The 54,848-nt window shown below is 42.4% G+C and overlaps 1 protein-coding gene across 1 annotated transcript; it reads left to right on the top strand.

The window, feature by feature from the left end:
- Window positions 1–1,259: 1,259 nt before the first annotated feature.
- On the top strand, window positions 1,260–48,419 carry HEPACAM2 (HEPACAM family member 2). The gene is made up of 10 exons (XM_060247696.1): window positions 1,260–1,305; window positions 13,612–13,962; window positions 14,581–14,865; window positions 27,635–27,931; window positions 45,549–45,674; window positions 45,759–45,783; window positions 45,882–45,919; window positions 46,946–47,019; window positions 47,439–47,545; window positions 48,309–48,419. The coding sequence occupies exons 1-10, from the start codon at window positions 1,260–1,262 to the stop codon at window positions 48,316–48,318; spliced, it is 1,359 nt and encodes a 452-aa protein (XP_060103679.1). The 3' UTR covers window positions 48,319–48,419.
- The last annotated feature ends 6,429 nt before the right edge of the window (window positions 48,420–54,848 follow it).

The following is a 54,848-nucleotide window of genomic DNA, read 5'->3' as shown; positions in this document are numbered from 1 at the left end:
GTTGGGGAAACTCATATATGAATGGTCCCTAGCTAGTAAACAACAACGGCATCTGTTGTTGAAGCTGCCCAGATCTCCTTTGTGTTGGCCACAGCAGAGGAATGAAGTGTGTACTGAAACTGTACAGGTAAATGTAACCCCTACCTACAATACTTCTGAGGTTATCACTGATTCACAAAAAAACCAGCTATGTTGCACCCATCAGACCCATCAAAATATGCTCTGGCTTTGCCCCTGCCAATATACCACTGACACCTGCTTCTGCCTCCTAGATTCTGTCTAGGTACCATATTTTTAATTTCAGACAGATGTAGCAAGCCTGCCTACCAATCATATCTTCATTAGGGGAGCAGGAAAAACATCAAGTTTTCCCAAGCTTCCTAGTAATGCCATAACTGAGGTGAGATTTAATCCCTTGACAGTTGGGAAGAGCTGCTTACCCTGTATTTTAAACCCTGTGCTGAGTAGTATGACAATAGAAATATGTAAAACATGAGTCCAGTGGCAAGTTGAAGACTAACAAAATTTATTCTGGGATAAAGCTCACTTCATCATATGCACAGAATTCATCTGATAAGAGTGCTGATTCATAAAAGCTTATTTTGAAATAAATTTTGTGAGTCTTTAAAATACCACTGGACTCTTGTTTTGTTTTGCTGCTACAAATTAAAGCAGCCCCCCCCCCACGTGGAATAGAAATATGTGTTTTTAAAATTAGATTTTTTTTTTCATTTTTCCCCTTTATTTTCCAAATTATCTTTAATATATTATAGAGAATAGAATAGTAATATTGTACCATTTGGAAAAGACTGAATTGATCTAACCAAATGTTTCCATTTCTAACTAATGCTTATATTACAGAGGGTTTGCGTGTCAATGTTATTCCTTTGTGCAGTTGTTTCATTGTATGCTGTATTAAGGTGTATATAAGTTGCACATGGTCTAGGCTCATTTATTTTTTATCAGTGCTGAGTGATTCATACTGTATGCCCCATTTATCATGCTCTGGGTTTGCTGTGAACACACTGAAGCAGGGAATTATGATAGGGTCAAAGGCAATGAAAATGTCGAATACTAATCCAACAGGTGTTCCCACTCCCTCTGTCTTTTGTATACACATATTCAAATCACCTAAAGCAAGACAAGGTAGGGGCTGTTAACTCAGAGCTGATTTCCCTAGCAAATAAACCCACGGCTGTTGGACCAAGCTTTGACTGCACCGAAAGGAAGGAAGGATTTGCATGGGATAGGATGCATACATGGAGCCCCTTAGTGCAACATTTTATGACTATGTTCTGCTTTTAGGTAAGAGTTCACATGTATTATTGTGTTCTTTTAATGTTTCCATCAAATGCAAGATTTTATTTCATAATTGTGAATACTGTGAATTCAGTAATTTTACAGACATAAAATTATGTGGAACTTGTGATCCTAAAGACATGATTAATTTCTATTAGAAAGGGGAGTATCTTAATGAAACTGCTTTTATGAATTGGTGATAAAGTTAATCAGTGCAAAGGCAGCAATTTAGCTAGCTAATTGCTTTATGTATGCATTCTATATTATTAGAAAACCACTAGGAAATTTTAAACTTTCAATTAAGCAGTATTATTCCGACGAACCTGGAAGGCTGTATCTTGGTTTAGGATTGCATTGTTGGTATAGTTAATATTTTCATGACCTTTTTGAAAATCCATTCACATTTTCATTACTCTTTATAAAAATTATTCTTTGTAGTAACATAATACATTATTCTAAGTCAGGAGCTTGCAACAAGTAGCTCATGAGCTAATGGGCAGTTTGTTGTATGCTGCCTGCTGCAGAGTAGTTCATGCAACCCCAGAAGACTCAAGAAAATACTGCGTAAAGATCTGCTCTAGGCTTCCAAAAGAAGAAGCTTTTATTTCATAGTACTTTGTGCTGGTTAGCTAATAGTTTCATTTCTGTTATTAGGACAGAACAAGACTTTGCAACGTGCCCCCGGGAGGTGGGGAGTAGTGTGGGGTAGTTTTCATTACTCTGAAATAACTCTTATTAAAGAAGAGACCAATGACTCATATTCTGAGTATATCCTTCTTCAAGTTATTTGTTTTGTATAAGCAGAATGTATATTTAGCACTAAAACAAAATTGTTTCCAGTAAAATAGACCAGAATGTACATTGGAAGTCCAGAGCCCCTACTCACAAGCTCAACAGGAGAACTACAAAAGCAGGCTGCAGGTATCTGTCCAAGGTATAAATTGCCATATAAAGGAGGGAGATGTACCACCAATACGCCTGGGGTCTGAAATTACCTAACTGCCACATTGATAAAGCATCATGAAAATCTTGTAACATTAATCTTTAAAAGCAGTATTTATTAGTATGTTTCTATTGTTCGTTGTGTTGTGGAGTGAGAATTCTGTTGAATGAGACTTCACTTCATGAACCTGAAGAAGTAAATGAGAGCTAGTTTGGTGTAGTGGTTATGTGTGCAGACTCTTATCTGGGAGAACCAGGTTTGATTCCCCACTCCTCATGCAACTGCTGGAGTGACCTTGGGTCAGTCAAAACTCTGTAAGAGCTGTTCTGCTCAAGAGCAGTTATTGGAGAGCTCTCTCAGCCCCACCTACCTCACAGGGTGTCTGTTGTGGGGAGGGAAAGGGAAAAGAGATTGTAAGACCTCTGAAACTCCTTTGGATAATGATGGGCGGGGTATAACTCCACTCTCCTTCTCCTCCTCCCATGAAGGCTTCTTAGATATAATTCCCCTATGGTGGTGGCCGAATGGAACTCTCCCACTGGCTTTCAGGTGCATTCCATACACTCAACAACTAATTGGTCTATCACAGCTCAGTCAAAGTCTCTGGCCTCCTATTGGCTGGCTCCCCTGCCTACTGCAGTCCCAGGAATATTGAACAAACTGCCAAAACCAATCTTACCTCAGAGACAGACACATCTCTGATGCTTCTCTGCATCCTCTCTGTCAACTGGCCTCAGAAAGGACTATCGCTCTACTGCGGCCTGATGAAAGGCATTGCAGCCAGCAGCAGCAACAGACCTCTGCCACCCCATCAACAGCCCACACAGATGGCCTCCCAGCACACACAGCCCCCATCTGTCTCCTGTGACCTTCCATGCCCTCACACAGAGCCCTGCCACTCTCCTGCACCCTCCCAAGTGGCTTTGGACCAGCCACCTGCAATAGCCCTCTGCCACCCCCTCGATTGCCCACAAAGCCAGACTCCCCACAACCACTGGCCCCACCGCTCTCCTAAGCCATTGCTGCCAGTCTCCAGGCTAGGGATGGAGAAGATTCAGAATTACAACTGCAGGGGGAAAGAAAAATAATGTAAGTTGCTTTGGTCTACACCGTGTACTTTTCCTAGGTAGTGGCTGCAGAGAGGGGAGGGGAGATGGAAGGCTGAAGTCAGAGGAGCAGATCAAAGTAAGTTGATGGTTGCCAACTCCACGTTGTGAAATTCCTGAAAATTTCAGGGGTGGAGAGGGTGGGTTTTGAGGAGAGGTGGGACCTCAGACAGGTACCACGGCATAGACTCCACCCTCCAAACTAGCCATTGTTGCTTATCTTTAGAGATCATTCTGGAGATCATTCAGAGTTATAACTGCTCTACACGTGGCAGAGATCAGCTCCTCTGGAGAAAATGGCTGATTTGCAGGGTGGACATCCACCCTTGCTGAGGATGCTTTCCTCCTGCATGGGCACACACTAAGGAGAAAGACTATAGTTTTCCTAGTTAGGTGCTGCAGGGATGAGGGAGGTATTGGAAAGCTGAAGTCAGATAAATTCACCAACAGAAAATGGCCACCTTGAGGCGCATACTCTGTAGTATACCATAACACAATCATGCCAAGCTAAAAAACCACAGATCATGCCACAAGCTCATGAGGACGCTAAACACTGCAAGGCCAAATATGACAGGAAAAGGTAGCAATAATGCACTGAAAACAAAAGGAATGCTGCATTTCAGTGTCTGTGTGACCGTTGTCATGCCCCCCCCAACACCCCATAATTATTCTTCCCTCTCTCCATTCTGGACCTGCTTCAGGGCTTTGAGCCACCACAGACATGGGGACACACACACTCATGTGGAGAGGAGTGGAAAGCCGGCATCTGGTTCAGCTGCAGTGTGGGTGGAAAGACAGCAAGGGTGGGGAGGTGAGTGAAGGCCAAGGGTTGGGGGTGGGGGAGAAGACAGCAAGGGTGGAGGGTGACTGAATGTCATGGGTGGGGGGAACAGTGGAGTGCCAAGGGTGCAGGGGTAGTTGAAAGGAAGAGGTGGTTGGGAGTGGCAGTTGGACGGGGGAACTGGGGGTGAGTGGATGGGAAGACACAAAGGGTGAGGGGGAGTGAATGCCTTCACTTGGGTGGGTGGGAAGACAGCAAGGGTGAGGGGGGCAGTCACCCAGAGCCTCTTATGACCTGTTCAAATGCCCACCCTATAGGGAAGCTTGCTGGGTGAGCTTTTGCTAGTTACTCATACTCAGCCTAATAGACCTCACAGGGGTGGTTATAATGAGGGTAAAATAGAAAACAGGAGAACAGTGTAGTAAGTCCCATTTGGGAGAAAAGTGAGGTGCAAATAATATAAATGTAGGGTTGCTGGGGGTAAAGTGTAGATGACTGGGGAAGGCAATGGCAAACCACCCCATTAAAAAAAGTCTGCCATGAAAACGTTGTGATGCAATGTAACCCCAGAATCAGAAATAACTGGTGCTTGCACAGGAGACCACCTTTATGGTTGCCAAGTCCAACTCAAGAAATATCTGGAGACTTTGGGGGTGGAGCCAGGAGCAAGGTTGTGACAAGCATAATTGAACTCCAAAGGGAGTTCTGGCCATCACAGTTAAAGGGACTGCATACCTTTTAAATGCCTTCCTTCCATTGAAAATAATGAAGGATAGGGGCACCTTCTTTGGGGCTCATAGAATTGGACCCCTTGGTCCAATCCTTTTGAAACTTGGAGGGTATTTTGGGGAGAGGCGCTGGATGCTATGCTGAAAATGTGGTGCCTCTGCATTAAAAAACAGCCCTCCAGAGCCCCAGATACCCACAGATCAATTCTCCATTATACCCTATGGGAATCGGTCTTTATAGGGAATAATGGAGTGTCCAGCAGATATTTCCCTCCCGCCCCCCCCCCCTGCTTTCTGATGACCCTGAAGTGGGGGAGGTCCTCCAAACTAGGGGATCCCCTGCCGCCACCTGGAGATTAATTTACCCTTCTACTGGCCACATTTCTTATGTCCTTGCTTAAGGCAAAAGCTCACATGTGAGACCATTCGTGTAAACTGAAGAGACATAATATGTCATGTGAGCTTTTGCCTTAAGCACGGGTTCCAGAACATAAGAAAAGCAGCCAGGAAAAGGGTGAATGAAACATGGACTGAACCTAGGACCCATGTCGCCGCACCTGCTGGATTTTGGACTGCTACTCAAGCAAGAAGTAGCACAGTAGCCTGGCTCTGCAGGCTGTGGCAACCTGGTTAAGGCTGAGTGGGCTGAAACTGAATCCAGCGAAGACAGAAGTCCTTTGCCTAGGTCGGGGCGCTCGGGGAGGGGAAATACCTCTCCCGGTCTTCGACAGGGCACCACTGAAAGCGGCGTGCCGGGTCAGGAGCCTGGGAGTTTTACTGGAGCCTTCATTATCAATGGAGGCCCAGATAGCAGCCACTGCCAAGTCAGCCTTTTTCCATCTGAGGCGGGCAAGGCAGCTGGCTCCCTTCCTAGAGCGTCAGGATCTGGCAACGGTGATTCATGCAACGGTCACCTCGAGACTGGACTACTGTAATGCCCTCTACATGGGGCTGCCTTTGTACCGAACCCAGAAACTGCAGCTGGTGCAGAACGTGGCGGCTAGATTGCTGTTGGGGCTCCCAAAGTGGGAGCACATATGGCCGGGGCTGCACGAACTGCACTGGCTGCCAGTTGTATACCAGATTCGCTACAAAGTGCTGGTTATTACCTTTAAAGCCCTATATGGCCGAGGACCTGCCTACCTTAGGGACCATCTCTCCCCATATGAACCCCAGAGAGCACTGAGGTCAGCGGGGAAAAACCTGCTGACTATTCCTGGGCCGAAAGAGGTGAAGCTACAAAGCACCCACGACCGGGCTTTCTCTATTATGGCTCCACTCCTATGGAACCAACTTCCAGAGCAAATGCGGGCCCTGTGGGATCTTGAACAGTTCTGCAGGACCTGCAAGACTATCCTCTTTCGATTGGCCTTCACCAACCAAGAGGGAAACTGCTAAGGAATTCGCCTTTGTAAATAGCACCAGCATATTTTTATCAATTTTAAAATTTTAATAGATTTTAATTAAATTGTTAATGTAGTCTTTGTGTAATCATTTTGTATAACTAATGTATGGAATTGTGTTGTTAGCCGCCCTGAGCCTGCTTCAGCGGGGAGGGCGGGATATAAATAAAAATTGTTGTTGTTGTTTATTGGTACTGCACACATCTATCAATGAAAGGATACAGACAGTGGACTTTGGTACCATTACAGCAACTGGAAATTAATTTGCATTTTGAGTTGTGCTGTATTCATGGACATTTGCAAGAATTTTGGTGAAGAATACATGAATAGGATATAAGAAATATCTGTGGAGCAATTATTTACAATATATAAGTAAGGCAGTGGTTTATTTCAGTTGTTACTAATCAGTATACTGTTGTTTCCGGTTTTGCCACCTGGGGATTGGCAACCCTATTAAATGTAAATTCTATCTTGGATTTTATGTACATTTGCTTTCTTGCACATATTCTCCCTGCATTAACATTTGCTGGCAAAAATAGTGTAGGAGGCTCAAAGGCACATTTGCAAGTAGGGGGCAAAACATCTGACTTTTGACCTAATTTAGCTCACTTGACTGTGGGGGTTTTTTTGTATGTTTATGTAGAGAGTTGTCAATACACCAAAAAAGTCCTCTCTCAGTGTACCTCCATGTGAAGAAAGATATGCATTACCAACAGAGAATTCACAGAAGCTTCCCCTCAATTCATAGTAAAAAGGAAATATGTGCACATAATTTAATGCTCGTATGTTAGTCCTGCACTCACTAGCTGGGGAAGGTTAATGGCCTTGAAACTTTTGGGGATAGGTAGACAACTATTTTAAAATACAATAGTAAATAGTAAAGGATTTTAAAGCTAAGTGCCTAACATGATGGGAAACTGAACTAGTCAGCAGGAGAGGATCATCCAGTCAACCAGGCCTCAGATTCAGTAGGAGCTCACAGGAGCACAGCTTCTGAACCTTTCTGAGAGTTCCCCCTCTTCCTCCCCACCTACCTTGTCCATTGAATAGTAGGTGCAGCTGCATAACAATCCATGGATTAGGAGAGCGAGCTGCCAGCCAGCCAGCCACCAGAGGCTTTGCCTCGCCCCCAGCAGCCTCATTAACCCCTGGAGAAGCCCGTGCCACCCTTTTTCCACTTCTTTTGTGATTTTGGACTGTGGGTGGCTTGCTGGCCTTTTGACTGGGGGAGCGGTGGCCCAGGAGAGCCTCAGGTGAGCAAGGCCTGCTTGGGCTGGCTGGATCTCTAGCAGCCCAAGCAGACCTCACTCACCCGGGGCTCTTCTTTTTTGCATCGGGTTGCTTTTGGCTGGGGGGGTGGGGTAGCATATGCTAATAAGCTCCACCACCTATATTTCTATCCCTGCAGTCAACCAGCCCCAACCTACAGCTGACTATGCTGTAGGCTTACTATGTGCCCAGTGGCAGTAGGCAATCGCCCATGTCCCATCCCTGCTCTCAGTCTTCCACCTTTAATAAGAAAGGAGAAAAATGGGGAGATGGTGTTGATGCTGACACCCTAGGAATTTTCCTTGATCCCCATGATAAAAGCCAGATTTCTTGCCTTCTTGATCACTCACATCCTTGAAGGATGGCTTAGCCAAACCAGTCATGGCAATTGGTTGTTCCAAATTTTAAGATAATACATATCAGGTCATTGATTTCATCCTGAATGAAAATGCAGATGACCAGTGTCTTACTACCACCAGAGCTAAATATTAGATGTAACAGGGAAGAAATGATCCTGAGTCACTTTTAGGGATGCTAATAAGACCCTGATATATTTTGTCATGATTATGTTCAGGGATTAATGGGCTAGAACTAGAAACATGAATTGTGCCTAAAATGTTACAAGTAGGTAGCAAGTACAGATACTGATATTGATCATAGAATCGTAGAATGTTAGTACCATTCACTTTCCATCAGTCCTTCACAGCTGCCATTTTTCCTGCCATACCACTGGAGGGCTTTTCACTGGCTTAAAAAAAATTGCTATTGCAGAATACTGCAACCATATTATAGTAACTGGTTGCTGTGATCTACTAGTTCCTCTGGATTCTCAGCTTTTTTTTAAAAAAAGTACATTTCTAGCCCAATTCATTGAGGAGCTACTCTGCTTGGAAATTATAATATAGTGGGTTCCACGCAATGATGAGGCGGGGTGGTACTGATCATAGCTATGTTTTTAGATACAGCATAGTATAGCACTGCACTCAAAGACTGAGAGGTGGGCCAACAGGGCCAACTGTATATATATTCCAAGTTCCCACACTAGCATGCTATTAGACCATTCAAACCAGCAGGGGGGCCGTGATTGAAGCAGGGCAGCAGAGATTTGGATCCTGCTGCCTATTGTTCCCAAGTCCCCAAGTTCAGTCCTACAGGCTCCAATGGGCCAGGCAAGAACTCCATATTATCGATACAATTCTAACCGCATATACAACAGAAATAGCAGTGATAAAAATGGAAAACAATGGAAAATTAAACATAGGCTACTGAGACATGTACTAAAACACCTTAAAATAAAAAAGAAACCATGGAGCATGCAGAATATGATGTCACTTTTTTATTTAAACACAAGCTGCCTGATGTTTCCAGTCAACAAAGGTAGTGTTGTGGTTACTAACATTTAAAGGCAGATATAGAAGCAGAAAGCAGCCTGAGCTCCACTTGGAGGTCACTTTGATAAAATCTAGTCTGTTGATATGGAACATAGAGAAACTGACCTCAAGAAATCATTGGGGTAAGAAATGTGTAAGCAAACTTTCTATTTTCGCATTTCAGAGACTTGTTGGCCTTTAAATTAATTTTTAATGAACAGGTAAATGACATGCCAGATGCTGCAGTGTATTGGTTATATATATTTGTCTGATCAGGAAATGTGACACCCTGGTTCACATCTCTGCTTTATACTGTCTACCCAGCCTTTATACTGTCAACCCAGCACTACTGTGAGGATAAAATGGAGGAAAGAACAATATAAGCTACTTTGAATTTGCATTGGGGAGAGAGGCAGAGTACAAATGAAGTAAATATGTTGTTTAAATCCCTAATTTGGTCCTGCTCAGCTTGCTTTGGTAAATATATATATTTGAGGCAAAAGAAGCAGAGAGTTTTCCATAAAAAATCTTAACATCAAATGCAAGACTGCAATAATCGTCATAACACCCATGTAAGGGGTGTTACAGATGGGAAGGGGGCTGTGAGAGAATTGTTTCCTAAAGACCAGGGCTTTCTTTGAGCAGGAACACATAGGAATGCGGTTCTGGTTGGCTTGGCACCAGGGGGTGTGGCCTAATATGCAAATGAGTTCCTGTTGTGCTTTTTTCTCCAAATAAAGCCCTGCTTAAGACCACCCAGTGAGTTGGATCCAGTCAGCTTTTCTGCTGGCATCATAGAAAGAAAGTGATCCCCTTTCACTTCCAAAAAGATTGTACTGGGAATCATGAGGCCTACATGAACAAAAGCCACATGAAATACAATCTGTAGTAAAGAGGGGATTCAGCCCAGTGATGTCATCAGAACATTTTTTGTAGAAAAAGTCCAGCAGGAACTGATTTGCATAGTAGGCCACACTCCCTGATATCACCATTGTTTCATTCAGGGCTTTTTTTGTAGAAAAAGCCCAACAGGAACTTATTCGCATATTAGGCCACACACCCCTAACACCAAGCCAGCCGGAACTGCATTCCTGCTCAAAAAAAAAAAAAAAGCCCTGGATGTCATGACTGAGATGAGATTAGAAATGGAGACTGTGAGCTCATGCTTTTACCAGCTCTATGGAGGAAGTACAAAGAAGAGCTCCTGGTAGACAGTAAACTTCTGTAGAAAACTAAATGCACAAAAGGTCTTATTTTACAGACATCCAGTACTGACAGTACAGTAAGGAGGGATCACTGAGGACTGATATATGGGTTCAACATACCAGCTCTTGTTATTTCAATAGGAGCCAATGGGCTTCGAAGGATGTGACTCTGCTTAGGATAGCACTGTGTAATCAGTACTAAAGATCCTACTGAAGTCAAAGGAAGTTGATTGGCTCTGATCTGTATTCTCTCATGTGATGCTGCAAATTCATCAAAAATAGAGATTTATGTGAATTAAATGAAATATTGGGTTTCTGCAATTTTAAAATTGACATATGTACTCCATTTCTAATATAGCTCCCAAACTACTATTTCTGATGACATTTAAGTATATTTTAAAGGCTATTATGGAACAGCCACAATAAATCTAAAGTTGTTCTCCGTAAAAAATAAGACGACAAAGGCTGCTTTGCTGTACATCAGCAGCTTCCCTAATTCCTGCTTCCTTCTGGCTATATAGAAGTCTTGCCACATTGATTATATCTGAATAAATCATCAGACCGTATTCAGAAAGCACAACTTTATATCCCCTACAGACAGCTCCACCCTTACTGACAGCAGACACAAAAGCATTATTTTTCATCTGTTCTTTGCTTGGAAAGACTCCATGGGTATAACCAGGCAAGGTTTAAACAATATCAAATGCTGCACAGAACCATCTGTTTTGACCTTAAGCCTCAACTGTAGCCTGTTTCACAAGAGGCAGCAACGTATAGAGCACATGCATACCCATCCATGGGCATATGCTGTGATGATTGACTGTGTATATATTTAAAATATTTCTATCCAGCATGCCCAACACTTATAAATCCTTCCCTGCCTGTAGACTGAGATTCTGGATGATCATATCAATGGTTGCAAGTTATGACTCAGTATTTTTTCATTATGTTTTAAGAGGTTTTTATTTATTTTTTCTAAAATGATCCTTCTTTGTCTCAGCTGAAGGCTAATTAAATATATATCAGCTCAGTCATCTAGCTCTTTTAGGGTTGCCATCATCCATGTGGGGCCTGGAGCTCTCCCACTTTTACTACTGATCTCCAGCTGGCAGAGATTGGCTTCCCTGGAGAAAATGGCTGGTTTGAAGGGTGGACTCTATGACATTGCACCATGCTGAGGCCCCTCCCCTCCCCAAATCCCACCCTCTCTTGGATCCACCTCCAGTCTCCAGGTATTTTCCAACACAGACTTGGCAACCCTAACTTTGTGTGTGTGTGTGTGTGTGTGTGTGTGTGTGTGTGCGCGCGCAGGCTTACTTGCATGCTTGGAAGTCATGGTGACTTCTGGCAACACATAGTGGGGCTAAGACATTTTCAGAGACGTGGCTTGATATGCCTGCCTCTGTGTTCTGGCCCTATTATTCCTTTGGAGGTCTCTCTTCCAAGTACTTGACAGGGTCAGTCCTGCTTAGTTTCCAAGATAAGATCAGGCTTGCCTGGGCTGTCCAGGTCATCTAGTTCTTGTTGATTGTTCTGATTGGTGGAGGCTCTCCAAACTCTCTATCAAAGACAGATCTTATCTGATATCCTTTAGCTGAACATGGGAGCTTCTGGATACAAAATATATGATCTACTGCTGAGCCACAGCTACTTCACTTCACACAGCACAGGAAAGCCTGACATCCGCTTGTCCACCCTGCATCTCCTTGGTAAAAATGGGGAGCAGATGTGCATGCTTGAACATGTAATAAGCACATTAGCATGATTCTAAACAAAACAGAGCTTTTGGACACTTTTTGTCAGATTTACGGTGTTCCCACATTACAGTGGTCTGTCCACTGAGAAAAGACATGATCAGACAACTGGAAATTCATCTTTTGCATAATATGAAAATTAAAATTTTCATTCAGGAACTCAGATCTGTCCACTAAAGGCATGTTTCATCTCCTGTTTGGTCTTAGATTAGCCTGCTTCATGGTTATGTTAGTTAAGAGCAGGTCTGTTGCCTATAATATGGGAATGTTATCTAAGAACTCACCTGCTACGTGAAAAAACTTTCACCAGAAGTCCCCTCACTTAGTGAAAGGAAATCCTTGGAATCCAATTCCTAGTAATCACCCAGATATATTTTATACTCACACTGGCTTCCATTGACCTCTTGGGGTACAGGACAAATAGTCACTGAAGCCGATATAAGTGGTTAGAAATTAAGACCTGTAAGTACTCACAGCAAGGGCTTATGGGAGCATCTCATTTTCCCCTGTATCCCCACACTATTTCCTCTTTCCTCCCATATCCTCACCTTTCCTTACTACCTTCTTTCCTTCCTACCCACCACACAACCTACTTTTTATCTGCCCCCCAACTTCAGCGATACTTATTGTTTATTTGCTTCATTTAGATCCTTCTTTTCATCACAGATTTAAAGCAGCTTATATCATTCTCCTCTTCCCCATTTAGGGTTGCTAAGTTTTATGTAAGTCCTAGGGATCTCCCAGAATTACAACTGGTCTCCAACAGTTCCCCCAGAGCCTATGGCAGCATCAGAGGGTGAACTCTATGGCACTGCAAGCAACCCTGATGAGCTCTTTCCCCACATTCTGCCCTCTCTAAACTCTGCCCTCCCCAGCTTTGTCCCCAAGCCTTCAGGAATTTCCCATCCAGAGTTAGCAACCCTACTTCCATTTTATCTTCATTGCCACCCTGTGAGGTAAGATTAAGCTGAATGTGTATGAATGGCACAAGATCCCCCAGAAAGGTTCTGTGCCAGGGTGGGAATTCAAACCTGGGCCTCCCAGAGCCTATTCTGAAAGTGTAACCACAACCCCACAGTGGATTTTGTGGGATGACTACTGTTGAACAGTAGCAAGCAACCAAGACTGGGTGAGTCATGTAAGCCAAGCAATAGCAAGTCACCTGGTGGTTGCTGTTGGCCCTGGGCCCAATGAGTCTTTCCTCAAAGACCAGCTGCCCTGGAAAGGATTCTGCCCCCTCCCCCAGCCTTTCACTGGCAGAAACTAATGCTTAAAGGCCAGCAATACTGTTATGCTTGCTTGGCAACTCCCACAATGACCTCTGGGAGGGCATTTCTTAAAGCTACAGGTGCTACTTCTATTATTTGGGTGGGTTAATGATTTTGTTTGTTTTATCAGAGGTGTTGTTTTGTTACAAGCCTGTTTAGCAAGCAGATGGTACCACGTTCAGTCCCCAGCATCTCCAGCTGAAAGGATCAGGTGGTAGTTGACATGAAAGACCTTTGCTTGATACTCTGGGATGCTGCTGCTATGCCAAACTGACAGTACTGCTCAAGGGACCAGTAGTTTGATTCAGTATGTCAGCTCCTTGTGAGTAATAATGACAGTTGGCCAGACAGATACTTAAAATATTGGCAGTCACAGCATTTTTAGGAATTGCTTATGGCAATGGTGCATAAACCATATGGCGTTCTGCTCATTTGCAATTGAGATTATAATCTTTCTCACTGTAATGACTTCTTAACTTTTCCAGGTGTTTGTTCTGCATTAAAACTGACAGTACCATCACATACGATCCATGGCATTGAAGGCCAGCCACTTCAACTATCAGTTGGCTATCATTTCAATGTAACAGTTTCTGATATTCAGATAATATGGATGTTTGAAAGGCCATCAACACGGACCATATCTCTGCTTATGTCCAGAAATCAGACAGTCGTTTCAGACTTCGAATATCAGCACAAATTTACATTTACACCTCCAAATGCATCACTACTGATAAAGTCCTTACACTTTAGTGATGAAGGCAATTATACTGTTAAAATCAATATAGCTGGAAATGGGAGGATATCAGCAACAGAAAATATTCACGTAACTGTTGATGGTAAGTAATATGATGAAAAGCTATAGAGTTCCTTGAGTTGTGACAGGTTGGTCAAATGCAAAACCACAAAATTCCGGAGTGTGAATCCCCACAACTTCAGGTAACATGCTACCACCAGTCCCCTTAACTAATCCACCAGCCAGAGATCAAGGGACTGAATCTCTAGCTCCCTCCTAGGTCTAAAATCAAAAAGTCAATCCTGCAAGCTGGGACATTTGATGAGTTCTGGTCTACACATGCAGCAGAATGAGGGGACAGAGAAACCATTTTTCTCTTCCAAGAAGTAGGAATTAAATGGTAGAGTCATATATTGTTTCAGACTGTAAGTGTGGGGGAGTTACATTTTAATGCTCCCAAAAAGCATGAAATTAGTGCAGTGAAATCAAGGCTGGATTAGAACCTGTTCCTCTCATGCTATTGTTTGCTTGTCTCAGTTCTTCACATCTGAGAGCATTCAATGGTGATACACCCTGCTGTAGTTTCAAGTGATACAGGCTGCAATTCTAAGAACACTTTTCAGGAAATAAGCCCCATTTGGAATAAGCCCACTGAATTACACATGGTCTAGTGTAAATAGAAATATCTTGGACATAACTTCTTATATCTCTTATATCACAGTTCCTGTCACAAAACCATTGGTGTACACTGAACCTGCTGCAGGAGTTGTGGAATACAAGGGGAACATCACTTTGAAATGTACTGTGAGAAATGGCACACGAGTTATCTTCCAGTGGATGAAAAATGGAAATTCCATTGAAGCTAGCATCAACTACTCTTTGTCTGCAAATCGTGACACACTCTCAATTGTCCCTGTTGTTAAAGAAGCCATTGGAAATTACAGCTGTTTAGCCAACAATTTTGTCAGTGCCATGCAGAGTGATGTGATCATGCCAACAATATACTGTGAGTAGATGATATATTTATTATAGTCACATATTTATATTGTTGTGTATATTTGTTGATTTGAGAGGATGATCAGGTAGAAAACGATCAGTCCTATGGCAGGCACTAAACAGAAATGTCTACCTTCAGACTGAAGATCCATGATAGCAGAAGGCCTATTTCTGAAGAGACCTGAAGAAAAATGAAGAATCTATGCAGAATGGACGGTTTGTGTTCAACTGTTCTTTTACCCTAAACTTCATGATAATGTATTATTTCTAAGATATTTCACATGTACAGTCAGTATGGGCAACTTTATATATCTGCTTATGTTTCTCTCTGTTGCATCAATTAGATTGTCCATAGTTAGGGTTATCAAATGTCCTCTTTTTGTATATGTGTTTGTCTGTCCTCTTTAGGGCTCTTTTTAAAACTGATAGAAATGTCCTGTTTTGGGGTTGGGAAGCTGAGCCTGTTTTTCCCTATAGTCCCCCAGCTTCAGCTTAAATGATAGGGGTATTTAACATGATATTTGTCATAGTGACCAGCTGTGTGTGAAGTAGTCGGTCAAGAAATATAGCCCCTTTTTTGCTTTTCAAAATATGGTAAGCGTACCATAGTAAAGTATCTACATAAGTTCAACTTGGTGGGAAGTGCGGGATATAAATCATAAATAAATAAATAAAATAATTGGATCCGCATTTGACTGAAAACAACATGGCAAAAATTATTACAGCCTCTGCTTGGTTAGAAATAATATGTATTCTAGAGTCTGGAAAGATTCAACTGACAAGGCAAAGCGCTATGAAAAATTACTTTGTTTAATCTAGTTAAGCAATTGGTTTGCTCAACCTGCTCTTGAAGGAAGGTTTGTTTTCTGAAGGGGTTTGAAACAGATCCCAAGATAGCATAACAAAACTGGTGAACTTAAGCAAATATGAAGCTTAGAAATTTAATAATGGAAAGCAACAAAACAAGATGGATAAGCTTTAATTGATACAGTAAAAGAATTATGATAGAACAGATGGACTTCCATTATCATATGCAAAAATTCAACTTATTTGAATGAAGCTTATGTCAATTTAACCACACAGTTATGCTCAGTTTTAATTTAACGGACCACATGTGTTTGAAATCCTCAATTCCAGATGACACTTTCCATAAAAAATCTGTGGGGTTGTAGCTCAGAAGCAGAACATCTGCTTCACACGCATAAGTTTCCAGGTTCAATCCCTGATATCCCCACATTAAAATATCTGACAACAGGCATGAGATCTCTCTACTTGAGACCCTGGAGAGCTGTTGCCTGTCAGAGTGGATATACTGACCTTGATCCATCAGTGATTTGACTCCCTGTAAGCCAGCTGTATGTGGTCATAGCCAATTATATTCCTAGTTTGCCTTTTAGGTTGTGCATAACCTATAATGACTTGTCCTCTTGTGCTTTTCCTTATTATTTCTTTCTACATCCATACAATTACCTTTGATATGTGTATGTGGTATAAACATGACTATATAGTCATGACAGGGCTACTTTAGTTAGTTATGACTGGCCAGTGGAACATCCTACTTAGCACCATGTAAGAAAGAGAGAGTTATGGTTATGGTCTTCTTATTTTAATCTGTATATATTATATATTTATGAGATTTGTTGTGTTTAATTTGATATGTTTTACTTAGTGTTAGTGTAATGCTTTAATGTTGTAAGTCTCCCTGAGCCCACTTTGCAGGATAGGGTGGGATATAAATCGCAAATTAAATTAAATTAAATTAAATTAGAGGGGGAGAGAGTGTATGGAATGGTTTGAAGGGAAGGGGTGGTGCTCCTGCTGCTGTCGGTTGGTGTGGGCTGGGAGCTGTTGCTGGACCTAGGAGATGGTGATTGCCCTGCTCTCTGTGTCTTCCGGTCCCAAGTTGGGGTGAATAAGTAGGCTTGGGCAGGTGAGCTGCTGGAGGAAGCCACCCCTCGTGGTGAGACCACCCCCAGGGAGTCTTTGGGCAGGGAGCAGAAGGACTGGCAGATGGAATGGGGTGAAAGTTAAGGGCTGAGTTTCTTGCTGAACTTAGAATGTCAGGCTTGGATATCGGAAACCCAGGCTTAAATCCAAGATGAAGTTCTAAAGTTCACTCACTGGGCCTTTCTGACCATATACTTTTGACCCTGTTTGCGGGCTCATGTGGCCTACCGAGGAGAGAATGTGTGGAAGAAAAAATAAAAATGGCCACAGTTTTATCAGGAACAAACCAAAGAACACTGGCACAGCATGAGGACAGATCCAGCATCGAACAACACAACTGTTTAATGAAACTCATCACACACTTCTCCAGCCTGCCTGCAGGGGGGGAACTGAAGAGTGGCAATTTTGTGGGGATGACATGGCTGCTGGATGCTAAATGGTTTGTTATTTATTTATTTTATTTATTACTTTGCATTTATATCCCGCCCTCTCCGCAAGTGGACCCAGGGCGGCTCACGGTATCATAAAAACAATCAATTCCATAAAACATATAAAACCATAATACATTTATCAGTTTAAAACTATTACGCTATCTCAGTCCAGTCTGGCGGTATTGGGTTCTGACTATGACCACCAGCTTCTGTAGGATGTCCAGTGGCAGCCCATTTTCAGTCAACCAGAAAAGCCTGTCTAAACAGTTCGGTCTTACAGGCCCTGCGGAACGCCGACAGATCCCACAGGGCCCTTATAGCTTCTGGGAGGGTGTTCCAGAGTTCTGGTGCTGCCACCGAGAAGGCCCTAGATCTTGTTGCGCATAGCCTGGCTTCTTTTGGGCCAGGGGCAGACAGCAGATTTTTTGTCCCTGATCGCAGTGCTCTCTGGGGGATATATGGGGAAAGGCGGTCCCGTAGATAAGCAGGTCCCTGACCATAAAGGGCTTTAAAGGTTAATACCAACACCTTGAGCGAACTCGGAACACAACAGGCAACCAGTGCAGCTCTCTCAGCACTGGCCGAATGTGCTCCCGTCGTGGTAGCCCCATTAACAGCCGTGCCGCAGCGTTCTGCACTAGTTGTAGTCTCCGGGTTAGCGTCAGGGGTAGCCCCATGTAGAGAGCATTACAGTGATCTATTCTTGAGGTGACCGTAGCATGGATTACCGTCGCTAGGTCGCTGCGGTCCAGGTAAGGGGCCAGCTGCCGTGCTTGCCAAAGATGGAAAAAGGCAGATCTAACAGTGGCTGCCACCTGAGCCTCCATTGTAAGGGAGGACTCAAGGAGCACACCTAAGCTCTTGACCTTGGGGACCGGTATTAGTGGCACCCCGTCAAGGGCCGGCAGCTGGATCTCTCTCCCCGGACCGCCCCGACCCAGGTAGAGAACCTCCGTCTTCGTTGGATTCAATTTCAGCCGACTCAGTCTGAGCCAGGAGGCCACCACGGCTTGTAATGCCAGGTCTAGATTTTCCAGGGTACAGTCAGACTGGCCACCCATCATTAGGTAGAGCTGGGTGTCATCCGTTTGCTATAAAAGGAGACAGCTACTAGATGTAGGGTCATAGTTCTGGGTGTGAGATTATGCTCTTTAAGGTGAGTAATGTAATGGAAAACAAGTGCCTCGGATACTGAGAAAGTTATGTCAAAGCCCAAGTGCATCTGAAAAGATAAAAAGAAAGAGACAGCATTGTCATAAGACTGGCAGGTGGATGGAGTGAGAAAACCAAATACTCCCTGCAAGATTACTTGTTCCCAAGGTCCAGCAGCTCCTCCGGAAACCGGTCTGGGTGTTGCTGAGCGTTGGGTGCCAAACCCCTGAACCTCTGTTCCTGAAATCAGGATAGCATGTCTGCAGTATCATTACTGGCACCTGCAACATATTTTACTGAAAAGAAGATGTTACATACAAGGCAAGCAAACACAAACCTCCATACAAGGCACATGACCCGCTCAGAGGATGACAACTGCTTATTGATAACAGTAACCACTGCCTGATTGCCACACCAAAACACAATGTGTTTATCATGGAAATAGTCCCTCCAAATACGTAGTCCCTGCAACCAATATTGCAAAAAGTTCAAAGAATGAGATCTTTGAGAAAGCCAGGGCGAGCCCATCATGAAGGCCAGCAATGCACACACCAAAGTCCTGCAAAGTAGACCCCAAAACCCAAGCTGCCCATCACGTCAGAGTGGACCCACAATGTGCCTGCAGGAGATAAGTCAGATTGCTACCCCATTAAAATTGGCCAGAAATTCAACCCACACATGCAAATCCTCCTTAATATCCTGGGTAATTTGAATGGGGTGATGAGGGGCAGAAATACTAGTAGAAGACCATGCTAAGCAGGCACAAAATGCTACCTTACAAGTGAAATTGAGGTGACCCAAAAGAATCAGGATCTTTTTCAGTGTGTTTTTTTTTTCTTTGCAACGACCTGAAGCAGAAAAATCCTGAGTGTCATTAGGTAAGCATGAAATGCTTTGAATGGAATCAAGTAGAATTCCCAAATAAATGAGCGTCTGGCAAGGCCTTCAGTTTAATCAGGGGCCACCAGTAAATACCCCAAGCTCTGATGCCAGCTTCTGGAATGTGGGCAAGTGATTAGCAAAAAGGGGGAACCGGCTGACCCCACAAAGAAGAAATTATCGAGATACTGTGTGATGTGTGGGCCAGACCAGCCCTTAACCACCCACTCCAAAAACATGCTGACTGTCTCAAAAGCAGCACAGGCTACAGAACAACCTATGGACATGGCCATATCGACAAACCAGTGATCACTGAGTTTGAAGCCTAACAGGCAAAAGTCATCTAGGTGAACTGATAAAAGGTGGAAAGCCGACTATATGCCACATTTTGACATAAGGGCCACATGATTTTACAGGAGAGCCAGTTTGGTGTAGTGGTTAAGGGTGCGGACTCTTATCTGGGAGAACTGGGTTTGATTCCCCACTCCTCCACTTGTACCTGCTAGCATGGCCTTGGGTCAGCCATAGCTCTGGCAGAGGTTGTCCTTGAAAGGGCAGCTGCTGTGAGAGCCCTCTCCAGCCCCACCCACCTCACAGGGTGTTTGTTGTGGGGGAGGAGGGTAAAGGAGATTGTGAGCCGCTCTGAGACTCTTTGGAGTGGAGGGCGGGATATAAATCCAATATCTTCTATCTTCTTCTTACAAAGCAAACTACTTGATCAAATGAAACATATCTCATGGTACAAAATTAATATAGGATAGCATTATTCACTGAGATTCCTTACTATAAAGCTTAAAGTCAAGCTTTAAGACTTGACTACTCAGATTCTCACAGTAAATAAGTAAGCAGTGGTGTGCAGAAAGGGCCCATGTTTCATCTCTCCCTTGCCAGCTGCTACCCTAGTATTCTGTGATGTAGAGATAAAATTACCTTTCTGCAAACATAGGCGGCAATTTGTGACTTTCCATACTGGGTATTTTGTAATAAGAATTATTGCTGATATAAACACTGTGGCATATTAGTTATAAAATACAATCCATAGAGTTTCTACAGGAACACAAATCTCAAACATGGAACCAGTGGTTAGAAACCAGCAATAGCATGGAAGTCAGCAGCAGCAGCAACTATGATTTCATCTGCCAGATTTTACTTTCAAGTCACATAATTCAATCTAAACTTGTTCACAGCCATTATACAAGCCATCCTGTTTTCCAGTTACTTCTTCTCTCAAGAAGAACGTAGGGCAGGCTCCAGGTTCTGCATATGCCATATGCTATCTCTGCCAAGAGAGTTACAGTAATAATAAAGGTCACTCACAGTCAATACTTGCCATCTGTTTGGAGCCAAGATGGATAACAGTTTCATGGTGACAGGAGCAATTGGTCATGTTCCCAGTGAGAAGTAAATTGTTGCTAAGAAGTGGTGATTTATTATTTTACAAGCCATTTAGTAAATAGGTTTTAGTAAGTGAAAAGGTTCAGTCTGCTGAGAATGATACTGGAAAAAAAGATGGGTTTGAGAGAATTTTCTAACAAACACGTCCTTAAACCTAAATGCTTTTTATTTGGAAAAATAAACACTGCTTTTAACAGATGCTATTATCAGGACTACTTTCTATTTGCCTATTAATTGAAAAACAAATGTACTACACAGTTAATGCCTTTCGTACAGAAAGAGATCAGTGCAAAACTCAGAAGAACAGATTAGCCTGCCAGAGTGGCTGCTCAACCAAGGCTGACATTCGAAGTAGGTTGTTTGACTTCAGTAATTAATCTGAGCCTTCTCTTCTGGCAGTTTTGGACTCAGACAAAATAACAAATTTTGAGACTAAGTTGCCATCTCATCTGTTTCTATATTGTTATGCATAACTAGGAGCAGAGGTCTTGAAAAAAACAGGCACCCCCCCCCCCTTACTTGAGACAACCCAAGGAGAAAGGATATGACTTTGTAAGGTGTGGGGGAGGGGGGAGGACTTGGCCAGCACACAACAGTAGGATGGTTTTAGAAGAGATGTCTAGGGGTGGCCAAACTTGCTTAACATAAAAAGCACATCGAATAAATGTTGGATGTTTGAAAGCCGCAAGACATGAACAATACTACACACACATCTTTGTTATAGCTATTAATACTTCCTTTGCACAGAAAGATAAAATACATATGTATGCACTTTACAACACGACCATGCTAAAGCTGGGAATAACCATCCCCATAAGACCAGCATAGAGAAAAGTCAGGGAATTATTTGTTTGCACCAGTGGGAGAAGGAAACACACATGTACCATATAAATCACTGACCACTATTGCATCATCATGCAGCTCTCTTTGCCTTGACAAGAGCTATGAAACTAAGGGGGATCCTTGCACTGCCATCTTTAATTCTGCCCTTCCTTCCAGTGGCTCCCTTGACTCTCTTTTCCCACTCTAGGTCTCTGGGTGACCTCTGTGGTGGAGGAGAAGAGCTTGAAAGACTGCCTATCTCCCCCCCACACACACACACTTTGCCTCTTCACACACAATGGAATTAGTTGCCTACGTATCAGTCAGCGCTCCGAGGCTGACTGAAGTCCCAATGTTAAGCACACTTACTTGAGAGTAAGCCTGCATTAAGTTCCTCCTCGACCTCCAGGAGCCACACAATATCTGTGAAGGTGCCACAGTTTGGCCATTCCTGGCTGCTAATACATGCCTTGTAATGCTCAGCCAAGACTTCAACAGATTGAGGAGACGTGACCCACAAAAAGCTCTAAAGGAAAAGACAACCTGTTCCTTTCTTACTTGCAGTAATGATGCCAAGCTTATAAAGGGCATGGCTTGATGCTTAAAAAAAATAAATAACACTCCAAGATAAAATGGACAGGTTTATATAGAGACAAAAGGCAAAAAGGCATTGGTAAAATGTGAAATAAAGTTCAGTTCAAATGGAGAAGTCTAAGGGATTTGGTAAACTCAAAAGCAAAGATACATAAGAAACTTAAGCACACCAGGCTAGCTACACATAACTTCTAAATCTAGATGATGATGGAATAAACACTGGGTCTGCCCTCCTCTCTCATCCAACAAGATCAAGAACACAGCAGCACAGAACCAACAAGTGGGCCAAAAGCCAATGGCTAGGTGCTGCCCCTATGTAGACTATCTGAATTTTAGAACTCAGTTACTCCATTGGTTTCAGTGGAGAAATGGAGAGGTCACCCCACTCCAATCAAGGGTCAGGTGGAATTTCATGGTCAGTCTAAAGAGGCTGTTGACTAGAGGTTCAAGATAGCTGGTCCAGGCTATTGTATGTCCTCAGACTTGCCAGCCTTTGAGGTGTCTATACTATTTTTCCTGGATGTGCCATCTGCTTACTGGCTCTTTCTGCTGGCCATCCATGTTTCATGGCTTTAGTTTGCCCCCATAAGAAATCAGGCCTTTTCAGTTGTTGCACCCACCCTTGGAAATGGATGAGTATATGCTGCCTCCCGCCTCAGAGACAGCACTATGGCTTTAGAGACAGATAGGAGAGGACAGGACAAACAGAAAGCATTGTTTTCTTTTTGCTATCTGATACTGTCCCTTTGAAGTAGAATGCTATTCTTAGGGACCAGACTTCCTTCCTTCCTTCCTTCCTTCCTTCCTTCCTTCCTTCCTTCCTTCCTTCCTTCCTTCCTTCCTTCCTTCCTTCCTTCCTTCCTTCCTTCCTTCCTTCCTTCCTTCCTTCCTTCCTTCCTTCCTCCCTTCCTTCCCTCCCTCCCTCCCTCCATCCCTCCCTCCATCCCTCCCTCCCACTCTCACACACACCAGGAAGGAGCATGCTCTCCCTCTTTGGCACCATGGATGCAGGACATGCATTTTGCATCTACATCCATCCAGCTATTTAGATTAGATCAGTGAACCTATACTATCTAGAATGTAGTTCCCTAAATAAAGGACTCTTATTAGTTTGAAACTGACAAAAGGCTCCATGTAACTTTGTAACTTTGCTAGCACACACATACCAAGAAGCTGCTGCTGCTGTGTGTAAGCCTTGTGCATTCTGCTTTTTTCATCTCCGGCGGGTACGGCAGCTGGCCCCTTTTCTGGAGCACGATGACTTAGTTATGATCCATGCTACGGTCACCTCGAGAATAGATTGCTGTAATGGGGCTATTCTTGACCCTAACCCGGAGACTACAGCTAGTGCAGAACACTGCAGCACAGCTGCTGATGGGGCTCCCTAGATGGGAGCACATTCAGCCAGTGCTGAAAGAGCTGCAGTGGCTGCCTATTGTGTTTCAAGTTTGTTTCAAGGTGTTGGTTATGACCTTTAAAGCCCTTCATCTTCGAGGGCCTGCCTATCTACGGAACCGCCTTTCTCCGCATGTTCCCCAGAGAGCACTGCATTCAGGGACACAAAATCTATTGTCCATCCCCGGACCAAAGGAAGCCAGGCTTTGCTCTACACGGGCTAGGGCTTTTTCGGTGGCAACACCAGAAATGTGGAACGCTCTCCCAGAGGCCATAAGGGCCCTGCGGGATCTTTCACAATTTCACAGAGCCTGTAAGACAGAACTGTTTCGACAGGCCTTCAACATCTGAATTCAGGAGAGAACCACCACCTCTCACTGTCAGAACTTGTAACTTTACCTAGGTGCTTAGCAAGAGTGTATTCTGTTAGCTCAACTGACTCCATATTGTAACCTTTACTAACCCCATAACTTTGCATTCCAAACAAATACTAACCACTGAAGGGTGACTGATAATCACTGGCAAACATCTGCATGTACCCTTTGAAGCTGGCAAGCCAGAGAAAGACAGCGGGGGTTCTTCCTCCTTGATGAGAGACAGACAACTGTCTCTCTGAGTGTGAGAAAGGATTTATTGTTTTATGTTACCAATGTATAAGAATGTACCGATGGCCTTGGAAGCCATCAGAGTCAACTTGCCTTTTCCATGAACAGAGTTCTCAAATAAACGGATTAATTTTTTAAACAAAGTGATGCGTTTCTTTTGAAGTTCCCAGTTCTGACACTCACTGCTGAAGAGCTACGAATATCATGGGATCATTAACAGAAAAAAAGGAAGATCCCACCATATTAAGTGTATAGCACCATAATATGTTTTAAATGTATTTGATTGGTTTTAAATTGTTTTTTATAATTGACTGTAAGCTGCCCTGAGTCCACTTGCGGAGAGGGCGGGATATAAATGTGAAGTAATAAGTAAATAAATACATAATAGAGATTCCTGGCTATACCGTACCAGCGAATCTAACAGCACCCACCCTTGTACAATGGCCAAGCCCCTTCCCTCCCATCAAAGGCATTGCCTGGGCTATCCAGGTCAGGGCCATCATTCAAACTTTGATAGGCTTCTGCAACTAAATGCACTTCTGAAGATCTGGATCACCAGGCAGAGAATGCCATTTACAATTCCCTTCACATGAGATGCATACGAGACTATAGTATGTGCTGGAAAATGTACAAGGCCTGCAGCCTATTTGTAGTCAAGCTAAGTGAGTGGTGTCATTACATAGATATAGGCAGGCATCATGGGTAGTCCATGCTCAAATCTACCATCATATAGCACCAGACAAGAGTCATGGGTGGCTATGCTCAAATCTAAGCCAGACGTAGGGTCTCTGAGTCTAGTTGCCTGAGCATCTGGAAGCTAAAATACAGCAAGAAGAAAGGGCTCTGTCAGCTAGGCAAGAATGCCAGTGGTATTTATCTCAGGTTTGGCTAGTACTCTGGATTCATACTGCCTGCTAATGACATAGGCCAGGGCTGCACACTTCTTTTCACTTCTGTGCTTATTCAGCTAAATCCCAGCCCCAGATATCCTTTGTTGCTTTGATATATGACCAAATAATTCACATGGCTCATGTCTGGCCATGTATAGAGTAGCCATGAGGGAGACACACGTGGATCACTGTTGAGTGTGTATCTCTGAGGTTCTATTTTACTGTGTGATTGTTCAGTAAATAAATACCCAGCTGCGAGTACTATAATCTCTATTTACCTAGAGCTACTCCAAAACTAATTTACAGATTCCCACCCCCCCAGCAAATAGAAATCTTAGGCAATGTACTTTGCTGTGTCAACAGAAGAGTTTCACCCTTCTGTTGAAAGCCATTTTCCAGGTTTGAACAATTTTTCATAAGGTTATAACCACTGTGATCCATCTTGCTAGGCTTTGGTACACCCTCATCGCTCAAGACATTTGCTTAACTGATACTGAAAATAAGTGGATATTTCTATAAACTCCTAGCGTAGTGGGACCTAAAGCAAGAGTGGTGAGGCAATGGAAGGGATTTTGCCAATTGGCTGTCAAGAAGCAGCCTTTGGAGATTGGAAAGGTGTGTTGTTGTCAAGGAGGGGAGGGGCTGATGGTGCTGTGCTTCATTTACTGCTTATAATATAGTCGGTTCAATGCAATGAAGAGGCGAGGTGGTAATGATCATCGGCTGTTTATTAGGTGCAGCATAGTATAGGGCTGCACTCAAAGACTGACTCACTGGGTCCATAGGGCCAACTATATACAACTCAGGGTTCCCATGCAAGCACGTTATTGGATCATTCAAACCAGCAGGGGCCCATGATTGGAGAAGAGAAGGGCAGCAGGGATTTGGATCCTGCTGCCCATTGTTCCCGAGTCCCCAAGCTCAGTCCTTCTGGCTCCAATGACCCTGGCAGGAACACCCAAAGAAGTCTTCACTAAGGTCTGCATACGCAACACTGCTCTACATATTCAGGTGCTCCAATCACTACAGTCTTCAGTATGCTGTAAGGTAATAGTTTGTAATTACAAACTATTATGAAACTTGGAACAAACACCTCCCCAGGACTGAACAGAGACGTTGTTTTGTTTTGTTTTTATCTCATTACATATGCTAAACCCACTTTCACCAAGTAGGGCGATATATACACAGTATTCCAATGTATTTCTCTTTTAGGATAGTGTATCAGAATAATGCTTTTGTATTGACATACTCAAACTAGGGATATTGGCTGTTTATCTCATTACATATATTAAACCCATCTTCTACTATATTTTAATGTATTTTTTCCTGATGGCAAACTAGAATGATGTATATATTTATGTTACATGTTAAAAGGTAAATTAGTTGGACAGAAAAAACTTCTGGGAAAGAAATACCTTCTTTTTGACCCAGGTTTATTAGCAATAGAATAATTAACAGGCATTCTCACATGTTACTGTTTTATGGTTTCCCACGCTAATTCCACCCAGATCAAAGGTTTTCTGAATTTGTTAATTTTTCTATTCTGCTATTGGTTTTTAACTTTGTACCACTTGGCATACCAAACCCCACCAGCTATATGTGGCTCTGCTTACTGTATCTCATTCCTCATCTGAAGAAGTGTGCATGCACACAAACTTCTGTATGCAGATGGAGTTACCAGGTGAATCACAGTGTAATCCTAAGCATATTTACCCAGAAGTAAGTCCTATTTTATACAATGGAGCTTTTCGCAAAGGTGTTTTTTAGGACTGCAGCCTAAATACTTTTGTGTTTCCTAATATGCATCCCCAGGGGTCGTTTTGTAGAAAAATAGGTTGTGGAGCTCATCCAGGGATTGTTTTGCAGCTGCACCTACTATTCAGTGGGCAAGGTGGGAAAGAGGAGGGGGAACCCTCAGAAAAGTTCAGGAGCTGCACTCCTGTGATCTCCTACTGAATCCAAGGCCTGTGGGAAGGGGAATGATGCCGTTCACTAAGGTCGCACCATTCAAAGTGTGCTGTTACACTGCTTGACACAAAGCTACCTGTGATGCCTGGGATCCGGGCTCTCTTCTGGATCAGGTCTGGGGTACTGGTGGAGAAGTTTTAAGCCTTTCCTTTGGGCTTAACACACCACAATTCCCCATATGCTATTTGAACAAGTGGTGGTGAGGATGCAAGTACACATTTCTGTCTTTTTTAAATACAGCAGTTTAATAGCTGCTTGTGAAGAGGAGGTCATTCCAGAGAAATAGTGTTAGGGGAAAGGGCTGAGGCCCCTGACCAATTGTGCTTTTGGAGCTTAAATTAACACTAGTGTGTGTGTTCTGGCCACCCAGACAAAATCCTGAGATACCAACTCTTGACTCTCCATATCACTGGTGAATATTAAGTTCCTTGAGAAAGAACAGAAATTAGAAAGTGAGAGACTGCCTCTTACTTCCCTCACCCACAATCCTACTTCATATGGTATTCCTGTATCTCCCACATTTCCAAAGAGAATGAAGGGTGCACTGACAGTGTACTGACATATTATTCGTATTCAAGAAAAGATGAGCAGAATACTAGTGCACGAAAGAGAAGTTTCATCATAAGTGGAATATCTGACATGAATCATGTTATTTAGTTGATTTTATTTTATTTTTCACCAGTATCTCTGTATTCATGCAGATGGACCCTATGGACTTACAGTGAATTCTGAGAAAGGTCAGAAAATAGGAAAGGTGTTTACATTTGCCAAAGGCGAAGCAGTCCAGTTTTATTGCTCAGCTGATTCCAATCCACCAAATAATTATTCATGGATCCGGAAATCAGATAACTCCACACAGGTCATTACACAAGGAAGTTACCTAGAAGTCGCATCCGAAAAGGAGACACAAAAAGCAGAAGAATACAGGTGCAGTGTGTACAATTCCATGACTGGAAAACGGGATGAAACTGGCGTCTTTGTGGTCATTATACCTATAGGTAAGAATAAATGTGTAGAAGTCAGATTGCAAAGGCTCTATTGTCTGCCACAAGAAGTTCAGGGTAACATACATGGCTGTCCTGATATCCATTTATCCTCAAAATAACATGGTTACCTTGTGAACTTTTTGGCTGGCTTGTTTTAACTTACATTGCCTGTCACAGACATAGTTTAGCAATCTAACTGTACAAGATCCACACTTTAGTTCAGTGTCATAAATCCACCTTTCATATGACGGACAGATCTGCACCAGGCTTAAATTAATTTTAAAGATACTTTGACACTTCAAGGAATCCTGGGAATAGTAACGTGGAGAGCAGACAGGTTGTCTAACAGAGTTCCTAGCTCCCCTGAGCCAGAGGAGGTCAAGGAGGGATGAAGCAGGGGTCCTTCAACATTAAAGCAATGCAAAAGAGATAAAAATGTACAGGTTTGTGCATCCATAATCCAGACAGGAATTGCCAGCCCTCAAAGAAGAAAAACGTGCTATTACTGGGATGAAGAAGTGCTTAAATGTTTCTAACTAGCATTATTCTATGTGCCCCCAAATCCATTGTAACAGACTAGGTGCATTCAGTGTCTTTGAACACTACAGTGTGGTGAGGCATTTGGGTACTCCCCTCCCGCAACCCGAGCACAAGATTGATCTAATAGTATCTCCAAAATCTAATGTTGCCTGCCATTATAAATCAAGGGAAGATCTTGCCTCACTAACCTGTTACCAGTTCTTTGAGGGGGTGAACAAACATGTGGACAAAGGAGCCCCAATAGATGTTGTTTACCTTGACTTCCAGAAAGTTTTTGATAAAGTTCCTCATCAAAGGCTCCTTAGTAAGCTCGAGAGTCATGGAGTAAAAGGACAGGTCCTCTTGTGGATCAAAAACTGGCTAATTAATAGGAAGCAGAGAGTGAGTATAAATGGGTAGTCTTCACAGTGATGGACAGTAAGCAGTGGGGTGCCACAGGGCTCAGTACTGGGTCCTATGCTCTTTAACTTGTTCATTAATGATCTGGAGTTGGGAGTAAGCGGTGAAGTGGCCAAGTTTGCAGATGACACTAAATTGTTCAGGGTGGTGAGAACCAGAGGGGATTGTGAGGCACTCCAAAGGGATCTGTTGAGGCTGGGTGAGTGGGCGTCAACGTGGCAGATGAGGTTCAGTGTGGCCAAGTGCAAAGTAATGCACATTGGGGTCAAGAATCCCAGCTACAAATACAAGTTGATGGGTTATGAACTGGCAGAGACTGACCAAGAGAGAGATCTTGGGGTCGTGGTAGATAACTCACTGAAAATGTCAAGACTGTGTGTGATAACAATAAAAAAAGGCCAACGCCATGCTGGCAATTATTAGGAAGGGAACTGAAAACAAATCAGCCAGTATCATAATGCCCCTGTATAAATCGATGGTGATGTCTCATTTGGAATACTGCGTACAATTCTGGTCACTGCACCTCAAAAAGGATATTATAGCATTAGAAAAAGTCCAGAAAAGGGCAACTAGAATGATTAAAGGTTTGAACTCTTTTCCTATGAAGAAAGGATAAAACGCTTGGGGCTCTTTAGCTTGGAGAAACGTTGACTGCAGGGTGACATGATAGAGCTTTACAAGATTATGCATGGGGTGGAGAAAGTAGAGAAAGAAGTACTTTTCTCCCTTTCTCACAATACAAGAACTCATGGGCATTCAATGAAATTGCTGAGCAATCAGGTTAAAACGGATAAAAGGAAGTACTTCTTCACCCAAAGGGTGATTAACATGTGGAATTAACTGCCACATGAGGTGGCGGCTGCTACAAGCATAGCCAGCTTTAAGAGGGGATTGGATAAAAATATGGAGCAGAGGTCAATCAGTGGCTATTAGCCACAGTATATATGTGTGTGTATGTGTGTGTGTGTGTATACACACACACATATATTGGCCACTGTGTGACACAGAGTGTTGGACTGGATGGGCCATTGGCCTGATCCAACATTTGCATTGGTACACTGATGTATGTACTGGGAGCAGCCAGTTCTGTGGTATTATTGAGTATGAAGGGGTGGGAGACTCAGCTCAGTGCCTGGATGGGAGACAGATGGGAGCCCCACATAAGTCATGCTCAGCTTTTCCAAAGGAAGATCAGGCTATAAGTATATAACAACAAGTATCTGTAAATACTAGATTAAAAGTTTGTTGTCTTTTTTATCCTTTGTTCTTGTCTCACTATTTATAAGATATTAGCAGGATTATAGCTAGGGGGAAGATTGTCCAGATTTTGTGAGATCCAGAAATTATTTTTCCTCAACAAATAGTTATTAAGCGTCCAAAAAGTACTGCATAGGCAGTAAAATTCCAGACTTCACTTTTCTTCTTAATTACAATTCAAGGGTGGGGGGGGGGAATCTGATAGGATTTTCCTGTTAGTATGAAATAGAAACTTTTCCAGATCTTTTAGTCATTACAGCAATGCAAATTAAGGCATTAGCATATTTCTTACAAGATATTTCACTAGCTTGTTTGATTTGCACAACACAAAGGGCTGATTCTAGTGGGGTGGCTGTGTTGGTTTGCTGTTCCAAAGGAAAACAGAATTCATGCTGAAGGTAAACATGGGCAGCAGCTGTCTATTGTATGGAGGGGTTTAATATAATCACAAAAGATGAAAAGTTTTGAGTTTTCAGAGACAATGAAAGAAAAACACATTATAATTTTACAAGAAAACAAGTACAGTTTTAAAAAATACTTTGATGCCTGTGAAGGAAAAGTACAAACCAAACTTTTGTGATACATTAAAAATAAGTATTAAATTTTCCCTTCTGAGGAACAGGACCTGCAGAGAATGTTAATTAAAAACTAAAAGTTTACTTTAAGGCCTGAAAAGATAGTGAAGGCTTCAAGATATGTACCTCTGCAGGAGTGTGTTCAAGTTTTTCGCAGTATGTTTCCAATAATGTCTGAGTTACCACATATTTATTAAAACTGTTGTTCTAGCTTCAAATTAGTCCTGTATCTAGGTTTGCCAGCTCTGGGCTGGGAAATAGCTGGAGATTTTGGGGGGTGGAGCCTAAGGAGGGCAGGGCTTGGGAAGGGATTTCAGTGGGGTAGAACCCAGTCCACCTTCTCAAGTGGCCATTTTCTCCAGGTGATCTCTGTTGCCTGGAGAGGACTGTAATAATGTGATAACTCCAGTCAATACCTGGAAGTTTGCAAGAGTATCTGTATCAAATAATTGGAGGTGGGCAGAGAGTTATTAAACAAAATCTGATCCTTGCCAAAGAAGCTATCCTGGTTAGTGCGACAGATATCAGGCTAGACAAGGCAAAGGATTTTACACTAACCAGACACATCCAGCCAGATATCCGTAACATATGCTAGGCGGGCTCCCTTGCCCAATATCTAAAAAATAATCATTTCCTGCTTCACTGACCAATACATACAAAGTCTGTACAGTAGTAAACTCCTTTAATAGGGAAACATACCCAGGGGATGGATTGTTTGAGTACTTGTTTTCATAACTGCAGGGTTTGTTCTTCCTTTTTAGGGAAGTAGGAGTCCCCCTGCTTAGGTCATAGCCTTCTTATACCTTTCATTTGTCTATCCCAAATTGTTTTAGATCTTCTTTAAACACACAGCCCACTCTTAGAATGAGTGGTAGATTAACGAGGACCCCTTTTTCACAGTGTTTGTGTGACTGTTCTTCAGGGAAGACTGGTACATTGGTGCATATATCCTTGGACTGTCCCTTGTATACAACTCCTGGGAATAAATTTTTAATGTACTATTTGGATGTTTCTTTTTTACCTCACGATAAGATAATTCACTCCTTTTATCTGATAAATCACTTCATATTACCCTCACTGTCTCTTAATTTTTTCATTCTTTGGGTATAAAAGTGCAAAGATTATATTTATCAGAGAATATAACTGCTCATATTCCCTCGTGGATTGCTGCCTTGACGTGGCGAGAGGGCTTGCGCAGTTCAGTAAGGCTGTGGGCTATGCCATGCAGGGCCACCCAAGATGGACAGGCCACAGCTGAGAACCCAGACAAAATGTGATCCACTGGAGAAGAAAATGGCAAACCACTCCAGTATCCTTGCCAAGAAAACCTCATGGACAGTAACACAAGGCTAAAAGAGATGACACTGGAAGATCAGCCCCTCAGGTCAGAAGGTGCCCAATATGCTACTGGGGAAGAGTGGAGGGCAAGTCCAAGTAACCACTGAAAGAGTGAAGCGGCTGAACCAAAGCCAAAAGGACGCTCAACTGTAGATGTGTCTGATGGTGAAAGAACAGTCCGACGCTGCAAAGAACAATACTGCATTGGAACGTGGAATGTGAGATCTATGAACCAAAGTAAACTGGGTGTAGTCAAACAAGAGATGGCAAGACTGAACATCGACATCTTGGGAATCAGCAAACTAAAATGAACGGGAATGGGTGAATTTAACTCAGAGGATCACAACATCTATTACTGTGGGCAAGAGTCCCATAGAAGAAATCGTGTGGCCTTTATAGTTAACAAGAGAGCGAGGAAGGCAGTAATGGGATACAATCTCAAAAATGACAGAATGATCTCGGTCCGTATCCAAGGCAAACCATTCAATATCACAGTAATCCAAGTCTATGCTCCAACCACTGATGAAGAAGAAGCTGAAGTGGACCAGTTCTATGAAGATCTACAACATCTTCTAGAATTAACACCAAAAAAAGTTGTCCTCATCATACGGGACTGGAATGCCAAAGTGGGAAGTCTAAAGGTAACTGAAACAACTGACAAGTTTGGCCTTCGAGAACAAAATGAAGTCAGGCAAAGGCTAATAGAGTTTTGTCAAGAGAACAAGCTGGTCATAGCGAACACCCTCTTCCAACAACCTAAAAGGCGACTCTACACATGGACATCACCTGATGGGCAACACAGAAATCAGATTGATTATATACTCTCTAGTCAAAGATGGAGAAGCTCCTTACAGTCAGCAAAAACAAGACCTGGAGCTGACTGCAGCTCAGATCATGAGCTACTCAGTGCAAAATTCAGGCTTAAACTGAAGAAAATTGGGGAAGCCATTAGACCATTCAGGTTTGACCTTGATCACATCCCTTATGAATATACAGTGGAGGTGAAGAATCAGTTTAAGCAACTAGAGCTGATAGACAGAGTGCCTGAAGAACTATGGACAGAGGTTCATGACATTGTACAGAAGGCAGCAATCAGCACCATCCCAAAGAAAAAGAAATGCAAGAAAGCAAAGTGGCTGTCTGTTGGGGCTTTACAAATAGCTGAGGAAAGAGGGAAAGTTAGGCAAAAGTAAAATGAAAAATTCACCCAACTGAATGCAGATTTTCAGAGAACAGCAAGGAGAGATAAGGAGGTCTTCCTGAAGGAACAATGCAAAGCAACAGAGGAAAATAATAGAATGGGAAAGACAAGAGGAGAAACCAAGGGAACATTTTTTGCAAAGATGGCCATGATAAAGGAAAAAAACGGTAGGGACCTAACAGAAGCAGAAGAGAATAGGAAGAGGTGGCAAGAATATACAGAAGAATGATACAAGAAGGATCTCGGTGTCCTTGACAACCATGACAGTGAAATCGCTGACCTTGAGCCAGATCCTGGAGTGTGAAGTCAAATGGGCTTTTGAAAGCATTACGAACAACAAAGCAAGCGGAGATGACGGTATCCCAGTAGAGCTATTCACAGTCCTAAAAGAAGATGCTGTTAAAGTGATGCACACATTATGTCAACAAATAGTGGCCACAGGATTGGAAAAGGTCAATTTATATTCCAATCCCAAAGAAGGGTAATGCCAAAGAATGTTCAAACTATCGCACCATTGCACTCATTTCACATGCCAGCAAGGTCATGTTAAAGATCCTACAAGCTAGGCTTCAGCAGTATGTAGATCGGGAACTACCAGAAGTTCAAGCTGGGTTTCAGAGAGGTAGAGGAACTAGAGATCAAATTGCCAACATTCAATGGATTATGAAGAAAGCATGGGAGTATCAGAAAAACATCTATTTCTGTTTCATTGACTATGCTAAAGTCTTTGATTGTGTGGATCGCAACAAACTGTGGCAAGTCCTTAAAGAGATGGGAGTACCAGACCACCTCACATGTCTCTTGAGAAACCTGTATAAAGGTAAAGAAGCAACAGTTGGCCTAGATGAAGCAGAAGCCAGAATTAAGATTGCCGGGAAAAACATCAACAACCTCAGATATGCAGATGATATCACTCTAATGGCAGAAAGTGAGGACCTAAAGAACCTCTTGTTGAGGCTGAAAGAGGAGGGCACAAAAGTAGGCTTGAAACTCAACATCAAAAAAACTAAGATCATGGCACCCGGCCCCATCACTCCTTGGCAAATAGAAGGAGAAGACATGGAAGTAGTGACAGACTTCACATTTCTGGGTTCCAGGATCACTGTGGATGATAACTGTAGCCATGAAATTAAAAGATGTTTGCTCCTTGGGAGGGCAGCTATGGTGAACCTGGGCAGTATAATAAAAAGTAGAGACATCACCCTGCCAACAAAAATCCGTATAGTCAAAGCAATGGTATTCCCAGTAGTTATGTATGGCTGTGAGAGCTGGACCATAAGGAAGGCCGAGTGCAGAAGAATAGATGCTTTTGAGATGTGGTGCTGGAGAAGAATCTTGAGAGTCTTTTGGACTGCAAGAAGATCAAATCAGTCAGTCCTAAGGGAAATCAACCCAGACTGTTCCTTGGAAGGTCAGATGCTGAAACTGAAGCTCAAATACTTTGGGCACCAAATGAGAAGGGAGCACTCACTGGAGAAGATCTTGATGCTGGGAAAGACAGAAGGCAGAAGAAGAAGGGGATGGCAAAAGATTAGATGGCTGGACAGCATTACTGATGTAACAAACACGAATTTGAGCAGACTTCAGAGGATGGTGGAAGACAGGAGGGCCTGGCGTGACTTTGTCCATGGGGTTGCAAAGTGTCGGACTCAACTGTGTGACTGAACAACAACAAAAATGACTGCTCTATATATTTAATCAAAATAGGTTTAATTAGATGAAAGGAAAGGATGGGTCCAGCCAGCTTTTTCACACAATCTAACCCACTTCACCCCCATACTCTACACCCCTCCCCCCCATCAAACAAGGTTTTTGTACATTCAAGTACCATGATTCTCAACATTGCCTTTTGCAGTGATCAGAAAGGATTCTTTCCCTTTTACCAACAGAAAAGATGGCTGGATCCAAGCACATGTCTAAGGCAGCTCAGGGCTGCATAGCTACCATAACAGTGATAGGCCTGGTGTACATTAGAACCAACACAGATCAGGCCATAATTGGGGCTTACTAAACTGCCACCAATGGGTGGCACCCTTCAACAAACCACAGAAGAAAAAGCTTATGATTGATAACCTTTCTGGGAAAGCTATATTCAACAAGAATTCAGTATTAGGAGGCTGAGATGAAATTATTATTTAAATCTATTCTTCACTTTTGTGCAAAATGCAAATAATATCCTTATGCAGTATATACAATTTACACCTAGATATGTTGACACTAGTTCATTCGCCTGAGTTTATTCATTCAAATTTGTAAGGGCTTTTCTCTTTTTCCAAAACTTTTGCTGTCCTATAGCAGAAAAAGATTTCAAATAAAATAAATGAAAAAAATCATGAAACACAGGCCAGCTGCAAAGTTTTGACCTTCAGATGTTTTAGAAACTATGACTAATTATGGTACTGGTTTCTACGATAATATTAGCGTGTTTGCAAATGGAAGCAACAATTCATAGGTTCTTATCTTGCAAAGCAGGACCTTAATTGACAAGAGAGTCAGTCATAAATATGAAATGTAATGAAAGATAACAGATCATTCCCATGGCTGCCTGTGCTCTAGAGAAACAGCCCAAGATGCTGATGTCATGGTACAAATAGCATATTAGCAAAAACACCAGTGACAATCAGTCAAGAACTGTAGAATGTATGAATAAAGCCACTATGAGGAAAGGAGGTACATAAATAGTTTAATACTAAATATCTAGTTGGATATTTATAATATCTATATCTATAATCAGAAGAGTTTTAAAAAACAGAATTGTTAGCTAATTTATGATAATTCCAGATGGGTAGTTGTTAGTCTGATAATTCCAGATGGATAGTTAGTTAGCAGAAGAGAGTGACAAGTGGCATTTTAAAGACTAAAAAAAGTTTATTCAAAACAAGTTCCAATCCAAAGAATCCAAAGTGAACTGATTACTTTTTGGAATGGATCTTGTCTTGAACTAGTCACTCTTTGTAACATCCCACTTCATTTCTGTTGCATGATGGATTTACACTCAGTGCATCTGATGAAGGGATCTCTAATGCTAAAACATATCATATCTATCTATCTGTATGTCCGTCCGTCTGTATGTCTGTCTGTCATCATCTATGTAGATATAGATAGATATAGATATCTACTATGATATTGGCACTTCCCGGCTCTCCCATTGACTGTGGTGTGCACTCCATCAACCATTGATGCGTCAAGCATCACTTAAGTGCACTTGTGTGGCATTGATTGACTCCACTTTCCCCCACTCACTGCTGGCCCCAGGACAGACAAGGATTGGGCTACTGGGGAACCTGCTAGACAACCAGCCTTGCTTCTCTCAGTAAAAAACCAACCAAGCTTGATTCTGTCAGCAAAAGTTGGGGATAGGAGGCCCTTTCCAGGCATTTATTTATTTATTTATTTGCCTTTGAGGGAGAACTCATTGGGCCCAGTCCTAACTAGGGCTGCCAGTTCCAGGTTGGTGGGAAATTCCTGGAGATTTTGTGGTGGAGTTTGAGGAGGGCAGGGTTTGGGGAGGGAAGAGGCTCAACTGAATATAATGCCATAGAATCCAGCATCCAAAGCAGTTATTTTATCCAGGCAGAGAGATCTGTTGTCTGGAGTTCAGTTGTGATAACAGGAGATCTTTAGCCTCTACCTGGAGGTTAGCCACCGCAGGCCTGGCTGCTTGCTATAGCAGCAGCCAACCAGCCATTTCCTCCTGGGGAACTATTGTTTTCAATCTCCAGGTAAGGGCTGAAAATCACTCAGAACTTCAACTGCTCTCCAGATGGCAGAGATAAACTCCCCTGGATAAAATGGCTGCTTTGCAGGGTAGACTCTATGTCATTATACCCTGCTGAGGTCACTTCCCTCCTGCTTTGGTCCACACTGTGATTTCAGACCAATCAAAGACTTTCAGCCTAACATACCTCACAAGGTAGTTGTGCAGATCAAAAGGGGGGAATTATGTAAACCACTTTGGTTCACACTATGGAGAAAATTGTACTTTTCCTAAGTAGAGGCTGCAGGGAGGTGAGGGGAGATGGAAAGCTGAAGTCCAATCAATTCCCCTGCAGAAAATGGCCCCCTTGAGTGGGTGGGAAAGCAGCAAGGGTGGGAGGGCAGTCTCTCAGAACCTCTTTCTTGAGTCCATTGTATTTTTCCCCACAACAGGCCTTATTCCTAGTTCTAGAATATATGTTGTTAGTCTTTTAGGTACCACTGAACTCCTTTTATGTTTCATCTGTGGAACTCTGTCATGGATTCAGATGTTAAGGAACCTCATGATAGCTATTTAAGAATGATTAAATACAATGAATAAAATGTGGCAACCTGACGCTGCCACCACTCTGGAATTAGGGTCCCTTTGGAAAGCTCAGAGTTCCCTCTCAAGCCCTTCAGATCCCTTCCTTTGGCCAAGAAAATAGGCGTGTAACCAGGCAGAGTAATAACAAAATGGTTTATTTAAAACAGGAAATCAATAAATGGTAAGTGAACAGATAAGGTGTTTTAAACTAAAGTAACATGGGTGAAGGAAAATAAACTTAAAGCCCCTAACGCGAGTAAACTTAACTGTCCTACTCTATTAGGCCCCAGGCCTCGGCCTGCTCACTCTCTCCCTCAGAGTGAGAGTCCTCCTCCTGAACAGCAGCCTTCCTTCCTGCTTGACCTCTCAGGAGAAAAAGAACAGTGTCTGAGAGAGTTTTTAAACAGTTCCCCTCACAGCCTACTTGGATGCTGATTGGCTGAAACTAGCGCCAAGGTTTCTGGAGATTGTAGGCTGTCTCTTCCTACTGTGACACAGGCTTCACAAGCTCCCTAGGCCCACTAGGCCTCTGTCTCACAGCACAGCACAGATCATGACAGTACCACTGAACTCCTCTTATATCTCATCTGTGGAACTCTGTTATGGATTCAGATGATAAGGAATCTCATTATAGCTATTTAAGAATTATTAAATACAATTAATGATTAAAATGTGACATTTGATTCATGGAGGAGAAGTCTATCAATGACTACTAGCCATGGTGACTAAAGGGAACCTCCATATTCAGAGGCAGCACACTTCTGAATACCAGTGCCAGAAGACAACATCAGGAAAGACCCTGGCTTCCATGCTCTGTTGCTGCCCCTCCAGAGGAACTGGTTGGTCACTGTGTGAGACAGGGTGCTGGCCTAGATGGACAACTGGTCTGAACTATCAGGGCTCTTATCACACATTACTGGTAGAACATGTAGACCTCATCATATATTATTGGTAGAACATGTAAATGACTAGAAATCATCTACCTTCAATCATGCAGTTAATCTCTATAATACAGTCCCTCTGTCATAGCATCTGAGAAATTCCAGAAGCTAAAATTGTCATTGAAGACTCTTCTCTGGTAATGTCTACATTCATACATTACTTGAGAGAAAGCCTTTCGGTATTTGTGCCCCATCTATGAAATTATCTTTCATGGGATGTCAGCTTGTTTGCATATGAGAACAGGGAATTTTTTCACAGTGAGATAGATCAGCTAGTTAGCCCTTTGCCTCATGCCCTTCAGTCACACCCAAAGGACATGCCCATTTCCCCATCTAGAATTGATGTGCATCTGTAAACAGAAAGCAGATGTGTATGTAAATTGTATATTGCTTTGTTTCATTTGACAGTTGATATCTGGATACCACCTGTCCTACGATCACAGTGATACTACAGGCAGTGCCAAAAATGGAAACAGTGAACTTTATCTATGCCCTAAGCTTGCACAGTTACCAAGAACATTTACTCAGATTCATTTGCAACTTTGCCAAACCATGAATATGACTGATCTCTCCCATATTTACACTTGGTGAGATATCAGTTATATATTAAATTTAAGATGGATACTTCTGGAGGCAAATATAATTTGAACTGGTGGTTTGAAAAGGGTCTAGTAACACTGCAAAAGTTACCAGTTTTGAAGTGCGCAGAGACATAGCAGACTGGATAGCCCTAATTAATCCAGTCTCGCCAGATCTTGGAAACCAAGTGGAGTCAGTCATGCTTAGTACTTGGATGGAAGACCACAAAGGAAGACCAGGGTTGCTATGCAGAGGAAGGCAATGACAAACCTTCTCTGCTCATCTCTTGGCTTAAAAACCTCATGGTTCTGCGATTGCCATGAGCAGATTGCAATTTGACAGCACACAATTATTATGAGACACACAGATGATAAAAACAGCCGTTGATGTGCTCTGGAAGTGTACTAATTACATTATTGACAAGCATTTATATTCCTCTCCAACATCCATATTGTGGAACATTGGTTTAGCAGCTGACTTAGCAATGCACAGCATTGACTGGCTGGCAGTTGTGATGTCAACATATGTCTCCCATGCATTTTTACAATGTTTAAAACATTATTATGCACCGAGTCACTGAACAATTGTTAATTAAAGGCATATGTAGTGCTTCTATAAAAATTCGAGTAAGATCATCTAAATGAAATATCGTACAGGTAAGAGGGACAACCCTGACAATAATCTCTCTCTCTCTGTATCTTCACAAAAATAGTGATTATTTAAAGAAAAAGTGTCAGGGCCTCCTGCAAGTTCCCAGCAGGTCATAGCAGCTTGCCTTGACATCTGGTGGACTAGCAAATAGCAACACTGCACTAGTGAATCTATAAAGCATTACCTCTATGGCTTCCATATATGTGACTTCTTTTCCATCAGGACAAGACCATACTTGCTGTCTGTATTTCACATCTCCCCCTTCCTCCTCCTAAGGATGTTTTCTTCCAGCCAGTCCATTGAAGCACCTGTGCTAAATTAATCAGTGTGAAATTAATTGCATCATTGTAGCAGACTGGCTGCAGAAGGTCACAGTTATTTTCCTGCTATGCTTCTGGCTTCTCATTTCCAGAATAATGGCACATGTCCTCTGAACGGATTCAGGTCTCTTTAGCACCTGTTCTTTCCCATTTATGTATTAAATCCCACCTTTCTTCTGTGAACTCAAAATGGCACACATAAGTTCTTAGGTCCTGACCAAATCTTGCTTCACTTCAGCAAGGTTCCTGCATCATGTCCTTCCATTTTACTGAGGGCTCTAGGTTGCCAAGTTCGTATCCCATGGACTTTCTGTATTTCTTCCTTCCACAACTCATTTTCCTTTTGCTTTCCCCTCTTCATATCCACATAATTTATTTCCTACGCAATCCATCATGTCCCAAATGGCTGGAGATAGGAGAATCTCTCTCATCTTCTCCCATATGAACCTACCAGTTTTTAAGATCATCTTAATAAAGGAACTGAGGGCCAGATTTGGGTATTATTTATCTTGGCCTTCATATACCTCCTTTTCACTTTAAGAAAAGTGTTTACAGATTAATAAATATATATATATAAATATAAGAAAATTAGAAAAGCACTTAAAAGTTGTATATTTTAACACAGAATTAACACCAGGGCAAGAACTTACTTTAAAAGGCCTTCAAATTTTTATCATATTTTTTTTAGTCTTTAGTTTATGTTAAACAGACCACAATATGGGGGTTAAATGCAATTTCAGGGACAGGAAGTTCTAAAGATTAGAGATGACTGTCAAGAAAGCCCTAATGCGAGTCCCCACCAAAAACATTTCCATGATGGTAGGTTCCTGCAGCAAAGCCTCCTTGGACAATCTCCAATACCATCTCTTTTGAAGGATGGATGGGATTGTGTGATTTTGGGGTTTTTAGATTTTATGCAAATCAAAAACAATTTATGTATACAAAAAGGCAGAAATATACACTTTTTTAAAACATTAAGCAAATGCTTAAGAGTTGCATGCTACCATGGATACTTCCTCCAACCAGGGTCAACCTAAGGAGAGCCAGTTTGGTGTAGTGGTTAAGTGTGCGGACTCTTATCTGGGAGAACCGGGTTTGATTCCCCACTCCTCCACTTGCACCTGCTGGAATGGCCTTGGGTCAGCCATAGCTCTGGCAGAAGTTGTCCTTGAAAGGGCAGCTGCTGTGAGAGCCCTCTCCAGCCCCACCCACCTCACAGGGTGTTTGTTGTGGGGGAGGAAGGTAAAGGAGATTGTGAGCCGCTCTGAGACTCTTCGGAGTGGAGGGCGGGATATAAATCCAATATCTTCTTCTTCTTCTAGACTGTCTGGCACCCTAGGCAAGGCTAACTTCTGGTATCCCTCCCCACCCCGCTGGCATTGATAATGTCACCAAGTCATCAGGACCAGATCTACATGTTTTTTGAGGGGGGGGGGCAAAATTAAAAAATGACGCCCCCTTATGGGGCCATTCTATCTTATGGTCACATAGAATACAATGGACTTCATAACTAATTTGGTGCCCCTCCTCCATCAGTGCCCGGGGCAAGCAACCCCCTCTGCCCCCCTTAGATGCGGCCCTGCAAGTCACATGGCACCCCTAGAAGGCTGGCACCATAGGTAATCACCTGATTTGCTTAGTGGCAGGGCTGGCCCTCCCTCCAACACCCTATAAAGTATTTCTGCTGAAGGAAAATTCCTTGCAATTGGCTGAGCAGAGTGGTAGTGGTGGTAGAATTCAACTCCTTGAGTCCTGCACCATAAGCATCTTGTACTTGCACCTTGTTACTAGGAACTTTCTTGAAACAAAGCTAGTAGTACTGAAAGCAATGTATTGAGCACCCTCTGGTGGTCATGTGCAGCCACCAGTTCAGAATAATAGAAGACCTGTCAGAATTATAGAACAAAGTAGGAGGCCAGTAGCACCTGTAAGACCAACAAAGTTTGATTCAGAATGTAAGCTTTTGTATGCAGAATTATGACAGCTACAGGAGCTTTTACAACACCCCCTTCAAAAAAAACCCCAAAGAATCACAGGTTTCTAGCAAATATCCTGATTGTATAAAAACATAAGGTGATTTGCCCTGGCTAAACTGACAATGGTACATTTGCATTTCTGATTTAAACCCCAATGCAGATGAATTCCACATAGATCCTATGAAATTATATTAAACTGGTGGTTTAATATTGCCAAAGAAGGCAAAGAAGGTCTTCTTCTTAAAGTATGTGCTTCCCTATATTTGACAACATAGGCATAGCTCTATCTACTTGAATTAGTGCTGACTGACAGTACCAGCCCGATCTTGTGCAAAGTAAGGTGCATCTAAAGAAGCCAAAGTGTCTGCAGAATCAAGCTACATCAGCCACCCAGTGTTGCTCAAATTCTGTACATGAATGGCTATAACTATAATCCTTTGCTTGAATGAAAGCAACAGAAAGGGAAGAACACTAAATATTTGTTGCTGCAAACTTTGTCAAATGACTCACCCAGCAGACTGATATGTGGTACCAACAACCTTTACCTAACACAGTGCAATTTTTACAACAGCCCATCTCAAAATGGTTGTAGCACCAGGTTTCAGTGACCTACTAATGTTTACCGTAACCACTTTCATTCATGTACCAATTTGTGAAACCCTTTGGTTCCTTCTTGCAGACACTCTTGAACCACTCTGTGGACAGATCAGTAAAGACAGGGGGTTTTTTCCGGGGGAACATGATGGAAAAGAGTTCCAGAACCTCTTTGTGGAAACAAAATTCTCAAAAAAAAATACTTAGACATTCATGAGGGGCACCCATGTGTTTCTCCTTCATTTCCCTCTTTGTTTAAAGAATTTTATTAATAACATATGGTAACATTATCCATTAATAACTTTTTTATCTTCCCCATATGCTATTTTCTAAATCCCCCTCCCCCCGTTACTTGACTCCCACTGATGTTATAAACTTAAAATGTTAACACTTAAAGGTACCCTTAAACCATATGAACCATATAAACCTATATTCATGTTCTTCTTTTTTCTAATACTTAATCATTATTAAAAAATTGTCCAATTTCCTTTTATTTACCATTGTTTTTCTACATAACCTCTAAACTTTTTCCACTCCTTTCTATAAACTTCCAAGTCATAGTCTCTTAAGATTCTTGTTAGTTTATCCATCTCACTCCATGTTATTACTTTTGTAATCCAATCCCATTTTTCTGGTATTTTTTCTTGCTTCCATAACTGCTCATACAATGGCCTAGCCGCTGAAAGCAAGTACCAAATCAAAGTTCTATCTTCTTTTGGAAATGTTTCCATTTGTAATCCCAACAGAAATGTTTCTGCTACTTTCTTAAATTCATATCCCAAGATCTTAGAAATTTCTTGTTGAATCATCTGCCAATACTTTTTTGCTCTTTCACAAGTCCACCACATATGGTAGAAAGAACCGTCATGTTTTTTACATTTCCAACATCTATCTGGCATCTTATTGTTCATCCTTGCCAACTTTTTAGGGGTCATATACCATCTGTACATCATTTTAAAACAGTTCTCTTTAATACTCTGACATGCTGAAAGTTTCATAGAGTTCTTCCAAAGATATTCCCATGTATCCATCTGTATTTCTTTATTTACATTGATTGCCCATTTAATCATTTGAGATTTTACTACTTCATCTTCCGTAGACCATTTTAAGAGTAACATATATTTTGGAAATTAATTTTTCATTATCTCCAAGCAGAACTTTCTCCATTTCTGTTTGCTCTCATCTTATTCCTTCAGCTTTAATATCATTTTCCACCAGGCTCTTTATTTGTTGCATTTGAAACCAATCATATTTGTTATTCAACTTCTCTGCGGATTTCAATTCTATTTTACCACTTTGTATTTTTAATAGTTGATTGTATGACAACCCTCTTTCTTCATCCGTCTTAGCTGTTATTTTTATCACTTCTTCTGGCACTATCCATAATGGCTTTCTCTCATCACCATGATTGCTTCTTATACTTCATCCATGTATTTAACAGATTATTTCTTATACAATGGTGAAAGAAAAAAACATCCATTTTTTTCACTTCTTCATTTCCCTCTTGAGGGTTCCAGAGAAAAAGCCCTGAGTAAAATAATTAAATACATAATTATTTTATTATTTTAATTAATTAAATATTTGTCAAGAGCTAGGTACAGCCAGAGTGTCAGTCCAAAGTCAGGGTTCCTGAAGAAAGGCAAAGCAGAATCATTCTGTCCAGAGTTCTACAGAAGAACAAGCAGGTCCAAAGGTCACTGGAGCAAAGCCAAGTCAGACGCTGTGGTTGCAGAGACAACTAGCTATCTACTTCTTGCTTCCACATCTAGCCTCCCTTGTCTAGCTTTTATAGACATCTGCTGGAAGGTCTTTCTTGCAGCCAACTGCTTGGGAGTAACCCTGCAACTATTCATCATTAGCAAGTAGCTGGCATCAGACCAGGAGACAATGTGCTTTGTCTTCTTTCCTGGAGCTCCGTTCTAAGCCTTTGTCTCTGGTGTTCAAAGGGTGTGGGTGAAACTGGAGGACTGGTAACGGCCATCAGGGTTTAATCTGTTAGAACAAGGCTGGAAGATTCTGGTGGCTCTGCATCAGCTATCCACCGTGAACTCTGACAAGCCTGCAGTTCATCTTCTTTCTTGCCAGCTTCTGTTGATTCAGAGCAGGACTCCTCTCCTGACTGACCCATGACATTATTTTTCTGTTCTGTAATAAATCAGTCATAGAAATGATCCACCTGAGATGTCTTTGAATCAGTGGGGAATGTTTTCCACTGGAGAAGTGCAGACATTGAACTAGCAGCAGTTCTAGGGGCATTTATGTACACTGCTTAAATCAGGGGTGTCAATCTCATTTGTTATGAAGGCCAGATCTGACGTAAATGAGACCTTGTTGGGCTGGGCCATGTGTCATAAAATGTAATGCCAGGTAGCGGAGACATAAGCTTTATAAAGGACAGAGATAAACACAAAGATTAAGAAAAAACTTAAAACATGCTTAAAACGCTAGCATTCTTGCAGTGTTTTATTTAACAGTCTCTGATAACTGACTCCTCTTGCTCTGAATTACTGCATCAAAAACTGGAGACAATGTCTGTATTGTAACAATATTGAGCATACTACAGCAGATATAGCTGTAGCACATAGCACAGAAAGCACTCTCCCTTCCCCTCCCCCGTCCTCCCCAAGGAAGAGCCTCAGCCGGTGGAGAAAATAGAGGCTTTTCTCTGTAGCTCCTGTGTGATTGAGCAAGCCTGACAAAGCAAGTTGTGATGCAGAAGGAAGCAAGATAGAGGGAGAAGGAAGCGGACAACAGTGAGTTGCTCACAGGCCTGATAGGAGCCTTCTGGAGGCCTGATCCAGCCCACAGGCCACATGTTTGACACCCCTGGCTTAAATAGTGGCATTGTTCACATTCTGAAGCACCTTTATGTGCAACATATAGGGCTTTGCATTATGTGCTCACTCACCTGAGTGTGGTCAAGTTCTCTCCACAAATCAAACATCAACCTTGTCTTCTTGTTCTTCCCTAACACAGGATCAGCAAAGATGACCCAAAAAGGAAAATATTTGTCTCCTCTAGCAATAATAACTGGAATTTCTGTATTTTTGATAGTATCAATGTGCCTTCTAATATTATGGAAAAGATTTCTGCCTTGTAAAGGTATGTTAAAATGAATATTCAATCACATTCACGATGTCTGTAATTACAGGAAAAAGTCATTCATACAATATCTTTTATTTCCAGCTATAGAGCAGAAGATGCAGAGCAGGTAGAAAAACTAAATAATAATTTCCTCACTAAACATATCATATTCCTTCTAATCTGGATCATGTGTATTAAATGTATGGATTTTTTATATATTTCTAGGTCTGAAACAAATTACAGAAAAGCACAAATCATTTCAGGTAATATGGAATAATTCACAAAGTAGATATAAACTCCTTAGATGCTGTTGGGGGAGGGATCATTCATGAAATATAAAATTGATCAAGAAGGAAGAAGTAGCAAAGTTGTGAAAATGTACCTAGGAATATATTCAAATATTGTGACTTCTCTGGTTTGACTAAAAAATACAGATCTCTTTTGCGGTTTCTACTCAGTTGGGATAAAAATCTACACTTCAGTTCATCAATTTCTTGGTCACAGATCTTCTTAACTTTGAAGATGGATGAATGCTAACCAGAGACAGGGCTGTTTCTGTGGTAGGGCATTAAGTTTGGACTTTGCTCCCCGCAACTGTTTGCCTGGTACCAATTTTCTGTGTATATACAACCTTGATAATCCAACATTTCCATTTGAATGTAGCAAACCTGAAAATGCATGTTCAGGTTTGCTACACATTGCTTCTTTCAACATAAAATGGAGACTGGGTGTATCAACAGGATTATGGTCAACACGCACTCCCATGATATATAGTTGCAGAACCAAAATAAGGTATCTGAGAAGGGCTATAATACACATTCTTTCTCATGTAACTTTAGCCTCTAGTTTTACTGTTAGGTTTTAATTCAGCAGGTATTGTTTAGATTTTTCTTTTCTGCTTTTAGAATAAACTGAGCCGCCCTGAGCCCGCCTTCTGGCGGGGGAGGGCGGGATATAAGAATAAAATTTGATTTGATTTGATTTGATAAATTTGCTTTACTTTTAATGCTGGATTTTTTGTGTGTTTTATTTGTGTTTTTGAATGATTTATTATTATCTGTCTTGAGTTGCGGGGGTTTAAAAGAGAAGAATATAAAAGAGAAAATTCATAGAATTTTCACCTCTCTCTTGAAGTGTTTCCATATTATGGTTATCTTTTGTACATCTTCAGTTTTTTCTCTTCTCAAGACTTCATACACTTACGAAGTATTTCAGTGGGACTAAAGTTTAGGTTGAACACCTTTGTCTATAACTAATATTTTTTCTTTGTACAAATATACATATTTTAGGACATGAGAATGCGCTAGATGATTTTGGAATATATGAATTTGTTGCATTTCCAGATCCTACAGGAGCTTCTAGGGTAGGTATTTTTACAAATATATACATTTTTAATCAAGTTACTGTTATTTCCTTCCATTTTCATATAATTAAATAGCAGTTATAATCTACATATTATAAAACAGATAGAAAACAAACCTTTAAAATGTCCAGAAATGGACACCATACATACTACTTAATATAGAAAGTAGTCATTTTAGCAACATTAAACCTGGCCTTTGTTTTCCTGTTTGTTTTGTTTTCACCCTCATTGTGATAACCACTTCCTAGATCTGGGATTCAGGCCACACTGAAAACCTGTAAAGCTTTTTACCTTCATTGAACAGGACTCAGCTTGTTCAAAAGAAGAATTACTGCAAAAGAACTTACAGTTTGTAGAGTGAAAATTAATTCGCAATCTGTTTTATACTCTTATTCCTGTTGCCTATTTTTCTCTTTTAGGTTTCCAGTCAGTCAGATTCTGGCTCTAATGGTCAGTTTCAGGATTTTCATGGTACAGTTTATGAAATTATTGGACAAATACCTGTACAGCACAATGATCAGCAGCAGTAAGTCAAAGAAACCTAATGTTTAAACAGGGCTCCACAAATTCTGGTTGCTAGTCATCGCTGTCAACAGTGCAAAGTTATTACTCAGATGGGAGGGACAGATAATGTCTAACACAAGAAGTTGAAAACTGCTTACAATTTAAAGGAAATATTTAATGCAAGGGGACTCCAGCAAGGGAGATGTGTATTGGCATGCAGTGTTTAGAATACTGGGCTGGGACTGGAAAAACCTGAATTCAAATCTCCCTTCAGAGCCAATCATTGCCTCTCGGCCTAACTTGCTCATGGGAGTTTTAGGAGAACAATGCAGATGAGAGGCTGCCCTGAGTTGCTTGGAATGAATTTACAGACATCATTTGTACCGTTTTTCTTTCCTATGGGGAAACAAAGTTGTACATAGTTCTCTTCCATTTTATCCTTGCAAAACCCCTGTGAAGTAGGTTAGTCTGAGAGTGTGTGTGTGTGGCCCAAGGACACCTAGCAACCTCCCATGGCACAGTGGGGATTTGAACCCGTGTCTCCCAGATCCTAGTCTGATGCTAGTACCCTACACCAGCTCTCTGGAAGAAGGCCAGGATAAAAATTAGAGAGATCCTGCTTCTCCTCCAAGAAGCTGCTGGTGCCATACATAATTCCCTGTTCCCCATACTAGAATGGATATGCCTTTGGAATTTGTTACTGAGTGCAGGAAAGAGTTTAAAAACACGCTACACACTTCTCTGGGTCAGGACTGTTGACTAAGTATGTGTTTCATTTGTTCCAGTTGTACATGAAGAGACAAAAGAAAGCATATTGATGACCTCTGTTTCTGGAGGTGAACAGGAGAAGCAACACCAGCTGGCACAGGAGTGAGACAAGCTATGCCACTTATAATGAAAATGCCATATTGGTTTAGCAAAACCTTTTCCAAAACCTTTGCTTCATTCCTAATGTTTTTGTATTTACTTTGTTTAAATTATATTTCGTGAAAACAGCTGCTGATTACAAATTGGACTGCAAAAGTTGCAAAAATAAACAGAGACAAAATTGTAAAGTGCTATATTCTAATATTTGGGATTACTGCATCCTTGTCCAGCTAGAGGGATTTCTTGCACTTACTTTGATTTAAACTGGAAATGAGCATCTCTTAAAACATTACGTTGACTTGCACTGCTGGAGACAACCTATAGACTGCCAACATGATTATTGCAGTATGTGTTCATTAAGAAGCACCTGATTTTTCAAAAACCAGCCAAAATGTTTCTGTACAAGACTGCAGCTGAAAAAAACAAAGTGCCTGTTGTGACTATTTAAGTATCGTATGTAAATGTGTAAGCATGCATCCATGCTATGGCAGCTAGTGATTTTTAAACATGGAAGTCTCCCCCTACAGCTCACTTGCACAGTACTTTCTCTCAAGTCTATCCAGCAATAACTTTCTTACCTGTTCAGCCAAAGTCCTTCAGTAATAGAATGTCAGTGTTCAGAAGCAGAATCTCTCTGGTTACCAAGTGCTGGGGGTAGACAATAGGAAACACTGTGGACTTCACAGCCTGTGTGTGGAGATTCTGTATCACACAGGAGCCAAAACCCAGGGGCCACCAGGAGGTCCACCAGCAGGGCAAGAATTCCAGAAGCCCTCCCACTGTTGCCCCCCAAGCACCAAGAACGCAGAACATCATTGCCCCAGTCATAGTGTTCCATCCATACCTTGCAGCTAATAGCTACTGGACCTCTCCTCCATATGTTTATCCAATCCCCTCTTTTAGCCATCTGTGCTTGTAGCCACCATTGCTTCCTGTGGGAGTGAATTCTTCATGTTAATTACTCTTTGGATTAAAATAGTATTTCCTTTTATCTGTTCTAGGCATACTGCTCATTAATTTCATTGGGTCCCCACAAGTTCTTGTTTTGCGAAAGAGAAGGTACTTGTGTACCTTCTCTATCCCATGCATAATTTTGTAAACCTCTATAATCTCTCAGTCATCATTTCTCCAAACTAAAGAGCCCTAACCCCTTTTACCTTTCTTGGGAAGGAATTCCATCTCCTTAATCATTCTAGTTGTCCTTATCTGCACATTTCCCAATACTATAATATCTTGTTTGAAGTGTGGTAACCAGAAGTGGAGGCCCTGACTCGCCCACAGGTCCCATTTGCAGTCCGGCATGATGGGGAGAGCCAGCAGGGTGATGGCAGCAATGGCTGGCCATGTCCTGCAAGGCAGGACAAGATGTGTGGGCAACTTGGGGCTGGGCAACAGCTATGGTGGCAAAACCTGGCCCTTCCTCTCCCAGGCGAGCCTGTGATGGGGCCTGAACTGGGCCTGCGAATGGGGGAAGGGGAGGGACCACCGGGGAAAGCACACCACGCCACCCAGCCAGCTCACCTGGCCACTTGGTATCACTTGCCCACCCATCCCTCCCTATATGTTTGTGAGGAAGAAGGTATGTGAGGTTTGCAGGTAACCCCACTGGGGCGGGTAATGTGGGGATACATGGATTATGCTCATGTTCACAATGTTTTTCTGTTTCATTTATCTGTTGAAACCTTAGGCTGGTGTCAGCATGAGGCTGGATCTATTTTAGGAAAACCAGCCAGCATGTTCATTTTCTCAGAGTATGAGGATCCCCTTAAGGGATCTTGAGGTGAGGGGCATGCCCAGCTCAGGGGCAGCCAATGAGTTACCCTCATGCTCAAGAGGTTGGGGAGACCACTTAGTGACGATTGTCCTTGTGGAATCCAGCAGCCTGCCATCCCATGGTTCTCCCCACCCCAGCAATCAGGCTGGGGGTAGGATGGGGTACATCAACTGGCGGGTGGGTCAATCAGTTCCAGGATCTCATGGACCTATGCTGTGTCAAGACTGCTTACAGCTGTAACCAATAAAAGTTGTGGCAATTTTATTCCACATTTTATTTTATACATTGTGTGTGACTGTGTTATTGGTGAGTGGTTATGAGAGGGTCTTCGCCTTCGTTGCCCTCTTCCCTCTCTAGGTGCTGGGACTGCAACTGTACACAATATTCAAAATGAGGCCACACCATAGATCTATACAGGAGCATTATGATGCTGGCTGATTTGCTTTCAGTCCCCTTCCTAATAATTCCCAGCACAACATTTGCCTTTTTATTAGTCTCATACTGAGTCAGCATCTTCAGTGAGTTATCTACCATGAGTTATCTACCAAGATCTCTCTCCTGGTCAGGTACCATCAGTTCAGACCCCATCAATATTGCTCTTACAGATGACCTCTGGAGACATCTGGATCAAGGTGGGTCGGCGCTGCTGTTGCTTTTAGATCTGACAGCAGTGTTCAACGCAGTCAACTATGAATTGTTGGCCCCCTGCCTCACCAACACTGGAGATAAGGGGACTGCCTTGCAGTGATTTTCCTCCTTTCTCCAAGGTTGGGGGGAAAGGGTGGTGTTTGGTGAATTGGTCTCTCAGTGGTACCCACTGGAATGTGGAGTGTTGCAGGGGGTGATCCTCTCACCAATATTGTTTAACATCTATATGCACCCCTTCACCCAGTTGGTGCGAAGGTACGGGCTGGGATGTCACCAGTATGTGGATGACACCCACTCTATCTGTTGATGGATGGCCATCCAGACTCGACCTTGGTAGATCTTGACTGGGCACTGAGTTTACTTAGAAGCCTTTGATGAGGAACTTTATCAAAAGCTTTCTGGAATTCTAGGTGAACATCTACCTTTGTCCACATGGTTTATTACACCCTCAAAGAAGGTTAGTGAGACAAGATCTTCCCTTACAGAAGCATACTGATCCTTCCTCAATAGTTTTTGTTCATCAGTATGCCTACTAATTTTAATTTTAATAATGGATTCCACCTACATACCCTACTTCCAGTATGGAGTTAGCCATAGCGGCAGCACAATTCTGAGGCTCTCCCACTCTCCTTCCATCTTACTTCAATATTTACGCCGAGCTTTATTTATTAAGAAGAGCCCTGTGGCACAGAGTGTTAAAGCTGCAGTACTGCAGTCCTAAGCTCTGCTCATGACCTGAGTTTGATTCCTGGTGGAAGCTGGGTTTTCAGGTAGCCAGCTCGAGGTTGACTCAGCTTTCCATCCTTCCGAGGTTGGTAAAATGAGTACCCAGCTTGCTGGGGGGAAAGTGTAGATGACTGGGGAAATCAATGGCAAACCACACGTAAAAAGTCTGCCGTGAAAACGCTGTGGCCGTTTTCGCACTTAGCGTTTGCTCCCCTTTTTCCGCGGCGCAATTATGTCCAGAGCATTTTTCTCGTTTTCCCACTAGTGACTCTTTGCGGCGTCGCCTTCCCTGAAGCCCCGGCTCAAATCGTTTTCCCACTGGCATCGGCTTGAGTCCGATGCCCTGTCAATCATTTTTTTTTTAAGCGCAAGTCTGGTCGCGTAATGACGTACTAACGTACTAACGTAACATCGAGCTGCTGCCTCCCCTTCATTTCTTGGACAAACCGCATCACGTGTGCTGCTGCTGCTTATGGATTGGCTGCAGCTGTAGAATCCTCCACAGCCCTTTATGTATTAACGGAAGCATTCACAGTGGAGAATCCTAGCACTAGATTCCCCCCCCCAAATTCTGAAGCACTAGATCCCCCCCCCCAAATTTCCTCCGCTCTCTTTCCCCTCCCCGGCTGGCGCTTGCAACGGGGACCTGACTGATTCCTGCTGCCAGAGCTCCCCCCCCCGCTCCATTCTCTCCTTCCCCTTCTGTGGCGCGTGTGAGGAGCTCGGTCGCGTCTACTTTCTAACCGAGCGGAATGTAGCCAGGGAGAAGAATGCAGGACTCCAACTTCCCATTTTATACATGGCGATTTTGTGCAGGTCCAGAAATCCTGGTGGCACAGCTGAGGGAGGCATTCCCTTCTTAAAACACACACACATGGACGCTGTGGCCCGCACCGGCACTACATTCCCCCCCCCCCCAGCAATGGTCGTTTTCGCATTATCGAGATAACGCAACAGCGGAATAACGCAACTAAAGTCAATAATAAAAAAAAAATTCTAACGAAACCAATTGAAGTGCCAATTGAGGCTATTCCAGGAGGGTTTTTTTTTTTTCTATTTGTTAATTTCGAAATATCGCTATTACGCAAAACTGTGAAGTTTAAAAAAAAAAAATGGCCGTGCCGGCACTTTGGGGAAGCGCCGCGAAATGCTGATGATTGGCCAAGCGGGTGGATGGGGTGGGAGGACGGAAAGGGAGAGGGTGACGCCCCCAAAGCAGTCGATCCGGCGTGGATGGATTTCGCACAGGAAACTCCGCTGAGTGGATCCGGAGTGGATCCGGAGGTTTTCGGAAACTCCGGCAACTTGCTGAAAAACATACTCCGGCGTAAAATCCCTGAAGCGCCGGAGCAAAGCGCAGCGCCGGAGCAACATGTGCGAAATCCAAGAGAAGATCCGGAGGTAAATGGGGCGCTACGCCGGAGCAAACGCTAGTGGGAAAACGGCCTGTGAGAGCAACGTCACCCCAGAGTCAGAAATGACTGGTGATTGCACATGGGACCTTTCCTTTCCTTATCACCAACATACCCAGTATCAACATTGGACTGACTGGCCTGTAATTTCTTGGATCTCCTCTGGAACCTTTTTAAAATATGTGGGTAAAATTAACTACCTTCCAGTCCTCAAGAATGGAGTCAGATTTTAGTACAAATTGCATATTTTTGTCAGGAGACCCACAAGTTCACATCTGAGTTCTTTCAGAACTCTTGGATGTCTGTCATCTAGGCCTGGTAATTTGTCAGTTTGTAATTTCTCCATTTCTCAGCCATAGAACCAAATTGTTTTATTTTCCCCTGCATCTTTTATCTGTATCTTGATCTGCTTCATCTAAGCAATTTCCTTTCTCCTTGGTTCCAGCAGTGATAGGTGCAGGAATCTTCTGCCCTTTTACTAGCAAACACTTGTTGATTTCATATTCACTAGGATATTTGTACTTCATGCTCTGCTATCACTAATACTGCAGACTTTGCAATTGTTTCTGCTGCCAACATGGCCACCAAACTAATTTCTCTAAACCATGAAGTATAATTCATCAGCCAATCATACTCACATTATTTAGTGATGTCATAATGCACAATACTGATGTCATAATGTACATAACGTTGCCAGCTCTGAGCTAAGAAACCTGAAGATTTGTGGGGTGGAGTCTGGGGAGGGTGAGGTTTGGGGAGAGGAGGGACTGCAGGGAGTAATGTCAAACAGTCCACCTTCCAAAGCAGCCATTTTCTCCAGGGGAACCATTCTTGATCATCTGGAGAGCAATTGTAATAGCACACTATCGCCAGGAACCACCTTGCGGCTGGCAACCCTTACTATGACTCCTTTGCAAGCAGCAAAAACTGTGCAAATTTTGAAAAGGGAAATAAAGCTTTTTTAAAAAAAGATAGCAAGAAAGAAAGCAGAAAATTAGCTGAAAAAACTGGCTCAGCTACATAATACCATAAAAATACTAAAACAACACCATGAATGTGCAAAAGAAACACACCCAATTAGAAACAAACAGCACTCTTTTAGCTTCTGATTTCCATAGAAACAAAAGTCAGTATATGGATGCAAAATAATGCAGAACATTAACACCCATGATTATCAGTAATACCCATACAAAGCTGTGCTCTGAAATAATAAGAATGTACATTTTAAAGTCACTCGTCATCCATGAGTCATTAGATCTCAGTAGCTAAAGAGAGGTGGATCCAATAGTGCATAGCAATATAGCAAACTGGTAGAATATCATAGCTGAACCTTAGTCTGACTCCACCCTCAGCAGTTATTTTCAAGTAACACAAACACATTCTCTCATGAATATTCAAATCCCACACTGCCCAGCAGCATGTTAATGTCTTCTCAATTTTCTTACCTTCTTAAATTGTCTAATCAGGAAATTAATTCACCGAGTGTCAATAAAGGACCTGAGGTTGCCAGTTTTCAAATGGGGCCTGGATGGTCTCCCAGAATTATAACCAGGGCTTTTTTTCTGGCTGAGGCCACAGGAGCAGAGGTCCACCTGGGCTTGTCAGGGCTCTGGCTGGTCCAACCCACTATGCGGCAGTCATGAGCTCCCAGGCCAGGCAGTGTGTCCTAATATGCAAATGAGCTCCTGCTGGGCTTTTTCTACAAAAAAAGCACTGATTATAACCAGTGGTAGAAAAGGCCCAGCAGGAGCTCATTTGCAAATTAGACCCTAACATCATTGTTTTGCACAGGGCTTTTTTGTAGACAAAGCCTAGCAGGAACTCATTTGCATATTAGGCCACACACCTGATGTCAAGTCAGCTGGAACTGCATCCTGTGCATTCCTGCTTAACCCCCC

Source organism: Heteronotia binoei, chromosome 10 (assembly GCF_032191835.1).
Source record: "Heteronotia binoei isolate CCM8104 ecotype False Entrance Well chromosome 10, APGP_CSIRO_Hbin_v1, whole genome shotgun sequence".
Lineage (NCBI taxonomy): Eukaryota > Metazoa > Chordata > Lepidosauria > Squamata > Gekkonidae > Heteronotia > Heteronotia binoei.
Note: the sequence above shows the minus strand (reverse complement) of the source record. Positions and strands in the feature narration are given on the sequence as shown.

Bases quoted from the DNA above. Each gene is read 5' to 3' on its own strand.
- HEPACAM2 (XM_060247696.1), top strand. From the start codon at position 1,260: ATGGAGCCCCTTAGTGCAACATTTTATGACTATGTTCTGCTTTTAG. The intron at 1,306-13,611 runs GTAAGAGTTCAC...TAACTTTTCCAG, and splicing joins TGACTATGTTCTGCTTTTAG to GTGTTTGTTCTGCATTAAAA. The intron at 13,963-14,580 runs GTAAGTAATATG...CTTATATCACAG, and splicing joins TATTCACGTAACTGTTGATG to TTCCTGTCACAAAACCATTG.